Source organism: Arachis ipaensis, chromosome B10 (genome assembly GCF_059453495.1).
Source record: "Arachis ipaensis isolate K30076 ecotype BB chromosome B10, ASM5945349v1, whole genome shotgun sequence".
NCBI classification, from domain to species: Eukaryota; Viridiplantae; Streptophyta; class Magnoliopsida; order Fabales; family Fabaceae; genus Arachis; species Arachis ipaensis.
Window position 1 is genome coordinate 54886234 of NC_142435.1, and position 65221 is coordinate 54951454.

A 65221-nucleotide genomic window follows, 5' to 3' on the forward strand; every position below is an offset into this window, starting at 1 on the left:
TCACTAACGTTCCAGTGTGCCCCCTTTTTGCTTCACGTTAAAGCTCACGTTAACTAGGTTAACGTGGCTTCTAACGTGGCCTTGCCAAACTTCGAGAACGTTAGTGACACTCAACATTGTCACTAACGTTCCAATGTGCCCCTAGATCTCACGTTAGAGTCCACGTTAACTAGGTTAACGTGGCTTCTAACGTGGCCATTCTTAGCCATCCCAACGTTAGTGACAATGTTGAGTGTCACTAACGTTGGCTCATCATTCATTCCTCATCGTTAGCTTCCACGTTAACTAAGTTAACGTGGAAGTTAACGTGGCTCCTTGGGGGGTTGTGTGGTTGCTTCCAACGTTAGTGACAATGTTGAGTGTCACTAACGTTGTCGACAACTCTCACTTCTTACGTTAGCTCCCACGGTAACCAAGTTAACCTGGGAGTTAACGTGGTGTGTTGCATCCTTAGGCCAACGTTAGTGACAATGTTGAATGTCACTAACGTTGTCTTCTCTTCCCCCATTAACGTTAGAGGCCACGTTAACTAGGTTAACGTGGGCTCTAACATGGCCACTCATAAGTGTTTGCCAACGTTAGTGACAATGTTAAGTGTCACTAACGTTAGCTCAACTTCCCTTTTCCACGTTAGAGTTCACGTTAACTTAGTTAACGTGACTCTTAACGTAGGCAATGATGGTTTTGAGAGTGTCATTGGCAATCACTTTTCTCATTAACCTTGCAAGTTTCCTCCCTTTCCTTGCTTCCTTTGGTCCTGAAATCAAGCAATAGAGTGCATCAAAGTTCTAGTCCAAGTCATGGGCAATGCAACATACAATTTATCACTAAACTTATGCAAAATCCTCATAAAATAATGTAAAATGCACAATGTATGCTTGAATCAAGGTGTAAGTGAATATCTACCCAAAACTAGCTTATTTCCTAAGGAAATGCATGAAACTAACCTAAAAACAGTAAAGAAAAGGTCAGTGAAACTGGCCAAGATGCCCTGGCATCACAAACAAGTTATAAAAGTAATCCCTGAAAGAGACCTGAACAAGGTCCAAGAAAGAGGATTACAAGCATAACTTAGAAGGGCCCGACATGAAGAAGTCGGCCCAAAACATAAAGTTATAAAAGTAATCCCTGAAAGAGACCTAAACAAGGTCCAAGAAAGAGGATTAGAAAAATAAATTAGAAGGAACCAACACAAGGAAATCGGTTCCAAAATCAACAAGTTATAAAAAGTAACACCTGAAAGAGACTCCACGAAGGTCCGAGAAAGAGGGTTACTAGAAATAACTTAGGCAAGATTGACATAAAGAAGTCGGCCTCCCCCAAACAAGTTGCAAGAGTAATTCCTAAAATAAGACCTAACAAGGTCCAAAAGAAAGGATTGCTAGAAGTAACTGAAATGACGAAGTCGGCTTCCCAAAAACCTTAACGTTATAAAGGTAAACAATAACAAAGGTCCCAACAAATAGGGTTATTAGAAATAACTTCAAGCCTACATAAGGAAGTCGACATACAAGTTAGATCCAAGCAACTAAAACCTCAGAGGAATCAAGCCACAAGTATGAAGGCAATCTAAAGAGGTCAACAAAGCTCCAACACTCCGAAAAGCCTAAAAAGATACCAAGGCAGATGCAAACAGACATGATATGAAAAACATAAAGTTATAATAATAACAAGCTCAATAGGCTGCCAAAATCAGCCCCAAGAACTTGGAAACTATTTTGTTTTTCAAAATAAAGTTGCTAAACAAGCAACCAAAAGAGTGTCAACAGTCAGCAAACATCATAAAGAGTTTAAAAGCCCACAAGACGGGCTATCTACATAAACATTTAGAAAACTATTTGTCCGAAGGCTTCTCGACAACATCAACACGGGGTGAAGGAGGGCGAGTCCGAAGAGGCACTGCATCCACTGTCCCGTCATCCCTATTCAAGATTTGGCAATCAGGATCTGATTCAGGATGAACGACCTCAGAGGAAGGAGCTGAAGAAGTCGGCATAACAGAAGCTTTGGCCACAGGCACAGAGGGAGGCTCAACATCGTCATCATCAGGGTCGTCAGGGACAATTTGGCCATCCTTTACAACATTATCCAGACTGAATAGAGCAAGGTCGACCTCGGGAGCAAGAACCCGAACCTGCTCCTTCAGGTTCTCATAAGCAGCATTTACGTTGCCCACAAGGTGACCCTGGAGCTCGGCATAATCAACCCGGGCAGACTCCAACTCCTCCCTAAGACGCATCACTTCCCTGTAGGTCGTGACATAGCTGTCCTTGTACCTCAATGCCGTATCTTCAGCCAACCTCACAGAAGCCGCCAAGGCAATAGAACTAGCCTTTTCGACCTCCAATTCCTTCTCCAACTTGGTCACCTTTGCTTGGAGTTCCTCCTTCAAACCCTTCATCCGGTCGAACTCCTGTTTAGCCTCCTCCATGAAGGCTTTGGTGGCATGAAGAGGAAGATCTTGGGCAGTTCGGTACAGTGCAGCCCCCATATGCGCCATCTTAATACTACTCCGAGTTATAAAATCTAAATGACGAAGGAGAGATACATCATCCATAGGGAGGGCACCATAAGGATCGATCTACTGGTCGACAAAGCCAACAGCGTCGAAATCAGGCGCATCCACATTGAACGGCTTGACAGTTCGGGGTCTTTTAGAAGGAGGAACGGCAGGAGGGTAAAAAACGGTGGCAGAAGACTGCAGAGGATCAAGTGCACAAACTCGAGGAGTAGGGATCATTCTCCTCGGTCCAGGCAAACTCGGTACAGATGGCTTCAGCGGAACCTGAGGGGACCCTTTCCCATCCGTCCTGGTCGAGATGTTCTGGGCCGTAGTAGCCTTTCTTGCTTTCTTGAAAGCCTTCATCGATTTCTTATTCTTAGCCATTTCTAAAAAATGAAGAACAAACAGCTTTACAAACCAGAAAAAGAAGAAGGCAGCAAAGAAAAAAAAAATAAGAAACAAAATATATCAAGCAAATACCCAATGCAGTTCGGACAAAACAGGAAACATCTCAGACAAATATGGAGACAACTCGGGCGATAGCATGCGAATGTTAAAGGACTTAGAAACAGCAGTAAAAGGAAACCCCAGGACTCACACCAAGGTCCAGGGGCATCCTTTGGAGGCAATAACAAAGTTAGGATCCAGAAAAAAGAAAATTCTCGCAGTTTAAGCCCTAAAAACACAAAGAAGATCAAGCCTTCTCTATCCATCAACATCAGACAGACCATGCAGAGATCATAAAAAATATACAACCTTTTTTCAAATTAAACAGTTCAGTACTTCAAGCTATAAACAGGAAAAGATCTACACATAATGAAATCAAGTAAAAGGGGCAGAAACAAGCAACAAAATGAGAAAACTCTCAAGGCGTGTATTACAGGCACGACGATGCAGAAAAGATTCAAACTTTCTAACACAAATCCAAGCAAGATCAAAACTTTTTCATGCCCTAACAAAGCACAAGCAGAATGGTGTAAAAAAATAAAAGAGAGAGAGAAGATGAAAAACCAGCCTACAGTGGAGAGGAGACGATAAACGATCAGAGACTGAAGCAACGACCGAAATGACGCCAATGATCACCTTTGTAAGTAAGGAAAAAGAAACTGAGGAAAGAGGCTTTAAATTTCAAAATGAAGATACAAAGAGGGAAGCAAAGGAAATGGCAAAGAGTTAATGAGTTTTTGACCTTCGCACGTTTCCAAGGAAAAGCAAAATGCGCGCCGTAATTAAAAGAGGAAACATTCCACATTCAAGCCACTAATAGAAGTTCTACAAAGAGATCAACAAAGAATGCTCGAGCTCGGCTTTTCTAAAAAGAAATCGGAGTCTAAAAAGACATGACCTCAAAAGGAAGACCGTACTCAAGCAGGGGCACTGTTCATGCCCTAGGTCGAGCTGTACGACTCGGGCTGATTAAAGACAAGTCGACCGACCTCTTCAGGTCTGGATTCCCCGACCTCTTCTTAAAGATTTCGGCCAAATCGCTAGAAGGGCCCAGACAAGACCAAATGAAGGGACATAGCCCAATCTAAAGGCAGTTAAAGCCTAGAAAGATAAAGGCGGTTCTCCAGAAGATAAGATGACCTCACTTAAAGATAAAAGATAAGATAATTAACTTATCATATTGGTGCACGAAATTGTGATCTCCAGGCTCGAACAAATCCTGGTAATGGCTCCAGAGCTTGGTGCTCTGATCTTAATTCATAATTGTCACAACTTCGATAGAACTAACCAGCAAGTGCACTGGGTCGTCCAAGTAATACCTTACGTGAGTAAGGGTCGAATCCCACGGAGATTGTTGGTATGAAGCAAGCTATGGTCACCTTGTAAATCTCTGTCAGGCAGATATAAAGTGATAATGGTGTTTTCGAATATTATATAATAAAATAGGGATAGAGATACTTATGTAAATCATTGGTAGGAATTTCAGATAAGCGAATGGAGATGCTTTTCGTTCCTCTGAACCTCTGCTTTCCTGCTATCTTCATCCAATCAGTCTTACTCCTTTCCATGGCTGGCTGTATGCAAGGGCATCACCGTTGTCAGTGGCTACATCCCCTCCTCTCAGTGAATAATATGCTCACGCACCCTGTCACGGTACGGCTATTCATCTGTCGGTTCCCGATCATGCTGGAATAGGATTCACCCTCCTTTTGCGTCTGTCACTAACGCCCAGCACTCGCGAATTTGAAGCTCGTCACAGTCATTCAATCATTGAATCCTACTCAGAATACCACAGACAAGGTTTAGACCTTCCGAATTCTCTTGAATGCCGCCATCATTCTAGCTAACGCTACGAAGATTCCTGTTAGGAGATCTAAGAGATATTCATTCTAGCTTAATTCATGTAGAACAGAAGTGTTTGTCAGGCACGCGTTCATAGGGGAGATGGTGATGAGCGTCACACATAATCATCACCTTCATCACGTTCTTGGGTGCGAATGGATATCTTAGAAGTGAAATAAGATGAATTGAATAGAAAACAGTAGTACTTGCATTAATCTTTGAGGAACAGCAGAGCTCCACACCTTAATCTATAGAGTGTAGAAACTCTACTGTTGAAAATACATAAGTGAAAGGTCCAGGCATGGCCGAGATGGCCAGCCCCCTAAACGAGATCACAGGATCAGAATACAATCCAGGATCCAAAGATGGTCAAAAAGACGTCTAATAAAATAGTAAGAGGTCCTATTTATAATAAACTAGCTACTAGGGTTTACATGAGTAAGTAATTGATGCATAAATCCACTTCCTGGGCCCACTTGGTGTGTGTTTGGGCTGAGTCTGAGTGTTGCACGTGCAGAGGCCATTTGTGGAGTTGAACGCCAGTTTCTGTGCTAGTTTGGCCGTTCAACTCTGGTTTTGGATCCTTTTCTGGCGCTGGACGCCAGATTTGGGTAGAAAGCTGGCGTTGAACGCCAGTTTACGTCGTCAATTCTTGGCCAAAGTATGTACTATTATATATTGCTGAAAAGCCCTGGATGTCTACTTTCCAACGCAATTGGAAGCGCGCCATTTCGAGTTCTGTAGCTCCAGAAAATCTACTTTGAGTGCAGGGAGGTCAGAATCCAACAGCATCAGCAGTCCTTTTTCAACCTCTGAATCTGATTTCTGCTCAAGTCCCTCAATTTCAGTCAGAAAATACCTGAAATCACAGAAAAACACACAAACTCATAGTAAAGTCCAGAAATGTGAATTTAACATAAAAACTAATGAAAACATCCCTAAAAGTAACTAGATCCTACTAAAAACATACTAAAAACAATGTCAAAAAGCGTATAAATTATCCGCTCATCACAACACCAAACTTAAATTGTTGCTTGTCCCCAAGCAACTGAAAATCAAATAGGATAAAAAGAAGAGAATATACTATAAATTCCAAACTATCAATGAAACATAGTTTCAATCATATGAGCGGGACTTATAGCTTTTTGCCTCTTGAATAGTTTTGGCATCTCACTTTATCAATTGAGGTTCAGAATGATTGGCATCTATAGGAACTCAGAGTTCAGATAGTGTTATTGATTCTCCTAGTTCAGTATGATGATTCTTGAACACAGCTATTTTATGAGTCTTGGCCGTGGCCCTAAGCACTTTGTTTTCCAGTATTACCACCGGATACATAAATGCCACAGACACATAATTGGGTGAACCTTTTCAGATTGTGACTCACCTTTGCTAAAGTCCCCAATTAGAGGTGTCCAGGGTTCTTAAGCACACTCTTCTTTTGCTTTGGACCTTGACTTTAACCGCTCAGTCTCAAGTTTTCACTTGACACCTACACGCCACAAGCACATGGTTAGGGACAGCTTGGTTTAGCCGCTTAGACCAGGATTTTATTCCTTTAGGCCCTCCTATCCACTGATGCTCATAGCCTTGGGATCCTTTTTATTTGCCCTTGCCTTTTGGTTTTAAGGGTTATTGGCTTTTTCTTCTTGCTTTTTCTTTTTCTTTCTATTTTTTTTCTATTCTTTTTTTTTTCGCCCCTTTTTTTTTTTCTACAAGCTTTGTTCTTTGCTGCTTTTTCTTGCTTCAAGAATCATTTTTATGATTTTTCAGATTATCGAATAACATGTCTCCTAGTCATCATTCTTTCAAGAGCCAACATATTTAACATTCTTAAACAACAACTTCAAAAGATATATGCACTGTTCAAGCATTCATTCAGAAAACAAGAAGCATTGTCACCACATCAATATAATTAAACTAAGTTCAAGGATAAATTCGAAACTCATGTACTTCTTGTTCTTTTGAATTAAAACATTTTTCATTTAAGAGAGGTGATGGATTCATAGGACATTCATATCTTTAAGACAGAGTTTACTAACTACTAATGATCATGTAATGAAGACACAAACATAGCTAAGCACATAACATAGAAAACGAAAAACAGAAGAAATAAGAACAAGGAATGAATCCACCTTAGTGATGGTGGCGTTTCCTTCTTGAGGAACCAATGATGTCCTTGAGCTCTTCTATGTCTCTTCCTTGTCTTTGTTGCTCCTCCCTCATTGCTTTTTGATCTTCTCTTATTTCATGGAGCATGATGGAGTGCTCTTGATGTTCCACCCTTAGTTGTCCCATATTGGAACTCAATTCTCCTAGGGAGGTGTTGATTTGCTCCCAATAATTTTGTGGAGGAAAGTGCATTTGAGGCATCTCAGGGATCTCATGGAAATGAGCTTCTTGCGCCTCTTGAGCTCCATGACTGGGCTCTCTTGCTTGCTCCATCTTTTTCTTAGTGATGGGCTTGTCCTCTTTAATGAGGATATCTCCCTCTATGTCAATCCCAGCTGAATTGCATAGGTGGCAAATGAGGTGAGGAAAGGCTAACCTTGCCATGGTGGAGGACTTGTCAGCCACCTTGTAGAGTTCTTGAGGTATAATCTCATGAACTTCCACCTCTTCTCCAATCATGATGCTATGGATCATGATGGCTCGGTCTATAGTAACTTCAGACCGGTTGCTAGTGGGAATGATTGAGCATTGAATAAACTCCAACCATCCTCTAGCAATAGGCTTGAGGTCCAATCTTCTTAGTTGAACCGGCTTGCCTTTGGAGTCAATCTTCCATTGAGCTCCTTCTACACATATGTCCATAAGGACTTGGTCCAACCTTTGATCAAAGTTGACTCTCCTTGTGTAGGGGCGTGCGTTTTCTTCCATGTATGGCAAGTTGAACGCCAACCTCACATTCTCCGGACTAAAATCTAAGTATTTCCCCCGAACCATCGTAACATAGTTCTTTGGATCCGGGTTCTTACTTTGATCATGGTTCCTGGTGATCCATGCATTGGCATAGAACTCTTGAACCATTAGGATTCCGACTTGTTGGATGGGATTTGTTAGAACTTCCCAACCTCTTCTTTGAATTTCATGTCGGATCTCCGGATACTCATTTCTTTTGAGTTTGAAAGGGACCTCAGGGATCACCTTCTTTTTGGCCACAACATCATAGAAGTGGTCTTGATGGGCTTTGGAGATGAATCTTTCCATCTCCCATGACTCGGATGTGGAAGCTTTTGTCTTCCCTTTCCCTCTTCTAGAGGATTCTCCGGTCTTGGGTGCCATCAATGGTAATGGAAAAACAAAAAAGCTATGCTTTTACCACACCAAACTTAGAATATTGCTCGCCCTCGAGCAATAAACAAAAGAATAGAAGAAGAAGAAGAAGAAATATGGAGAGGGAGATGTGGTTTCGGCCAAGGAGAGTGTAGAGGGGTGTGTTGTGTGAATTTGATGAAGAATGGAGGTCTTTATATAGGGAAGGGAGGGGGGTTAAGGTTCGGCCATATGGGTGGGTTTAGGTGGGAAATTGGTTTTGAATTTTGAAGGTAGGTGGAGTTTATGAGGTAAGTTTATGGGGAAGAGGAGATGGATGTGAGTGGTGAAGGTTTAGTGGGGAAGAGATATTGAGGTGATTGGTGAGGGGTTTTTAGGGAAGAGTGTTTATGGGGTTGTGTGAAAGAGAGTGGTGAGAAGAAGTGAGTGGAGGTAGGTGGGGATCCGGTGGGGTCCACAGGTCCTGAGATGATCCTGTGGGGTCCACAGATCCTGAGATGATCCTGTGGGGTCCACAGATCCTGAGGTGTCAAGGTATTTACATCCCTGCACCTATTAGGCATGTAAAAATGCCTTTGTACCCAACTCTGGGCGTTCAGCGCCAGGTTGGTGGCCATTTTGGGCGTTCAACGCCCATTTGTGTGCCATTTCTGGCGATGAACGCCAGAACCATGCCTGTTCTGGCGTTCAGCGCCCAGAAGCTGCCCATTTTGGGCGTTCAGCACCAGAACCATGCTCTGTTCTGGCGCTGAACACCAGACAGATGCTCCTCCAGGGTGTGATTTTTCTTCTGCTGTTTTTGATTCCATTTTCAATTTTTATATTTATTTTGTGACTCCACATGATCATGAACCTAAGGAAACATGAAAAATAATAAGAATTAGATAAACATTGGGTTGCCTCCCAACAAGCGCTTCTTTAATGTCAATAGCTTGACAGTGGGCTCTCATAGAGCCTCACAGATGTGCAGAGCTTTGTTGAGACTCCCCAACACCAAACTTAGAGTTTGGATATGGGAGTTCAACACCAAACTTAGAGTTTGGTTGTGGCCTCCCAACACCAAACTTAGAGTTTGACTGTGGGGGCTCTGGTTGACTCTGCTTGGAGAGAAGCTTTTGCTGCTTCCTCTCCATGGTTGCAGAGGGAGATCCTTGAGTTTTGAATACAAGGGAGTTCTCATTCCATTGAAGGACTATTTCACCTCTGTCAACATCAATCACAACTCTTGCTGTGGCCAGGAAAGGTCTTCCTAGGATGATAGATTCATCCTCTTTCTTTCCAGTATCCAGGACTATGAAATCAGTAGGTATGTAAAGGCCCTCAACCTTTACTAATACATCTTCTACTTGTCCATAAGCCTGTTTTCTTGAGCTGTCTGCCATCTCTAGTGAGATTTTAGCAGCTTGCACCCCATAGATTCCCAGTTTCTCTATTACAGAGAGGGGCATGAGGTTTATCCCTGAACCAAGGTCACACAGAGCCTTAAAGATCATGGTGCCTATGGTACAAGGGATTATGAACTTTCCAGGATCCTGTCTCTTCTGAGGCAATGTCAGTTGATCCAGATCACTTAGTTCATTGATGAACAAGGGAGGTTCAACTTCCCAAGCATCAATGCTAAATAATTTGGCATTCAGCTTCATGATTGCACCAAGAAATTTGGCAGTTTGCTCTTCAGTAACATCCTCATTCTCTTTAGAAGAGGAATACTCATCAGAGCTCATGAAGGGCATAAGGAGGGTTAATAGAATCTCTATGGTCTCTAGATGAGTCTCAGATTCCTTTGGTTCCTTAGAGGGAAGCTCCTTATTGATCACTGGACGTCCCAGGAGGTCTTCCTCCTTGGGATTCACGTCCTCTCCTCTCCTCACAGGTTCGGCCATGGCGCTTATGTCAATGGCCTTGCACTCTCCTTTTGGGTTCTCTTCTGTATTGCTTGGGAGAGTACTAGGAGGGATTTCAGTGATCCTTTTACTCAGCTGGCCCACTTGTGCTTCCAAATTTCTAATGGAAGACCTTGTTTCATTCATGAAACTTATAGTGGCCTTAGATAGATCAGAGACTAGATTTGCTAAATTAGAAGCATTTTGTTCAGAGTTCTCTGTCTGTTGCTGAGTTGATGATGGAAAAGGTTTGCTATTGCTAAACCTGTTTCTTCCACCATTATTAAAGCCTTGTTGGGGCTTTTGATCCTTCCATGAGAAATTTGGATGATTTCTCCATGTTGAGTTATAGGTGTTTCCATAAGGTTCACCTAAGTAATTTACCTCTGCTATTGCAGGGTTCTCAGGATCATAGGCTTCTTCTTCAGAAGATGCCTCTTGAGTACTGTTGGATGCAGCTTGCATTCCATTCAGACTCTGAGAGATCATATTGACTTGCTGAGTCAATATTTTATTCTGAGCCAATATGGCATTTAGAGTATCAACCTCAAGAACTCCCTTCTTCATAGGCGTCCCATTACTCACAGGATTCCTTTCGGAAGTGTACATGAACTGGTTATTAGCAACCATGTCAATGAGTTCTTGAGCTTCTGTAGGCGTTTTCTTTAGGTGAATGGATCCACCTGCAGAAGTGTCCAGTGACATCTTTGATAGCTCAGATAAACCATCATAGAATATATCCAGGATGGTTCATTCTGAAAGCATGTCAGAAGGACACTTTTTGGTCAACTGTTTGTATCTTTCCCAAGCTTCATAGAGGGATTCACCTTCTTTCTGTCTGAAGGTTTGAACATCAGCTCTAAGCTTGCTCAGCTTTTGAGGAGGAAAGTACTTGGCTAAGAAAGCCGTGACCAGCTTATCCCAAGAGTTCAGGCTGTCTTTAGGTTGAGAATCCAACCATAATCTAGCTCTGTCTCTTACAGCAAAAGGGAAAAGCATGAGCCTGTAGACTTCAGGATCTACTCCATTAGTCTTAACAGTATCACATATCTGCAAGAATTCAGTTAAGAACTGAAAAGGATCTTCAGATGGAAGTCCATGAAACTTGCAGTTCTGCTGCATCAGAGAAACTAATTGAGGTTTCAGCTCAAAGTTGTTTGCTCCAATGGCAGGAATGGAGATGCTTCTTCCATGTAAATTGGAATTAGGTGCAGTAAAGTCACCAAGCATCTTCCTTACATTATTATTATTTTCGGCTGCCATCTCCTCTGCCTGTTCGAAAATTTCTGAAAGGTTATCTCTGGATTGTTGTATTTTAGCTTCTCTTAATTTTCTCTTCAGAGTCCTTTCAGGTTCTGGATCTGCTTCCACAAGAATGCTCTTATCTTTTCTCCTGCTCATATGACAAAGAAGAAGGCACAAAAAAATAATAATAATAATGGAGATCCTTTATACCACAGTATAGGGATCCCTGTGTGAGTGGAAGAAGAGGGGGAGACAAAGAATGTAATATAATGGAAGAAACACAACTGTGAGGATGGAAGAGAGGTGAGATGAGATGTTAAGATATGAATGAATAAATAGAATGAGATGGGGGAGAGATAATTTTCGAAAATTATTTTGAAAAAGAGTTAGTGATTTTTGAAAAATGGTTTTTTTGAAAAATGTTAGAAATTTTCGAAAATTTTTGAAATCAAAAATAAAAATAAAAATAATTAGTTAATTAAAAAGAAATTTTGAAAAAGGGGGAAGATATTTTTGAAAATTAGAGAGAGAGAGTTAGTTAGGTGGTTTTGAAAAAGTTAAGAAACAAACAAAAAGTTAGTTAGTTAGTTGAAACAAATTTTGAAAAGATAAGAAGTTAGGAGGTTAGAGAAGATATTTTGAAAAGATATTTTTGAAAAAGATAAGATAAGAAGATATTTTTGAGAAGATATGATAGAAATTAGTTTTTGAAAAAGATTTGAATTTTTAAAATCACAATTAATTACTTGATTCACAAGAAATCACAAGATATGATTCTAGAACTTAAAGTTTGAATCTTTCTTAACAAGCAAGTAACAAACTTGAAATTTTTGAATCAAAACATTAATTGCTATTGTTATTTTCGAAAATTTGATACAAAAATAAGAAAAAGATTTTTGAAAAATATTTTTTTGAATTTTTCGAAAATAACTAAGAATTTTGAAAAAGATTTGATTTTTGAAAAAGATTTTGAAAAAGATAAGATTTTCAAATTGAAAATTTGATTTGACTCATAAGAAACAACTTGATTTTAAAAATTTTTGAAAAAGTCAATCCAAATTTTCGAATTTGATGAGAGAAAAAGGGAAAGATATTTTTTTGATTTTTGAAATTTTTATGAAAAACATGAAAATTATGCAATGCATGAAATTTTTAGATCAAAACAATGAATGCATGCAAGGATGCTATGAATGTCAAGATGAACACCAAGAACACTTTGAATGTCATGATGAACATCAAGAACATATTTTTGAAAATTTTTTAATGCAAAGAAAACATGCAAGACCCCAAACTTAGAATTCTTTAATGCTTAGACACTAAGAATTCAAGAATGCATATGATAAACATGAAAAGACACAAAACAAAAAATCATCAAGATCAAACGAGAAGACTTACCAAGAACAACTTGAAGATCATGAAGAACACTATGAATGCATGAAATTTTCGAAAAATGCAATATGTATATGCAAGTGACACCAAACTTATGATATGACTCAAGACTCAAGCAAGAAAAACAGAAAATATTTTTGATTTTTTATGATTTTCTAATTTTTTTTGGATTTTTTCGAAAATTATATGAAAAAGAACAAATAAGGATTCCAAAATTTTTAATATGAATTCCAGGAATCTTGCATTCTTAGTCTAAAGCTTCAGTCCAGGAATTAGACATGGCTCACTAGCCAGCCAAGCTTTCAAAGAAAGCTCCAGTCCAAAACACTAGACATGGCCAATGGCCAGCCATGCTTCAGCAGGTGATCATGGATCAGCAGCAGGTGGATGAGCAACAACTTATTTGCTCTTGATAACAAATTGCAAGCCTCAGTCCAAATGAATTTAGACATGGCTTTACAGCCAGCCAGGCTTCACATGCTTCATGAAACACTAGAATTCATTCTTAAAAATTTTGAATAAATTTTTGAAAATATTTTTATTTTTTTTCGAAAACAAGAGAAATTTTTTTGAAAAATTTTTGAAAACTTTTTGAAAAGAAAACGAAAAGAAAGTTACCCAATCTGAGCAACAAGATGAACCGTCAGTTGTCCAAACTCAAACAATCCCCGGCAACGGCGCCAAAAACTTGGTGCTGTTGCCGGATCAAAAGGGAATCTGGCACTGATGTTACCGGACCAAAAGCTTGCCGAAGACTCAAACAATCCCCGGCAACGGCGCCAAAAACTTGGTGCACGAAATTGTGATCTCCAGGCTCGAACAAATCCTGGTAATGGCTCCAGAGCTTGGTGCTCTGATCTTAATTCATAATTGTCACAACTTCGATACAACTAACTAGCAAGTGCACTGGGTCGTCCAAGTAATACCTTACGTGAGTAAGGGTCGAATCCCACGGAGATTGTTGGTATGAAGCAAGCTATGGTCACCTTGTAAATCTCAGTCAGGCAGATATAAAGTGATAATGGTGTTTTCGAATATTATATAATAAAATAGGGATAGAGATACTTATGTAAATCATTGGTAGGAATTTCAGATAAGCGAATGGAGATGCTTTTCGTTCCTCTGAACCTCTGCTTTCCTGCTATCTTCATCCAATTAGTCTTACTCCTTTCCATGGCTGGCTGTATGCAAGGGCATCACCGTTGTCAGTGGCTACATCCCCTCCTCTCAGTGAATAATATGCTCACGCACCCTGTCACGGCACGGCTATTCATCTGTCGATTTCCGATCATGCTGGAATAGGATTCACCCTCCTTTTGCGTCTGTCACTAACGCCCAGCACTCGCGAGTTTGAAGCTCGTCACAGTCATTCAATCATTGAATCCTACTCAGAGTACCACAGACAAGGTTTAGACCATCCGGATTCTCTTGAATGCCGCCATCATTCTAGCTTACGCCACGAAGATTCCTGTTAGGAGATCTAAGAGATATTCATTCTAGCTTAATTCATGTAGAACAGAAGTGTTTGTCAGGCACGCGTTCATAGGGGAGATGGTGATGAGCGTCACACATAATCATCACCTTCATCACGTTCTTGGGTGCGAATGGATATCTTAGAAGCGAAATAAGATGAATTGAATAGAAAACATTAGTACTTGCATTAATCTTTGAGGAACAGCAGAGCTCCACACCTTAATCTATGGAGTGTAGAAACTCTACCGTTGAAAATACATAAGTGAAAGGTCCAGGCATGGCCGAGATGGCCAGCCCCCTAAACGAGATCACAGGATCAGAATACAATCCAGGATCCAAAGATGGTCAAAAAGACGTCTAATACAATAGTAAGAGGTCCTATTTATAATAAACTAGCTACTAGGGTTTACATGAGTAAGTAATTGATGCATAAATCCACTTCCTGGGTCCACTTAGTGTGTGTTTGGGCTGAGCCTGAGTGTTGCACGTGCAGAGGCCATTTGTGGAGTTGAACGCCAGTTTCTGTGCCAGTTTGGGCGTTCAACTCTGGTTTTGGATCCTTTTCTGGCGCTGGACGCCAGATTTGGGTAGAAAGCTGGCATTGAACGCCAGTTTACGTCGTCAATTCTTGGCCAAAGTGACTATTATATATTGCTGGAAAGCCCTGGATGTCTACTTTCCAACTCAATTGGAAGCGCGCCATTTCGAGTTTTGTAGCTCCAGAAAATCCACTTTGAGTGCAGGGAGGTCAGAATCCAACAGCATCAGCAGTCCTTTTTCAACCTCTGAATCTGATTTCTGCTCAAGTCCCTCAATTTCAGTCAGAAAATACCTGAAATCACAGAAAAACACACAAACTCATAGTAAAGTCCAGAAATGTGAATTTAACATAAAAACTAATGAAAACATCCCTAAAAGTAACTAGATCCTACTAAAAACATACTAAAAACAATGTCAAAAAGCGTATAAATTATCCGCTCATCACATATCTAGAAAGGTCAGCCTACACTACTATAAATATACTGGAGCATCCAGGTATAACTTATACTCTGATTCTACTAAAAACCTACTTAAAGCCCATGCTAACTTAAGCATCGGAGTCTCTTGCAGGTACCACCACCCTCCGATGACGAAGGATCAACAGCATCTCTAGCTCCACCAGATCAAATAAGTCGGACACGACAGCTCCGGCTACTACCGCAGATCTCATCCGAGATCAACCTTCAGTTTCAGGTAACCCTCAGAACAGGTTGGTAGTTTCTTCCGTGGTTTGGTTGTTGATGTGGTTGGTTTTGTGAATATCGATTTTGTGAATTATTGTTGCTCCATCTTTGGTTTCCTCCATTGTCTCTACCTCCTTGTTGATAATTGTCCCACCAACCTTGGTTGGAATTGTCTTTCCAACCTTGATTAAAGTTGTTACTCCCTTGGTTGTAATTGCCTCATTGTTGACGGTACCCTTGATTGAAGTTGCCCCCTTGTGAATAGTATCCTTGATTAGAGCGATCATAGAAGGGACGATCATAGAAGTTATAGGTAGCCACCAACGTGTTATCTTCTTGGAGGGTTGGGCATTCATCCGTGTAGTGGGAGTAGCATGAGCAAATGCCGCATACTCTTTGGGGGACTAATTGTTGGCTTTGTTGGTGTTGAGGAGGTGGTGGAGGTTGTTCATGGAATGGAGGTTGTTGTTGATTCACTTGGACTTTTCATCTCACACAAGGTTTTGGTAAGGGTGGCGGTCTCACCACTAGAAGAGACTTCATTAACGGCTCTAGGGTGATTTCTTCTTTGTCTAGCATGCAAGGTGGACTCGGCCAAGTCGGAGATCAATTGCCAAGCCTCCTCCGCCGTTCTATATTTTGTCAAAGAGCCATTGCTTGAAGCATCTAGGAGGATATCCCTTGACAAAAATAGCTTATTAACACAAGAGTGTCAATCATATGGTTGGGGCATGAATCAAGAAGCTTTCAGAACCGCTCCCAATATTCATATAGAGTTTCCAACTTGCCTTGGACAATGCATGAGATTTCTTTCCGCAACTTACCAGTCACCGCTGTGGAAAATAACTTGTCTAAGAACTCTCTTCTAAGCAAGTCCCAATCACCAACAATCTCACTTGGCAAAGAATAGAACCACTCCTTAGCTCTCCCTTCAAGAGAGAAAGGAAAAGCATACAACCAAACCGCAACTTCACTAGAGCCTTTCCGCCTAGTAGTAGAGCATACACCTTGGAAGTTCTTAAGGTGTCTAACGGGATCTTGAGCGGGAAGTCCTTGATACTTGGGAAGAAGATTGGTTAAAGCCGTTTTAAGTTCAAAGTTAGCATTCAAGTCTGGATGACGAATGTGAGTAGGTTGAAGAACAAAATCCAGAGCACCGGCTTCCTTGAGAGTGACTCACCTTGGGGCGGCCATGGTATCCGTACCTAGATCAATAGAAGAGTTATTAGTAGTGTCTATGCAAGAGTAAACAGTGCCTTCTTCGAATGATGATCCGGAATCAACTTCGGATATGGTGGGTGAATTGGTAGAAATCTTTTCACCACCTCCAAAGGCTAACCGTCTCCGAGCTTGTCTAAGATGAAGCAAAGCTCTTTCTATTACCGGATCATATCTAGCTAAACTCTGATCGGGTAAAGAAAGCGTCATTCAAGGAAAGAGACAAAGAGCTCATGACAATCAAGTGTACTAAACAAAGAGTAATCCTAACTAACACAAATAATCAAGCAAAGTGCAAGTATGTACATATTCATATATCTACGCTAACCAACAACATGGCACTCATGTGCAACTCCCTGGCAACGGTGCCATTTTGATGAGTGAATTTATGCCGGTATAGAGTTTATCAATAAATCCAATCATAGTATAGTCTAAACCGACACACAATTCCACACCAAACAATCTAAAATCAATAACCGAGAGTATGAGTCCTGAGTCGTTCTCCCTAGGAGTGCTCCAAGATGCACATTGTTGGTTAGAGAGTGTATTGGTGTTTGAAGTTTCATATAAGAAAAGAACAAGCTAGTAATGTGAATGAAAAATCAAATGATATAAAAGCCTTGGCTAGAAGTGAGAATCAGACTTCCTATCATCATTATTTCTATCAGTTGTAATCATAATTAGTTATTGCTTCACTTAGTTAACCTATAGCGTAAAGGAAAGTCAAGTGAAAGTAACCAATTTGGATTCACAAGTCCTAGCCGAACCCTAGGAAAGTCTAGCTTTAGTGAAATGCAAATCAATTACTTATTCATCCTTAGGAATAATTAAATAATCACATGGTGAAGGTGTTTGTTACAAAAGGTGACATGTCTTGATAGGAATCAAGTCAAGTCAACTCAAACAAATGCAAAGCATTAATAAGAAACAACGACCTTGTGATGTGATTATATTGACTTAAAAACCATGATGAATAAGTAATTCAATTCACTAAATTCCATGTGCACTCATAAAAGCTTCACCTAATATGCAACCAAATGTACATGTGCAAATCCAATTAGGTGATAGTAATTTAAGGCAAAGTATAAGTACATTGATGAAATTCAACCAACAAACAACCCAATCAACATCAAACAAACACTTGCAACTTATTTAATCACATACACTTAAACTAAAACTAATATAATTACTAAAACAAAAATGAGATGCAATGAAAACTAGCAAGAATAAGTAGAAAATAGGGCAAAAGAGAGAAAAGAGGGGGGTGGAGGGGGTAGAAGTGTATTAGGTCTTAATTCAATGTGCAATAAAAATTTTGCCCAAAACAGCACCTGTGCGTATGCACAGGCAGGTGTGCGCACGCACACAAGGTGGAACAGGGGAGGTGTGCCCACGCACAAGGTGTGTGAGTGCTCAAAACAGAACGGGGATATAGAAGTGTGCGCACGCACAAACCTATGCGTGCGCACAGAGCACTCTTTTTTTTAAGGGAAAATGATCATGCGTGCGTGCGTGATGCACGAAAACTTGTCTCTCAACAAATTTCCACCTGCAAGTGCACTAGATTATCGTCAAGTAAAAACTCATAATAGAGTGAGGTGGAATCCCACAGGGATTGATTGTTGATCAACTTTAATTAGAGGAATGTTCTAATTGAACTGAATCAAATTTGAATCTGGATGTGCAGAAAATTAAATGGCAGGAAAAGTAAATTGCAAGAATATAAATGACAGAAAGTAAATGCGGAATGTAAATGGCAGAAAGTAAATTGCAAGAAAATAAATGGGAATGGGGAGATTAGGCATAAAAGTAAATAACAGAAAGTATATAGAATGGGAAGATTAGAGATGGGGAGTTCATTGGGCTCAGGAGATATCGTATTCTCCGGATCAAGTTCATTCTCATCTCTTCCTCAATCCATGCAACTCATTAATCTCTTGGCAATCTTAGGTGATTGAATTCCAATTCCTTGGCAATTCAATCTCTCTAAGCTTGAATAATTGCCCAATTCCTTGATCTAATTGCTCATGGGAAGAGATGAAGTATGGTCACTAATTATACCACATGTATTTCCAAATCAAGGTATTGGTAGGATTACATGTCACTATATCCATCCAACCCCCAATCCGGTCTAACATGAGAAAGCATTTCTAGCATGATTTCCTCATCCCTTTTCCAAGGCTCAAAGAAAATCCACGTATGAGTAGCTTCTTTCCCAAGACAACTACTCAATTGAATGAAGATCGAAAGCTTTCTAGTAAATCAAAGAGAAAGGAAAGAAGAAGATGAATGAAAACTATATTTGATCCATTAAATTACAATAGACCTTCGTACCCCCAATGAAATGGGTTTAGTTGTTCATAGCTCTCAGAATGGAAAGTGAAATGAAAAAGTACATTGAAAGTAAACTAAAAATTACAGAGAAAGTAAAATTGGGCAGAGTTACAGTACTCAGTGTGTAAGCCTCCCTTCTAACTTAAACTCTAAGCTATTTATACACTTTCTTCATTTAGTCTTCAAGTACTTGGACTGGGCCCTTTTTCCTTTGTTGAAGCTAGTTTGGAGTGGCCTGTAGTGACGTTGATGAGGACGTTTAAAAGTTAATGTTCATACTTTTCCTGGGTGCCTTTTTGTATTGAGATTGGGTTGACGTTGGAGTTTGGTGCACGAAATTGTGATCATCAATGGCGCCATCAACATGGTACGCTCAATTGTAATCTCAAATTTTTTATCACAACTTCGCACAACTAACCAGCAAGTGCACTGGGTCGTCCAAGTAATAAACCTTACGCGAGTAAAGGTCGATCCCACGGAGATTGTTGGTATGAAGCAAGCTATGGTCATCTTGTAAATCTCAGTCAGGCGGATATAAAATGGTTATGGAGTTTTCGAAAATAAATAATAAAATAAGGATAGAAATACTTATGTAAATCCTTGGTGAGAATTTCAGATAAACGCATGGAGATGCTTTCGTTCCTCTAAACCTCTGCTTTCCTGCTGTCTTCATCCAGAAAATTCACTTTGAGTGCAGGGAGGTCAGAATCCAACAGCATCAGCAGTCCTTCTTCTACCTCTGAATCTGATTTTTGCTCAAGTCCCTCAATTTCAGCCAGATAATACCTGAAATCACAGAAAAACATACAAACTCATAGTAAAGTCCAGAAATGTAAATTTAGCATAAAAACTAATGAAAACATCCCTAAAAGTAACTAGATTCTACTAAAAACATACTAAAAACAATGCCAAAAAGCGTATAAATTATCCGCTCATCAAGTTTACATTGGAGTTCAACGTTTGAGCTCAAAAGTTGGGTCAAACTTTGCCAAACAAGGCTGGGATGTTGGCCCTGAAGTTTAACCCATCGTTTTATTCAACGTTGGACCTCACATTGGAGTTCAACGTTTTCTCATCCATGCATATGCGTGACCGATGCGTGCGTGCCGATTGGCTAAAAAGCATATCCACGCGTACGCGTGACCCATGCATATGCGTCGTTGCACATTTTTCCAATCTCTAAAACTTGAAATTTGTCGAGCACGTTGGACTCAACGTTGGACCCAACGTTGGACCACCAACGTTTGCCTATCGACGCATACGCGTGACCTACGCGTGCGCGCCGATTGGCTAAAAAGCACATCCTCATGCGTACGCGTCGTTGCACATTTTCCCAATCTCCAAAACTTAAAATTTGTCGAGCACGTTGGAGGTAACGTTGGACCACCAACGTTCCCTCCAATGTTGGCACCTCTCTAACCCCAACGTTGGACCCATAGTTGGAGTCCAACTTTGGCTTCAACTATGGTCTCTTGAATTGAAGTTTGAGGCATAGTTGGAGTCCAACTTTGCCTCTAACTATGCACCTTTCTCTTGGCCAACGTTTGAGGTAGCGTTTGAGGTCCAACTTTGGGCTCAAAAGTTGCCTTCTTGCTTATAGTTTGAGGCATAGTTGGAGTCCAACTTTGGCTCCAACTACGCACTTTTCTTGGCCAACGTTTGAGGCAAAGTTGGAGGCCAACTTTAGCTCCAACTTTTCACCTCTTTTAAGCATGGGTGTTGGACCTAATGTTGGAGCACCAACTTTGGCTCCAACATTGGTCTCTTCTTCTTTCCTTAACTTTTGAGGCAACGTTGGTGGGCCAACTTTTGCCACCAACGTTGCTTCCCTTTGATCCTTTCCATGGCCCTTTTTTTGTTGCTTGTATGCTCTCCCTTCCTTAGCTTCCTTTTCAACCATCATCAATCAAATACTTGCATCAAAGTTTGCTATAATTCACAAGAGATTTGCATCATTCAATCATGAAGCAGAATTTTGCATAAAAACCTTATGAAAAGCACATAAACACCAAGTTTGTTTAAATCAAGAGATGCATGAAATTCTTATCCAAATACTTACTTATATCTCAAGAAAGTGCATAAAACCTAATGAAAACAAAAAAAGGCTAGTAAAACTAGACTAAGATGCCTTGGCATCACAACACCAAACTTAAATCTTGCTTGTCCCCAAGCAAGTACTAAAACATGAGAAAAATGAATGAAAACAGAGAGGAATATGAGTCCTTATTGGGAAGCAATTAAACTTGATTCATGGGGTTTCATGCAAGATACATTTCCAGCTCAACTTTTATTAGTTTCAAGGTGTGAGATGTCCTTCTAAGTTTCAACTAAGATGCTGAAATGACCCTTGTTATTTATTGATCCTTGGTGTTTGCTTTTTTTCACTTAGAAACTTTTTTCATTATTTGTAGCTCAGCATTCTATGTTGAGGCAACTTTTAAAATAAGTTTTCAGTCAACACTCCCGACCCAGATGGCTCAAGGTATTGGGTGATGAAGCACCCCTCCGACCTACTAACTCAAGCCTCTCCTCATCACATACACACTACAGACACTTGGCTTAAATTTCATCCTAGAGACATTGGTGTCCAGCACTTCTTTAGGGTACTAAATGCCTTGTAACTAGGTTGCTATTGATAGTGGACTTTTGGTTGATAATCTTGGGTTAGTTAACCCAAGTTACCAAGTGTTGAAACACTCCTTAGAACCTATTCATCCAAGCATATCCTAGTACAAAGAGACCACAGGCATGTGTCTCAAGGCTTAAGCTATTGGTGCCTAGCTTATTATTTGTTTCTTTCATTTTTGTTTGCCAATGTTGGGGCTGCCGTTGGAGGTCCAACTTTGCCTCCAACGTTGGCTTTTCTTGTTTTCCTTATTGCTATTTCTTTCTTCCAAGGCTTGTTATTTTCAAGGGTTCCATAAACAGCAACTAGTTTCAAACTATGGAGGACATTCTACCTTTTTGTTTTTATGAGTGAGCTTACTAACAATCAAACATAAACCACCATTTATCCTTATTCTATTCCTACCAACTTGGACAATCACACTTCTTGGTTTCCAAACATTTTCTTTTATTCAATTGAAAACAGAGAGACAAGACATACATTCAGGCAAAGTGAAAGTAAAGCACAAACCTAGGCTAGCACACTTATGACAATATTAAAGAAAACAACACAACAGAATTCAAAATGACTTAAACTAAAGACCAAGTAATCAACTAAAAGAAAACATGTTCATTCTTATTTAGATTATGATAAACAAGGAGCAAATCCACCTTTTATTTCTTAGCTTGCTTGTCTTTCTTTTTATTCTCTTCTTCTTGAGTGCTAGTTTCTCCCTTGCCTTTTTGTTTCCCTTTTAACTTTGTCCAGAATCCAGCTTTCCTCATTTTCTTTGTCACTGCTCGTCATGGCGTAATGCTCTCTCCACTTCCAAGTCACCCCACTTCTTAAAGTATTCATCATAACTCGGAATTGATGAGTTTAGAATAGTGGTGCATGGAATTGTGATCACACTTTTCACCACTTCGGTACAACTAACCAGCAAGTGCACTGGGTCATCCAAGTAATAAAACCTTACGCGAGTAAGAGTCAATCCCACGGAGATTGCCGGCTTGAAGCAAGCTATGGTCATCCTGTAAATCTTAGTCAAGTGGATTCAATTGGTTATGAGTTTTGATAATTGAAGGATAAATAAAACGTAGATTAAAATAAAGATACTTATGTAATTCATTGGTGGGAATTTCAGATAAGCATTTGGAGAAGCTTTGTTCCTTCTGAACCTCTGCTTTCCTATTGTCTTCATCCAATCATGCGTGCTCCCTTCTATGGCAAGCTGTATGTTGGTAGATCACCGTTGTCAATGGTTACCATCCGTCCTCTCAGTAAAAATGGTCCAGGCACGGTTTCTGTACGGCTAATCATCTGTCGGATCTCTCGTCTCGGATGAAAAATACCAGGTAATGAGCAGATAACTTATACTCTTTTTGGCATTATTTTTACATAGTTTTTAGTATGTTTTAGTTACTTTTTATTATATTTTATTAGTTTTTATGCAAAAATCACATTTTTGGACTTTACTACGAGTTTATGTGTTTTTCTGTAATTTCAGGTATTTTCTGACTGAAATTGAGACACCTGAGCAAAAGTCCGATTCAGAGGCTGAGAAAGGACTGCAGATGCTGTTGGATTCTGACCCTTCTGCACTCGAAAAGGATTTTCTGCAGCTACAGAAGCCCAATTGGTGCGCTTTCAATTGCGTTAGAAAGTAGACATCTTGGGCTTTCCAGAAATGCTTAATCGTCCATACTTTGCGCGAGATTTGATGGCCCAAACTGGCATGTAAACGCCAGCCAGAGACTCTTTTGATCTTTGGAGCTTATGTTACATTGGGAGGCTAGCCATTCGGCCATGCCTAAACCTTTTTCTCTTGTGTATTTTCTATGGTGGAGTTTCTACACCTCATAGATTAAGGTGCGAATCTCTGCTATTCTTCAAGAATTAATGCAAGTACTATTGTTTCTCTTTCAATTCATGCCTACTTCTTCTCTAAGATATACTCTCGTACTTAATTCAGTTAAGTCATAATGAAGGGGGTGACCCATGACAATCACCCACTATCTTCGTTACTTACTTAGCCAAGATTCGCGTAGTCATTGGACAACAGCCGGAGTATATTCTTTTGGGTCTCTAATCCACAGACTGAGTCCGTGAGATTAGAACCTTCGTGGTAGAGGCTAGAACCAATTGGCAGCATTCCTGAGATTCGAAAAGTCTAAACCTTGTCTGTGGTATTCCGAGTAGGATCTGGGAAGAGATGACTGTGACGAGCTTCAAACTCGCAAATGTTGGGCGCAGTGACAGTGTGCAAAAGGATAGAGAGATCCTATTCCGACGCTAGTGAGAACCGACAGATGATTAGCCGTGTAGTAGCTATACCTGGTATTTTTCATCCGAGACGAGAAATCTGACAATTGATTAGCCGTGCAGAAACCGTACCTGGTATTTTTCATCCGAGAGGATCATACAGCTTGCCATGGAAAGGAGCATGCTTGATTGGAAGAAGACAATAGGAAAACAGAGGTTCAGAAGCAACAAAGCATCTCCAAACTCTTATAGGAAATTCCTACCAATGAATTACATAAGTATCTTATTTTATTTTATGTTTTATTTATCTTTTAATTATCAAAACCTCATAACCATTTAAATCCGCCTGACTACGATTTACAGGATGACCATAGCTTGCTTCAAGCCGACAATCTCCGTGGGATCGACCCTTACTTACGTAAGGTATTACTTGGACGACCCAGTGCACTTGCTGGTTATTTGTGCAGAGTTGTGAAAAGTGTGATCATAATTTCGTGCACCAAGATTTTGGAGCCAGTGCCGGGGATTGTTCGAGTTTTGACAACTGACGGTTCATCTTGTTGCTTAGATTGGGTAATTTTATTTTATGTTTAAGCTTTTTATTTTTATTTTTGAAAAAAAAATTGTTCTTCAGAGTTTTTAAGAATGAATTCTAGAGCTTCATGAGATATATTGAAGCCTGGCTGGTTGTTGAGCCATGTCTAATCTTTTGGACCGAGGTTTTCACTTTCCACTATAGAAAGGACATGTCTGTATTTGTTATGCTAAAGCTTGGCTAGCCATTTGGCCATGTCTAATTCTTTTGGACCGAAGCTTTAGACTAACATTGCACGAATCCTGAAATTCTTATTAAAAATTTTGAATTTCTTTATTCTCTTTTTCCGAAATAATTTTTCGAAAAATATACAAAAATTTAATAAAATCATAAAACCAAAAAAATTTTGTGTTTCCTGTTTGAGTCTTCTGTCAAATTTTAAGTTTGGTGTCAATTGCATATTTTTAATTCTTCTTGAAATTTTTGAAAATTCATCACGTGTTCTTCTTTGATCTTCAAGTTGTTCTTGATGATTTTCCTTGTTTGATCTTTACATTTTCTTGTTTTGTGTCTTTTCTTGTTTTTCATATGCACTTTCGAATTATTAGTGTCTAAAGTTTAAAAATTTTTAAGTTGGTGTCTTGCATGTCTTTCTTTTCTTAAAAATTTTTCAAAAATATGTTCTTGATGTTCATCATGATCTTCAAAGTTTTGTTGGTGTTCATCTTGACATTCAAAGTGTCCTTGCATGCATTATTTGTTTTGATCTTAAATTTTTATGTTTTGTGTCATTTTGTTGTTTTTCTCTTTCTTCATTAATTCAAAAATTAAAAATAATATATTTCCCTTATTTTACTCATAAATTTCGAAATTTTGGATTGACTTAGTCAAAATTTTTAAAATTTAGTTGTTTTTTGTTAGTCAAGTCAAAATTTCAATATAAAAATTTTACGTTTTCAAATCTTTTTCAAAAATCAAATCTTTTTCATCTTTCTTTTTAACATTCTCGAATTTCTTAAATAAATTTTCAAAATCTTTTTATTAATTTTATTTCATATTTTCGAAAACTTTACTAACAATTAATGTTTTGATTCAAAAATTTCAAGTTTGTTACTTTCCTGTTAAGAAAGGTTCAATCTTTAAATTCTAGAATCATATCTTTTAATATCTTGTTAATCAAATCATCAACTTTAATTTTCAAAATAAAATCTTTTTAAATTTCTTTTTCAAATATTTTTCAAAATAAATTTAAATCATATCTTTTTAAAATTTTAATTTCAAAATCTTTTTCTAGCCTCTTATCTTTTCAAAATTTATTTTCAAATCTTTTTCAATTAACCACTTGACTTGTTTGTTTTAATTTTAAAAAAAGTTTATTATTTCCTATCTTTTTCAAAACTACCTAACTACTTTTCCACTTCTAATTTTTGAAAATCACTAACCACTTTTTCAAAAATCTTTTTAATTAATTACTTTATTTAGTTTTTAATTTGTTTTATTTATTTTCTTAAAGTTTGAATTCTAACTTAATTAATTAAATAAAAATAAAAATATTTTTCTTTTCCCTCTTCTTAAAAATTCGAACCCTCTCCCTCTCTCTGTGTTCGAATTCCTCTAATTCTCTCTACCTCATTCTTCTATTCTTCTATTCTTATACTCACATAAAGGAATCTCTATACCGTGACATAGAGGATTCCTCTTCTTTTCTATTCTCTTCTTTTTCATATGAGTAGGAACAAGGATAAAGACATTCTTATTGAAGCTGATCCTGAACCTGAAAAGACTCTGAAGACGAAGCTAAGAGAAGCTAAAGCACAACACTCCGGAGAGGACCCCTTACAGAAAATTTTGAAAAAGAAGTAGATATGGCAGCCGAACCCAATAACAATGGTGGATATGCAAGGATGATGCTTGGTGACTTTACTGCACCAACTTCTGACTTCTATGGAAGAAGCATCTCAATTCCTGCAATTGGAATAAACAACTTTGAGCTTAAGCCTCAATTAGTTTCTCTAATGCAGCAGAATTGCAAGTTGAGCAAGCAATTCTTTCCACCTTAAAAGTTGAGCAAGCTTAGAGTGGAAGTCCAAACCTTCAGACAGAAGGAAGGTGAATCCCTCTATGAAGCTTGGGAAAGATACAAGCAATTGATCAGAAGGTGTCCTTCTGACATGCTTTCAGAATGGAGCATCTTATGTATATTCTATGATGATCTATCTGAATTGTCCAAGATGTCATTGGACCACTCTGCTGGTGGATCTCTTCATCTGAAGAAAACCCCTGCAGAAGCCCAAGAACTCATTGAGATGGTTGCAAATAACCAGTTCATGTACACTTCTGAAAGAAATCCTGTGAATAATGGGATGACTCAGAAGAAAGGAGTTCTTGAGATTGATACTCTGAATGCCATATTAGCTCAGAACAAAATATTAACTCAGCAAGTCAATATGATTTCTCAGAATCTAACTGGAATGCAAGCTGCATCCGGTAGTACTAAAGAAGCTTCCTCTGAAGAAGAAGCTTATGACCCTGAGAATCCTGCAATGGAAGAGGTGAATTACATGGGAGAATCCTATGGAAACACCTATAATCCTTCATGGAGAAATCATCAAAATTTCTCATGGAAGGATCAACAGAAGCCACAACAAGGCTTTAATAATAATAATGGTGGGAGAAATAGGTTTGGCAATAGCAAGCCTTTTCCACCATCTTCTGAACAACAGACAGAGAATTCTAAGAAGAGCCTCTCTGACTTAGCAACCATAATCTCTGATCTATCTAAGACCACTCTCAGTTTCATGACTGAAACAAGGTCCTCCATCAGAAATTTGGAGGCACAAGTGGGTCAGCTGAGTAAAAGAGTTACTGAAACTCCTCCAAGTACTCTTCCAAGCAATACAGAAGAGAATCCCAAAAGAGAGTGCAAGGTCAAAACTATAGCCAAAGTGGCCGAACCTGGAGAGAGTAAAAAGGCAGGGATTTCCAATGAGGGAGACCTTGCTAGATGTCCACTAACTATTAAGGAGTTCCCTATTGAGGAACCAAAGGAATCTGAGGCTTATACAGAGACCATATAGATTCCACTGAACTTACTGTTGCCATTCATGAGCTCTGATGAGTATTCTTCCTCTGAAGAGATTGAAGATATTGTTAAAGAGAAAGTAGCTTAGTATATAGGAGCAACCATAAAGCTGAATGCCAAGTTATTTGGTAATGAGACTTGGGAAGATGAACCTCCATTGCTCATCAATATACTGAATACTTTGGTTCAACTGAAATCACCTCAGAAGAAACCGGATCCTGGAAAGTTCTTAATACCCTATACTATAAGCACCATGACCTTTAAGAAGGCTCTGTGTGACCTGGGATTAGGAATAAACCTCATACCACTCTCTGTAATGGAGAAACTAGGGATCTTTGAGGTACAAGCTGCAAGAATCTCTTTAGAGATGGCAGACAAATCAATAAAATAGGCTTATGGACTTGTAGAGGATGTCTTAGTGAAGGTTGAAGGCTTGTACATTCCTGTTGACTTCTTAATCCTAGACACTGGGAAGGATAAGGATGAATCTATTATCCTTGGATGACCCTTCCTAGCCACAGTAAGAGCTGTGATTGATGTGGACAGAGGAGAGTTAGTCCTTCAATTGAATGAGGACTACCTTGTGTTTAAAGCTCAAGGATCTTCTTCTGTAACCATGGAGAGGAAGCATGAAAAGCTTCTTTCAATATAGAGTCAAACAGAGCCCCCACACTCAACTTCTAAGTTTGGTGTTGGGAGGCCACCAGTAAGCTCTGAGTCTCTGTGAAGCTCTCCAGGAGCTCACTGTCAAGCTATTCACATTAAAAAAGCGCTTATTGGGAGGCAACCCAATGTTATTTAATTATATTTAGTTTTATAGACATTTATTTTCCATTTTTATGTTATGTTTTCTTTAGGTAGATGATCATGTAAAGTCACAAAAATAGCTGCAGAATTAAAGTGTAATAAAAAACAGCATAAAAAATAGCACACCCTGGAGGACAGGCTTACTGGCGTTTAAACGCCAGTAAGGATAGCCGAATGGGCATTTAACGCCCAGTCTGGCAGCATTCTGGGTGTTAAATGCCAGAATTGGCAGACAGACTGGCGTTTAACACCAGAAAAGGGTGTCTGGTGGGTGTTAAATGCCAGAAAAGGGCATCATCCTGGCGTTTAACACCAGAAAAAGTAGCAGAGTTGGTGTTAAACGCGAGAAATGGCACACAGAGGGCGTTTAAATGCCAAAAAGGTGCAAGGAGCAGAATTTCTTGACACCTCAGGATCTGTGGACCTCACAGGATCCCCACCTACTCCAACTCACTCTCTCTCCTCTTCACACCTCTCCATAACAGTCTTCCCCAAATACCCTTGACCAATTACATCAATAACTCTTCCCCAAATACCATTCACCTATCAAGTCCTACCCCCATCCCCATAATCTCTTCACCACTCACATCCATCCATCATAAAACCCCACCTACCTCACCATTCAAATTCAAAACATTTCCCTCCCAAACCCAATCTCCTCTTACACGAATTCCCTCTCCCTTTTACCCTATAAATACCCCTCCTTACCACCTTCAATTTCACACATCATACATACTTAAACCCCCTTGGTCGAAACCAACACTCCCCTCCATCTCATCTATTTCTTCTTCTTCTCCTCATTTCTTTCTTCTTTTACTCAAGGACGAGCAAACCTTTTAAGTTTGGTGTGGGAAAAAGCTCTGCTTTTTATTTTTCCATGACCATTAATGGCACCTAAGGCCGGAGAAACCTCTAGAAAGAGGAAAGGGAAGGCAATTGCTTCCACCTCCGAGTCATGAGAGATGGAGAGATTCATCTCAAAAGTCCATCAAGACCACTTCTATGATTTTTTGTCCAAGAAAAGGGTGATTCCCGAAGTCGCCTTCATGCTCAAAAAGAGTGAATATCTGGAGATCCAACGTGAGGTTCGGAGAAGAGGTTGGGAAGCTCTCACCAACCCCATCCAACAAGTCAGAATCTTAATGGCTCAAGAGTTCTATGCTAATGCATGGATCACTAAGAACCATGATCAAATTATGAACCCGAACCCAAAGAATTGGCTCACAATGGTTTGAGGGAAGTACTTAGATTTCAGTCCAGATACTGTAAGGTTGGCATTCAATTTGCCAATGATGCAAGGAGATCCTCATCAGAGTCAACTTTGATCAAAGGTTGGACCAAGTCCTCATGGACATCTGTGTGGAAGGAGCTTAATGGAAGAGAGACTCCAAAGGCAAGCCTGTTCAACTGAGAAGGCTTGACCTCAAGCCCGTGGCTAGGGGATCGTTGGAATTCATCCAACGCTCTATCATTCCTACTATCAACCGGTCTGAAGTTACAATAGACCGGGCTATCATGATCCAGAGTATCATGAATAGAGAGGAAGTAGAAGTTCACGAGATCATACTTCTAGAACTATACAAGGTAGCAGACAAGCCCTCCACTTTGGCAAGGTTAGCCTTCCCTCATGTTATCTGTAACCTATGCAATTCAGCTGGAATTGTAATAAAGGAAGACAACCTCATTGAAGAGGACAAGCCCATCACTAAAAGAGGATGGAGCAAACAAGAGAGCCCACTCATGGACCTCAACATGAGCATGAAGAAGTCCCTCATCAAGAAATCCCTGAGATACTGATGACAAGTCATATTGACCCAGTTTTACTAGCCTTTTTCTTTATTTTTATTTAGTTTTATACACTTTCTTGCATCCTAAGAAATCAATTTGGAATGAAAATGCACAATTTCTTTGAATCAAACAACCACCATGAAATTGATGCTAAATCATGAGGTTTAAGCTAAATTTAATTAATTTTTAATGATTTATAAACCTTGTGAATTTGGTGATACTTTGATTGGTTGTTTTGATTAATTGTAGGTGAAGAAAAGAAGAGAAAAAGAAAAGCGTGGCCTAGGAAGCGTGGTTCAAGGAAGAGGAAGTGTGGCCATGAAAGGAGGAAGTGTGGTGCAACAAACCATGAAGCTCACTCCAAGAGCACCAAGCTCACTAAATGAGCGCTACACTCACTCCCAAGGGACCAAGGCACAAAGCTCAGCTCACTTTGTGAGCTAAGCACAACATGAGGCCAAGAAACAAGGAATGAAGAACCAAGCTCAGCTCACAAAGTGAGCATTATCGAGAGCACTAAGGAAATAATTCAAGGAAAATGATTTGCAAATGCATGCTCCAAGACTTGAACCCATGACCAAAGGGGAGGGGGGAGGCGCCACTCACAAGGAAAAATAAGCCAAAATTGGCCAAATGCACTCCCTAAGGTTCGAACCCCACACCATGAGGAAGCAAGGAAGCAAGGCAACCAAAGAAATGGGCAGCGCATGCTTCCCGTAGGTTTCGAACCAAGGAGCTCTCATTGTGAGCACCAAAGCTCAGCTCACTTGGAGAGCTGAGTGCTACCTCTTAGTGCATAAAGCACACCTTGACAAGGTCAAGGAAGCAAGGCACGCAACAAATTGACAAGGTCCCTGGGCAGCACACAGCGCACAACATTTGGCACCAAGGCACCAATGCTCAGCTCACAAAGTGAGCTGAGCTCTCCCCTGATGCACCCCAAGACAGCAGCATGCTACCAATGCTTCCCCACACTAAGTGTCAAAGCTCAGCTCACTTTGTGAGCTGAGCATTCCCCTGGAAGCATATTACCCATGGGCTGAAAATTCAACCAAAAGTCCAATTTAATTCAAATCTTCACCAAATCAAAAGCCCATCCAAATTCCAATATCCAAGAATAGAAAGTGTATAAATAGGAGTTAGTTTGATGTAATTAGGGAGCTGAATTTTATTTTGAATTTTTCTTTGAACTTTCATTTTCATTTTGAGCTTTTTTTGAGTTTAGATTTCAGAGAACATGGAAGGAGAATTGATCTCTCTTCTTCTTGGTTCTTGCTTGAGCACTCTTTAATTTTCTTGCTTTGGATCTTGGGTGGAGAATTGAAGAACTTTTGTTTCAATCTCACCTTGAGATCTCTTCTTTAATTTTCTGCATAATTGAATTTCATTTTTTGTTCATTGCTTCTTCTTCTACAATTTCTGAAATTCTCTTTTCTTTATTTCCTTTGCAATTGTTCTTGTTAGATCAAGGAAGGATTTGAGATCTAGACTTGTTATCTAGTCTCTTCCACTCCTGAGATCTTCAATCTCTTTTACATTGATGCAAATTAAGCACTGCTTTCCTACTTTTAAATTCTTCAAGTCATTTTACTTTTCTGTTAAGATCCACACCACTGCACTTAGATTTTCTCTTTTATGTTTAATGCAATTTAATTGTTCTTGTTCAGATTTTGCAATCCCAATTCCCAATTCCTTTTATTATTCAAGCAATTTACATTTCTTGCACTTTAAGCTTCAGCCATTTACATTTCTTGCAATCTAAGTTTCTACAATTTATATTACTTGCACTTTAAGAATCTGCTACTTTACTGCTCTTTAATTTACTGCACTTTAATCCTCTCCTTTTACATTTCAAGCAATTTAGTTTCTGCAAAGCACAAATCACTCAACCAATACTTGATTCGCTTGACTAAATCAACCACTAAACTAAAATTGCTCAATCCTTCAATCCCTGTGGGATCGACCTCACTCTTGTGAATTATTATTACTTGATGCGACCTGGTACACTTGCCGGTGAGTTTGGGTGTTGGAATTCGTTTCCACAAAAATCCCATCAAGTTTTTGGCGCCGTTGCCGGGGATTGATTAGATTGACAATGATTAAGTGAAGTGGAGATCTAGATTAAGCACTTTTTCTTTGTTTTTATTTTCTGTTTCTTTAATTTTTGACTAACCCACTAACTGTTTGAATTTTTGCTTAGGCCAATTAACATTTCACTTCAGCCATGGATTGAAGTTTTATTGCTTTCTGGTGTGTGATTTTTATGCTTTGGTTGTATGTCAGGTACAAGGAGAATTACACCCACTTTTTGTGAACAAGACGAAAGAACCCTCAGAAGATTAAGAAGAGCCGAAAGAGGGAAAAACATTGTTGGAGAAGAGGAGTCAGAAAAAGAATTCCAAGATATGGAGGAACACTTAACAAATCCACCAAATGGAACAGAAGGAGCAGCCAATAACAACAATAATCCACCACAGAGAAGAGTTTTGGCTTCCTATACATGTGCAGATCCTAGACATTGTGGGAGTAGCATTCTTACCCCAAATGTTAATGCAAATAACTTTGAACTAAAGCCACAACTCATCACCTTGGTTCAAAACAATTGTTCTTATGGAGGAGGACCACTTGAAGACCCTAACCAACACTTGTCCACCTTCTTGAGGATTTGTGACACTGTCAAAACCAATGGTGTGCACCCTGACAGTTACAAGCTACTGCTATTTCCATTTTCTCTCAGAGACAAAGCCACTCAATGGTTTACCCAAGGGACAGTATCAAAAATTGGGATGATCTAGTAACCAAGTTCCTTGCCAAGTTTTACCCACCTCAAAGAGTTATTAGATTGAAGACTGAAGTGCAAACATTCACACAAATGGATGCTGAACCCTTGTATGAGGCATGGGAACGATATAAAGCTCTAATCAGAAAGTGTCCACCGGGAATGTTTAGTGAGTGGGACAGATTGCAGAATTTCTATGAAGGCTTGACACTGAAATCTCAAGAGGCTTTGGATTATTCAGCAGGAGGCTCTTTTCAACTAATGAAAACGGCAGAGGAAGCCCAAAATCTCATTGATATGGTGGCCAACAATCAATATTTCTTTGCTCACCAAAGGCAACGCCAACCATCACAAAGGAAAGGAGTGATGGAGTTGGAAGGAGTGGACTCAATCCTAGCTCAAAACAAAATGATGCAGCAGCAAATTCAACAATAATTTGAGCACATGGCCAAGAGGATTGATAGCCTTCAAGTTGCAGCAGTCAACACAAGCCAACCATCATCCACATGGGGGCAAAATGAAGAAACTCAAGAGGAGCAGCAGCAAGAACAAGTCCAGTACATGCACAACCAAAATTCTGGGCCAAATGAAGTCTATGGTGATACTTACAACCCTTCATGGAAGAACCATCCCAACCTCAGATGGGGAGACAACCATAATCAAATTCAGTAGCCATGGCAGAGAAACTCAAACCAGAACAATTGGAAAAACACAAACCAAAATAGCCAACAGAATAATAGCCAAACCACTTATAGAAAACCACAAAACACTTACCCCAATTCTAACCATCATCCATCCAATAACCAAGCCTCAAACCAAAACACTTATCCTCAACCCTCCACACCTCACAATCAACCAATTTCACAAGACTCTCAGAGGCTTAACAACTTGGAGCTCTTGATGGAAAAGATGATGAAGAATCAAGAGATGACATTGAGGAATCAGGAAGCCTCCATAAAAAATATGGAAAGGCAAATCGGACAACTCTCCAAGCAAATCACCATTGAGAGGCCATCAAGCTCACTACCTAGTGACACTATCCCCAATCCAAAAGAGGAGTGCAAGGCAATACAACTAAAGAGTGGCAAGACCCTGGTGAAAAATGAAGAAGCAACCAAGAAACCAAAGGAAAGTGACAAGAAACAAGCTGAGGAAGAAAAGGCCAATGATGAGAATGCAACAACAAGCAAGCATGCCTCCGAGGAGCTCAAAGATAAGGAAGACCGGCCACAAAAATCAAGAGAAGGGAAGGAAGCAATAAGAGAGCCAATCAAGGAACAAAGGCAGGGAGTGAACTTCACACCACCTTTGCCATATCCTCAAAGGTTCAACAAGGAGACTAAGGACCAACACTTTCCAAAATTTCTTGAAGTCTTCAAAAAGTTGGAGATCAATATTCCCTTAGCTGAAGCACTTGAGCAAATGCCCATGTATGCAAAGTTCTTAAAAGAACTTATCAACAAGAAGAGGAGTTGGCAAGAAAAGGAGACTGTGCTTCTCATTGAAGAGTGCAGTGCACTCATCAGAAAAGGACTCCTTCCCAAGTTGGAAGACCCTGGAAGTTTCTTCCTACCTTGCACCATTGGAAATCTACTTATCAACAAGGGGATGTGTGACTTAGGAGCAAGCATAAATTTAATACCATCATCCTTAGTTAAAAAGCTTGGCATAGGGAAGGTGAAACCAATACAGATGTCCTTAGAAATGGTGGACCAGTCAATAGTATATCCCAAGGGAGTGATTGAGAACCTTTTAGTTAAGGTTGACAAGTTCATTTTTCCTGCGGACTTTGTAATACTGAAGACTGAAGAAGAAGAAAACAATTCAATCATCTTGGGAAGGCCATTTTTGGCCACTACTAGAGCCATCATAGATGTAGAGCAGGGATAACCAACTCTCAGGATGCATGAGGACAGCATTATCCTGAAAGTGTTTCCAGAACCACAAATTATTGAAGAAGGAAGCAAGAGAGTCAGTGACTGTTCTCCAAGGCAAACAACCAACAACACATTGGAACAGAGAAATGAGCATGTGCAAGAAGAAGAAGGAATTCAAGAAGGAATCAGGATGATAAATAAGAAGGAAGATACCACAGCTAAGGCTGCTGTCAAGGAAGAAAGGTTAACAAGAAAAAGGAAGAAAAACAAGAAGAAGGCTCACAAAGGGTGGAAGAATAAAAAAATTCCAACTGAAGGACTCTCCAAAGGCGACAAGGTGCAACTAATATATCAGCAGCTGGGAACTGAGGATCATTACACTGTTAACCAAGTACTCTCTCTTGAGCATGTGGAAATTGAGCACCAAGGGACAAAGAAGAAGCTCACAGTCAGAGGGGACAAGCTGAGGCACTACAATCATCAACCACCATAAAAGAAGGGTTCAATGTCAAGCTAATGACAATAAAAAAGCGCTCCGTGGGAGGCAACCCATGATTTAAGATTCTTGCTTGTTTTAAATTCAATAAATTATGATCACCTCAGCATGATTTTGAAAATATTTGACAGATGCATACATTGTTTTGGAACATATGCTAGACTTCTAAGTTTGGTGTGCCTGACAGCACACAAAGGCTAACTTTTCAAGCACCTTTAGATCATATGCTTAGTCATTTCGATGAAGTATATGACCAAGCATTAAGTTTGGTGTCTGCATATGTATCAATTGTGAGAAAGATCAACTTTTGTTCAAAAAAAAAATTTCAAAATCATATAGAGATGAATCATGCATTATTTTATTTTAAGAATTTATGAATTAAAATTTATGATGAAAGTATCAATTGTGACAAATGCTTGTTCTTAACACTAATCTCATAGCAAGAGACAAGTTTGGTGTTCACCAAATCTTGGTTCACTAAGTAAGGGGACACAATTGATCTTTCATGAAAAAAAATATATATATATATATATATATATATATAACGCAATCATCTTTTCTCACCACCGTGCTTCAAGTGTATCCTAAAGCACATCAATTTTGTTTGATTAGAAAAAAAGAAGCTGAAGTAAAGTTAAGGTAAGGGAACGGCTATGACAAATCAAGAGGAGGGTCACATGTGCCTAGAGAGGTGTGCCAACTTTGGAAAGCAAAAATTCTGCATGATAGTCACCTTGAGGGACGGACCCCATGCAACCAATAAGAAGAGAATCCTTGTCAATCTTCAAGAGAACATGCAAGCCGTCCATATCATAAAGTTACTAGGTTGTTCAACTTAATCTCCACCCTTCACAAGCCATAACCGAACCATTCCCCAAGTATGGTCTTCGGCCAACTCTTTTGTTTCCTTGCCTATAAAAGAGTGAGACATCTCTTGAATCACATGTCCCTACAAACCCTCTCTACAAACATAAATCTTTACCTCCACCCTTTTGCAATTCTATACATATACACCACCTCTCTCATAACAACAACGTTTCCTCCCTCACCCTCTTAACACCACAAAACCGAACCTCAAAGCCACCCTTGTTTTATCTCCTTGATTGCACTCATGGCTTCATCAAGCTCAAGGAGAAGGCCAGGCAAGGAACCAATGGTGACCGAACCTCCTACCTATGATACAAAGAGATTTAGATCTCAGTTTCATGAAGGAAAATATCATAGGTTCATGAAGGCAAAGCTCATCATCTAAGAAAGGTATTTTGAGCTGAAAGAAGAAGAATACCCCATCATGAAACAAATCACTAGGGAAAGAAGGTGGGACCTGCTATGCGATCCCCTCCCCAAAATTAGTGCACTCATGATCAGGGAGTTCTATGCAAATGCCGTGAAGGAAAGTGAAGGCAGCCCCTCTTACAAAAGCTATGTTAGAGGAACTGAAGTGGATTTCAGTCTAGCATCTATTACAAGGGCCTTGAAGCTGAGAACCATAACTTATGAAGAACCCAGTTATGATGCCAGATTGCAGAACGAGAATGATCCGGATGAAATTCTCCAGGGGATATGCTTGGAAGGCACAGATTGGGAAAGAGATTCAAAAGGAGTCCCAAGCCGATTGAAAAGAATAAATCTCATTCCTGAAGCCAAGGGATGGTATGAGACAATAAGGAGATCCATACTCCCCACGGGAAACACCTCAGCGGTCACAATCAAGCGAGCACTCTTGACATACTGTATCTTACATGGAGGAGAAATCAACCTTGCACAACTCATAGCTGATAGTATTCAAGAGATAGCTGAGAGCACAAACAAATCCACTAGGCTTGGCCATCCGAGCACAATTCTAAGGTTGTGTACTAGAGCTGGAGTGATCTTTGAAGATGAGGACACAAAGAAAGTAAGAAGGGGAGCAGGAATAACAAGGAAAACCATGGAAGGAATTGCTGAGGATGATGATCAAGATGAAGGGCCCCAAAGAAGAAGAAGATCAGAGGAAGGAGGAGAACAAGCTCACAGTGCCATTGACATGAGTCAACTACAAAGAGTTCTTGAAGAAATATCACAGCAAAATGTGATAGCACAAGAACAGTACTCAAGATGCCAAGAGCAATATCTAGAGCACCGGGAGCAATACTTGAAAGACAGGGAGCAACATGAAGCTTGGCAGCACAGAATGGAGGAAAGATTGGAAAGCTGGCAGCAACAATCAATGGCCCAACAACAAGAATTTCAAGCCAAGATTCTTGAGGGACAAAGGGAACTAACAACAGGACTTCAAGAGTCATATGATAAGATGTTCTTGACCCAAGCCAAGTATGGGGAGTATACTCATAACTTGTATCAGTGGAAGAACATTCATCACACTATTGGAGAGGTTAGACATGTGCAACAATCAAATTGTAACGAAGATGTGCAAGCAAAATTGGAGTACTTAAGCCGTTGCATGCCAGCAATCAATCCACAAATCAAATCATTTGATCAATGCCAAGAACTTAGAGACCGCCAGGCAGCAAAGTCAAGATTAGAAGAAGTTGGGCTTTCAGGTCTCACAGATTCTATTTGGGACAGAAGATGTCCTCGTGAGGAAGCTCAAGATTATGGACAAAAGAGGAAAAAGAAGAAGGGAGAATCCAGCAAATCCAAAAGAATGGAAATGCCTGACAAATAGAGGTGGTGAAGTTTCTCTTCTTATTCGTTCTTAAATAAGGAAGATGCATGTCTGAAACATGACATGCCTCCCATTGCTTTATGTTCTACTATTCCTGTTGTTTGCATTAGTAGTTAACTAAGAATAAACTATCTGCATAATAAGTGTCATCATTCAACAACTTGAAAACCTTGTTTTGTTTTCCCTTACTATTTGAATAAAAGAGAGATGTTTGGTTTAGAAAAGTAATAGTTCAATGTTGCAGAAGTTAGAATGAAAGTTAGTGGTGGTGTGTGTTTGAATTAATTGTTAGCTCATAGAATAAAAGCTGCAAAATGACATGTTTCTTAAAGCCTAATCTAGTTTGCTGCTATGATGTCTCAATCAATGAAAGTACCTTGAAAGTAAACCAAAATAGAAGAAGAAAAAGAAAGAAGAAAAGCCAAAAGTTGGCAAAGAAAAAAAAACAATAAGGCTAGACACCAATAGCTTGGACCCTAGGACATATGCCTGTGGTGTTTGTGTACTAGGATATGCTTGGACAAGTAAGTTCTAAGGAGTATTTTGAAACTTAGCAACTTAGATCAACTGATTTGGGATTGCCAACTGAAAGTCCACAATAAAGAGCAACCTAGCTACAAAACATTTAGTGATCCAAAGAGATGCTGAGCATCAATGATCCTAGGAAGAACAAAGTGAGCCATGTGTCTGTGGTGAAGAAATGTTGAGTAAAATAAGGCCAAAGGCCACTGCAACATTTGACACCAAGCCTTCAATAAGAAATAAGTTCTGTAATGCAAAAAGAAAGAAGAAAAGCTGACAAGGGAAATGAGAAAAAAGTGAAGATTCATAGTAGCAACCTTAGTGAACCCTTAAAGGAACATTGTTTATTTTGACAGCAATTAATAAATGAGCTACTTTTGATCTGCATAAAGCCCCATAGACCAAGTTCAACTATCTGCCTAATAAGAACATATATACTTATCTATTTCATTCTATCTTCTCTTATGTTTGATGCTTGCTTGGGGACAAGCAAGTTTTAAGTTTGGTGTTGTGATGACAAGTCATATTGACCCAGTTTTACTAGCCTTTTTCTTTATTTTTATTTAGTTTTATACACTTTCTTGCATCCTAAGAAATCAATTTGGAATGAAAATGCACAACTTCTTTGAATCAAACAACCACCATGAAATTGATGCTAAATCATGAGGTTTAAGCTAAATTTAATTGATTTTTAATGATTTATAAACCTTGTGAATTTGGCGATACTTTGATTGGTTGTTTTGATTAATTGTAGGTGAAGAAAAGAAGAAAAAAAAGAAAAGTGTGGCCTAGGAAGCGTGGTTCAAGGAAGAGGAAGTGTAGCCAAGAAAGGAGGAAGTGTTGTGCAACAAACCATGAAGCTCACTCCAAGAGCACCAAGCTCACTAAATGAGCGCTACACTCACTCCCAAGGGACCAAGGCACAAAGCTCAGCTCACTTTGTGAGCTGAGCACAACATGAGGCCAAGAAACAAGGAAAGAAGAACCAAGCTCAGCTCACAAAGTGAGCATTATCGAGAGCACTAAGGAAATAATTCAAGGAAAATGATTTGCAAATGCATGCTCCAAGACTTGAACCCATGACCAAAGGGGAGGGGGGAGGCACCACTCACAAGGAAAAATAAGCCAAAATTGGCCAAATGCACTCCCCAAGGTTCGAACCCCACACCTTGAGGAAGCAAGGAAGCAAGGCAACCAAAGAAATGGGCAGCGAATGCTTCCCGTAGGTTTCAAACCAAGGAGCTCTCATTGTGAGCACCAAAGCTCAGCTCACTTGGAGAGCTGAGCGCTACCTCTTGGTACATAAAGCACACCTTGAGAAGGTCAAGGAAGCAAGGCACGTAACAAATTGACAAGGTCCCTGGGCAGCACAGAGCGCACAACATTTGGCACCAAGGCACCAACGCTCAGCTCACTCCCTGATGCACCCCAAGACATCAGCACGCTACCAATGCTTCCCCACACTAAGTGTCAAAGCTCAGCTCACTTTGTGAGCTGAGCACTCCCCTGGAAGCATATTACCCATGGGCTGAAAATTCAACCAAAAGTCCAATTTAATTCAAATCTTCACCAAATCAAAATCCCATCCAAATTCCAATATCCAAGAATAGAAAGTGTATAAATAGGAGTTAGTTTGATGTAATTAGGGAGCTGAATTTTATTTTGAATTTTTCTTTGAACTTTTATTTTCATTTTGAGCTTTTTTTTGAGTTTAGATTTCAGAGAACTTGGAAGGAGAATTGATCTCTCTTCTTCTTGGTTCTTGCTTGAGCACTCTTTAATTTTCTTGCTTTGGATCTTGGGTGGAGAATTGAAGAACTTCTGTTTCAATCTCACCTTGAGATCTCTTCTTTAATTTTCTGCATAATTAAATTTCATTTTCTGTTCATTGCTTCTTCTTCTACAATTTCTGCAATTCTCTTTTCTTTATTTCCTTTGCAATTGTTCTTGTTAGATCAAGGAAGGATTTGAGATCTAGACTTGTTATCTAGTCTCTTCCACTCCTGAGATCTTCAATCTCTTTTACATTGCTGCAAATTAAGCACTGCTTTCCTACTTTTAAATTCTTCAAGTCATTTTACTTTTCTGTTAAGATCCACATCACTGCACTTAGATTTTCTCTTTTATGTTTAATGCAATTTAATTGTTCTTGTTCAGATTCTGCAATCCCAATTCCCAATTCCTTTTATTATTCAAGCAATTTACATTTCTTGCACTTTAAGCTTCAGCCATTTACATTTCTTGCAATCTATGTTTCTGCAATTTATATTACTTGCACTTTAAGAATCTGCTACTTTACTGCTCTTTAATTTACTGCACTTTAATCCTCTCCTTTTACATTTCAAGCAATTTAGTTTCTGCAAAGCACAAATCACTCAACCAATACTTGATTCGCTTGACTAAATCAACCACTAAACTAAAATTGCTCAATCCTTCAATCCCTGTGGGATCGACCTGACTCTTGTGAGTTATTATTACTTGATGCGACCCGGTACACTTGCCGGTGAGTTTGGGTGTTGGAATTCGTTTCCACAAAAATCCCATCAGATACCCCAAGGGATGCATTTTCCTCGAAACAACTATTGGGAGCAACTCAACACTTCTTTAGGTGAATTGAGTTTCAACATGGGGCAACTAAGGATGGAGCACCAAGAGCACTCCATAATCCTCCATGAAATCAAAGAGGACCAAAAGGCCATGAGAGAGGAGCAACAAAGGCAAGGAAGAGACATAGAGGAGCTCAAGCACTCCATAGGATCTTCAAGAGAAAAAACTAGTCGCCATCACTAAGATGGACCCGTTCTTTAATTTTCTTGTTCTTATTTTTCTGTTTTTCGGTTCCTATGCTTTATATTTTGTCTATGTTTGTGTCTTTAATTTATTACATGATCATTAGTGTCTAGTGTCTATGTCTTGAAGCTATGAATGATTCCATGAATCCTTCACCTTTCTTAAATGAAAAATGTTTTCTGAAAAAGAAAAAGAAGTACTTGAGTTTCGAATTCTATCTTGAAAATAGTTTAATTATTTTGATGTGGTAGCAATACTTTTTGTTTTCTGAATGAATACTTGAACAGTGCATATTTTTTATAGTGAAGTTTATGAATGTTAAAATTGTTGGCTCTTGAAAGAATAATAAAAAAGAAAAATGTTATTGATAATCTAAAAAATCATAAAATTGATTCTTGAAGTAAGAAAAAGCAATGAAAAACACAAACAGCTTGAGAAAAAAATTTTTTTCAAAAAATAAAAGAAAGAAAAAGAAAAAGCAAGCAGAAAAAGCCAATAACCCTTTAAACCAAAAGGCAAGGGTAAAAGAGGATCCAAGGCTTTGAGCATTAATGGATAGGAGGGCCCAAAGGAATAAAATCCTGGCCTAAGCGGCTAAATCAAGCTGTCCCCTAACCATGTGCTTGTGGCATCAAGGTGTCAAGTGAAAAGCTTGAGACTGAGCGGTTAAAGTCGTGATCCAAAGCAAAAAGAGTGTGCTTAAGAGCTCTGGGCACCTCTAACTGGGGACTCTAGCAAAGCTAAGTCATAATCTGAAAAGGTTCACCCAGTTATGTGTCTGTGGCATTTATGTATCCAGTGGTAATACTGGAAAACAAGATGCTTAGGGTCACGGCCAAGACTCATAAAGTAGCTGTGTTCAAGAATCAACATGCTAAACTAAGAGTATCAATAACACTATCTGAATTCTGAGTTTCTATGGATGCCAATCATTCTGAACTTCAAAGGATAAAAGGAGATGCCAAAACTGTTCAAAAGCAAAAAGCTACTAGTCCCGTTCATCTAATTGGAACTAAGCTTCATTGATATTTTTAAAATTTATTGTATTTTCTCTTTTTTTTATCCTATTTTGTTTTTAGTTGCTTGGGGATAAGCAACAATTTAAGTTTGGTGTTGTGATGAGCGGTTAATTTATACCCTTTTGGCATTGTTTTTACATAGTTTTTAGTATGTTTTAGTTACTTTTTATTATATTTTTATTAGTTTTTATGAAAAAATCCAATTTCTGGATGTTACTATGAGTTTGTGTGTTTTTATGTAATTTCAAGTATTTTCTGGCTGAAATTGAGGGACCTGAGCAAAAGTCTGATTCAGAGGCTGAGAAAGGATTGCAGATGTTGTTGGATTCTGACCCTCCTGCACTCGAAAAAGATTTGCTAGAGCTACAAATGCCCAATTGGTGCGCTCTTAATTGCATTCGAAAGTAGACATCTTGGGCTTTCCAGTAATATTTAATAGCCTATACTTTGCCTGAGATTTGATGGCCCAAACTGGCGTCTAAACGCCAGCTAGAGACCCTTTTTTCTGGAGTAAAACTCCGGAACTAGTACCAGAACTGGAGTTAAACGCCCAAACTGGCACCCAAGCTGGCGTTTAACTCCAAGAATGGCCTATACACATGAAAGCTTCAATGTTCAGCCCAAGCACACACCAAGTGGGCCCCGGAAGCGGATTTCTGCACTATCTGCACTTAGTTACTTATTTTCTGTAATCCCTAGAAACTAGTTTAGTATAAATAGCACTTTTTACTATTTTATTCATATCTTATCATCTTATCATCTTATCACCTTTTGATCTTTGGAGCTTATGTTACATTGGGAGGCTGGCCATTCGGCCAAGCCTAAACCTTTTTCTCTTATGTATTTTCTACAGTGGACTTTCTACACCTTATAGATTAAGGTGCGGAGCTCTGCTGTTCTTCATGAATTAATGCAAGTACTATTGTTTCTCTTTCAATTCACGCATACCTCTTCTCCAAGATATACTCTCGTACTTAATTCAGTTAAGTCAGAATGAAGGGGGTAACCTGTGACAATCACCCACTATCTTCATTACTCGCTTAGCCAAGATCCGCGTGCCTGACAACCACAAGCGGTCTACATGATGTTCAACGTACTCATTGGATGACAGCCGAAGTATATTCTCTTGGGTCTCTAATCCACGGACCGAGTCCGTGAGATTAGAACCTTCGTGGTAGAGGCTAGAACCAATTGGCAGCATTCTTGAGATCCGGAAAGTCTAAACCTTGTCTGTGGTATTCCGAGTAGGATCTGGAAAGGGATGATTGTGACGAGCTTTAAACTCACGAATGTTAGGCGCAGTGACAGTGTGCAAAAGGATAGAGAGATCCTATTCCGACGCTAGTGAGAACTGACAGATGATTAGCCGTGCGGTAGCTGTACTAGTATTTTTCATCCAAGACGAGAAATCTGATAGTTGATTAGCCGTGCAGAAACCGTACCTGGTATTTTTCAACTGAGAGGATCATACAGCTTGCCATGGAAGGGAGCACGCATGATTGGAAGAAGACAATAGGAAAGCAGAGGTTCAGAAGAAACAAAGCATCTCCAAACGTTATCTGAAATTCCTACAAATGAATTACATAAGTATCTTATTTTATTTTATGTTTTATTTATCTTTTAATTATCAAAACCTCATAACCATTTAAATTCACCTAACTAAGATTTACAAGATGACCATAGCTTGCTTCAAGCTGACAATCTCCGTGGGATCGACCCTTACTCACGTAAGGTATTACTTGGACTACCCAATGCACTTGCTAGTTAGTTTGTAGAGTTGTGATAAGTGTGATCACAATTCCGTGCACCACCAGGCACAGCTACCGCACGGCTAATCATCTGTGGGTTCTCACTTCTGTCAGAATAGGATCTCTCTATCTTTTCGCACACTGTCACTGCGCCCAACATTCGTGAGTTTGAAGCTCGTTTGTTCTAGCCTTTACCACGAAGGTTCTGATCTCTATAAGTTCGACTGCTCTGTTGTCAGGAGATGCAAGTCAAAGTCACGAACCAGAGTCCTAAGAGATTATACTCCAGTTGTCGTCCAATGACTACGTTAAACATCATGTAGACCGCTTGTGGTTGTCAGCAACGCGGATCTTGGCTAAGCGAGTAATGAAGATAGTGGGAGATTTTCACGGGTCACCCCTTTATTCTGACTTAACTGAATAAAGAATGAGAGTATATCTTGGAGAAGAGATATGCGTGAATTGAAAGAGAAATAATAGTACTTTCATTAATTCATGAAGAACAGCAGAGCTCTGCACCTTAATCTATGAGGTGTAGAAACTCCACTGTAGAAAATACATAAGAGAAAAATGTCTTGGCATGTCCGTGTGGCCAGCCTCTAATTGTGAAAAATGGTATATTCCCCCAATACAATAGTAACAAGTGCTATTTATACTAAACTAGTTACTAAGGATTACAGAAAATAAGTAACTAAGTGCAGATAGTGCAGAAATCCACTTTTCGGGGCCCACTTGGTGTGTGCTTGGGCTGAGCATTGAGCTTTACACGTGCATAGGCCTTTTCTAGAGTTAAACGCCAGCTTGGATGCTAGTTTGGGCATTTAACTCCATTTCTGGTGCCAGTTCCGGCGTTTTACGCCAGAAAAGGGTCTCTGGCTGGCGTTTAACGCCAGTTTGGGCCATCGAATCTCGGGCAAAGTATGAACTATTAACATTGCTGGAAAGCCCAAGATGTTAGCTTTCCATCCCAATTGAGAACGCGCCAATTAGACTTCTGTAGCTCCAGAAAATCACTTTTGAGTGCAGGGAGGTCAGAATCCAACAACATCTGTAGTCCTTTCTCAACCTCTGAATCAGATTTTCGCTCAAGTCCCTCAATTTCAACCAGAAAATACCTGAAATTACAAAAAAACACAAAAACTCATAGTAAAGTCTAGAAATGTGATTTTTGCATAAAAATATAATAAAAAGTAACTAAAACATACTAAAAACTACCTAAAAACAATGCCAAAAAGCGTATAAATTATCCGCTCATCACAACACCAAACTTAAATTGTTGCTTATCCCCAAGCAACCAAAAACAAAATAAGATACAAAGAAGAGAAAATACAATGAATTTCAAAAATATCAATGAATATTAGTTTTAATTAGATGAGCGGGACTAGTAGCTTTTTACCTCTGAATAGTTTTGGCATCTCTCTATTCATTGGAGTTCAGAATTGTTGGCCTCTTTAGGAACTCAGAAATACAGATAATGTTATTGATTTTCCTAGTTAAGTTCTTTTTTTTTCTTGAACACAGCTACTTTATGAGTCTTGCCTGTGACCCTTAGCATTTTGTTTTCCAGTATTACCACCGGATACATAAATGCCACGGATACATAACTGGGTGAACCTTTTCAGATTGTGACTCAGCTTTGCTAGAGTCCCCAGTTAGAGGTGCCCAGAGTTCTTAAGCACACTCTTTTGCTTTGGATCATGACTTTTACCACTCAGTCCCAAGCTTTTCACTTGGACCTTCATGACACAAGCACATAGTTAGGGACAGCTTGATTTAGCCGCTTAGGCCAGGATTTTATTCCTTTGGGCCCTCCTATCCATTGATGCTCAAAGCTTTGGATCCATTTTACCCCTGCCTTTTAGCTTGAAGGGTTATTGGCTTTTTGCTCTTGCCTTTTGGTTTAAAGAGCTATTGGCTTTTTCTTTTTCTTTCTTCTTTTTTTTTGCAAGCTTTTGTTTTTCACTGCTTTTTCTTGCTTCAAGAATCAATTTTATGATTTTTCATATTACTGATAATATGTCTCTTTTTTCATTATTCTTTCAAGAGCCAACTTTTCTTAATTCCAACTTCAAACATGCACTGTTTATGCATACATTCAGAAAACAGAAAGTATTGCCACCACATCAAAATAATTAAACTAATTTCAACATAAAATTTGAAATTCATATACTTTTTGTTCTTTTGCAAATAAAAGCATTTTTTCATTTAAGTAAGGTGAGCGATTCATGGAATCATTCATAGCTTTAAGACATAGACACTAGACACTAATGATCATGTAATAAAGACACAAACATAGATGATGTGTGGAAAACGATCCAACACGAAACTAACCGGCAAGTGCACCGGGTCACATCAAGTAACAAAACTCATGGGAGTGAGGTCGATCCCACAGGGATTGAAGGATTGAGCAATTTTAGTTTAGGGGATGACTTAGTCTAGCGAATCAAGAGTTGATTTGAGTGGTTTGTATTCGACAGAAGCTAAATTGCAGAAACTTAAAGAGGCTGAATCTTAAAGTGCAAGTAATATAAATTGCAGAAACTTAGATTGCAAGAAATGTAAATTGCAGAATCTTAAAGTGCAAGAAATGTAAATGGCTTGAATTGTAAAGGGAATTGGGAATTAGATTTGCAGAAATTAAACAAGGAAAAGTAAAATGCAATAAACAGAAAAGTAGAAGATGACTTGAATTAAACCGGATCTAAAACGGAAATGAGAAAAAGCTTGGTGTAGCAATGAAATAAGGAAATTGAAATTTAAAACTGTAGATCTCAGGACTCAAGAGACTAGATAGCTGAGTCTAGATCTCACTGCCTTCCTAAATCCAGCAAGAACAATTGCAAAGGAAATAAAGAAATGTAAATTGCAGAAAGAGTAGAAGAAGAAGCAATTAACAGAAATTGGAATTCAATTATGCAGAAAATTTAACAAGATCTCAAGGTGAGATTGAAACAGAAGTTCTTCAATTCTTCACCCAAGATCCGAAGCAAGAAAAGTAAAGAGTGCTCAAGCAAGAACAAGGAAGAAGAGAGATCAATTCTCCTCCCAAATTCCCTTGAGTTAAAACAACAATGCCAAGAAATGTAAAGGTGAGCTCTCTCTGTAAGTGTTTTTCCCAATGCTAAAGGAAAGCTCCCGGAAAACTTAAATCCTAAGCTATTTATACACTTTCTTCAATGGTCTTCAAGCCTTGAATTGGGCCTTTGCTCTTGATGGAATTGGGTTGACAAAAGCCTCTGTTAATTGCACTTGGAGTTGGAGAGAAACCCATTGTGAACCGGGACATAAAGCACAAAAGCTTGAGTCAAAGTTTGAGGCAAACTTTTGCTCAAGCTTTTTATATCAGACACCCCCTTTTGCTGATATCCACGTTTGAGCTAAAGTTTGAGGTCAAACTTTTAGCCAAACGTGGATCCCCTTGTGTGCATGTGTGGCGCCAACGTTTGCCAAAAAGCTTGAGGCAAATGTTGGCGCAAGCTTTTCTCCTCCAGGGTGTTGGTGTGTGGCGCCAACGTTTGCCAAAAAGCTTGAGGCAAACGTTGGCGCAAGCTTTTGCTCCATCCTGGGTGATTTCAACTTTTCCAAAAGCTTGAGCTAAAGTTTGAGGCAAGCTTTTGCTCAAGCTTTTTGTTCTCTCTTGCTCCTTGCCCTTTCTTCTTTCTTCAACCTTCTTCAAAACTCTTTTCACCTAGCATCAATCAATCAAAACAATCAAAGCTATGCTCCAAATCATGAGATTGTGTTTCTTTCATAATATATGACAATTATAGCACAAAATCTCATAAAAATGCATTAATTTGTCTATGGTTGATTGAATCACGGAAACATGAAGTTCTACCCAATTGGCTTACTTATGGTTCAAGAAAGTGCATAAAATCAATTGAAAACAAAAGAAAAAGACTAGTGAAACTAGCCTAAGATGACTTGTCATCAATAGACAAAACATAAAGCATAGAAACAAAAAATAGAAAAAAAAGAACAAGGAAATTAAAGAACGGGTCCACCTTAGTGACGGCGGCTAGTTCTTCCTCTTGAAGATCCTATGAAGTGCTTGATGTACGGAAAACTTGTCTCTCAACAAATCTCCCTTCAGCAAGTGTACTGAATTTGTCGTCAAGTAAAAACTCGTAATAGAGTGAGGTCGAATCCCACAGGAATTGATTGATCAAGCAACTTTAATTAGAGGAATGTTCTAGTTGAGCGAATCCATAATTTGAGTTGAGAATTGCAGAAAATAAAATGGCGGGAAGGTAAATGGCAGAAAATGTAAAGTATAGAAATAAGAGCTGAAAGTAAATTACAGAATTGTAAATGGGAATGGGGAAATTGCTCATAAAAGTAAATGACAGAAATTAAAGAGAATGGGTAAGATCAGAAATGGGGAGTTCATTGGGCTTACGAGATGTTGCATTCTCCGGATCAATTTCATTTTCATCTCTTCCTCAATCAATGCACTCATTGATCTCCTTGGCAATCTTAAGTGATCGAATTACAATTTCTTGTAATTCAATCTCTCAAATCTTGATCAATAGCCAATTCTTTGGTCAATTGCTCATGAGAAGAGATGAAGTATGGTCACTGATTATACCACATGCATTTCCCAAATCAAGTGTTGAGAGGATTATAGTCACATATCCATCCAAACCCAATTTGGTCCAGCATGAGAAAGCATTTCTAGCATGATCTATTCATTCCTCTTTCAAGGTTTAGAAGAGATCCAAGTATGAATAGCTTCTTTTCCAAGATAACTACCCAATTGGATGAAGATCGAAAGCTTTCAAGTAAAATCAAGAGAAAAGATAGAAGAAGAATAATGAAAACTAGCATTGATCCATGAAATTACAACAGAGCTCCCTAACCCAATGAAAGGGGTTTAGTTGTTCACGGCTCTGGAAAATGAAAACAAAGATGGAGAATACATAATAAAAACTAGAAGTGCAGAGAAAGTAAAATACAGAGAGTAGTGCTATGCCAAGAGGCTCCCTATAATTTCCAACTCTCCTTTTAATTCAAAGCTACTCCTATATATACTACTCTTCTGTTCTTCTAGTTCGCTCTTCAAGTCTTGGGTATGGGCTTTTGGATCTTGAGTTTGAAGCAGTTCTCTTCTTCATTGGGCTTAGCTTTATTTGTAGAGAGAAAGTGTGAAGTGGACAGAGACTTTTAGCTCAGGACGTTAGTGGCGTTAACGTTCAGTGAAAATATGGGTTCGAGAACGTTAGTGACATTCAACTTTTTCACTAACGTTCCTCACCCAAGTAAGAGCCACGTTAACCTCAACGTTAGTGGCACAAACGTTGCCACTAACATTGCCTCTTTGTCCTTCGCGCACGTTATTGGGACTCACCTTTCCCAATAACGTTGAGAAGCCTCCCCCTTCCCTACGTTAGAGTCCACGTTAACTTAGTTAACGTGGCTCTTTTTAACGTAGGCTTGCCAACCTTCGAGAACGTTAGTGACACTTAACATTGTCACTAACGTTCCAATGTGCCCTTTAGTTCCCACGTTAGAGTCCACGTTAACTAGGTTAACATGGCTTCTAACGTGGCGATGCTAGCCATCTCCAACGTTAGTGACAAAGTTGAATGTCACTAACGTTGGCTCATCATCCCTCTCCTCACGTTAGCTTCCACGTTAACTAAGTTAACGTGGGAGTTAACGTGGCTCATTGTGGCTTGGGTTGGCTCCTTCCAACGTTAGTGACAATGTTTGGTGTCACTAACGTTGCCGACTACCTTTCTTCTTCACGTTAACCTCCACGTTAACTAGGTTAACGTGGCTTCTTGGGGATAGTGTGTTCATCCCAACGTTAGTGACAATGTTTGGTGTCACTAACGTTGTCGACCACCTAGTTTCTTCACGTTAGCTTCCACGTTAACTAGGTTAACGTTGGAGTTAACGTGGCTTCTTGTGACTTTGCCAATGTTAGTGAGAAAGTTGAATGACACTAACGTTGGCGTCCCCTTTTCTTCATAACGTTAGAGGCCACGTTAACTAAGTTAACGTGGCAACTAACATGGCCACTTATGAGCTTGGCCCAACGTTAGTGATAATGTTAAGTGTCACTAACGTTGGCTCCATTTCCTTTCTTCCACGTTAGAGTTCACGTTAGCTTAGTTAACGTGACTCTTAACGTGGGCAATGATGGCTTCGAGAGCGTTATTGGCAATTACTTTTCTCATTAACTTTGCAAGTTACTCCCATTCCACGTTAGTGTTAACGTTAGTGTAACTAACGTAGCCACTAGTGTGGTTCTTCTTTGCTTCCTTTGTCCTGAAATCAAGCAATAAAGTGCATCAAAGTTCTAGTCCAAGTCATGGGAAATGCAACATCCAATTTGTCATTAAATTCATGCAAAATCCTCATAAAATTAAGTAAAGTGCACAATGTATGCTTGAATCAAGATGTAAGTGAATATCTACCCACAACTAGCTTATTTCCTAAGTAAATAAATGAAACTACCCTAAAAACAGTAAAGAAAAGGTCAGTGAAACTGGCCAAAATGCCCTGGCATCAGTGCTTGAGCTCCTCAATATATCTTCCTTGCCTTTGTTGCTCTTCCCTCAAGGCTCTTTGGTCCTCTCTGATTTCATGGATGATAATGGAGTGCTCTTGGTGCTCCATCCTTAGTTGTTCCATGTTGGAACTCAAATCTCCTAAAGAGGAGTTGAGTTGCTCCCAATAGCTTTGTGGAGGAAAGTGTATCCCTTGAGGCATCTCAGGGATTTCTTGATGATAAATTTCCTCATGCTCTTGTTGAGGTCCATGAGCGTGCTCTCTTGTTTGTTCCATCCTCTTTTTAGTGATGGGCTTGTCCTTTTCAATGAGGATGTCTTCCTCTATGACAATTCTGGCTGAATTGCATAGGTGACAGATGAGATGAGGAAAGGCTAACCTTGCCAAAGTGGAGGGCTTGTCAGCCACCTTGTATAGTTCTAGAGGTATGATCTCATGAACTTCCACTTTCTCTCCAATCATGATACTATGGATCATGATAGCCCGATCCACAGTCACTTCGGACCGGTTGCTAGTAGGAATGATAGAGTGTTGGATGAACTCCAACCATCCTCTAGCCACGGGTTTGAGGCCAGGCCTTCTCAATTGAACCGGCTTGCCTTTTGAGTCTCTCTTCCATTGTGCTCCTTCCACACAAATATCTGTAAGGACTTAGTCCAACCTTTGATCAAAATTGATCCTTCTAGTGAAAGGATGAGGATCTCATTGCATCATTGGCAAGTTGAATGCCAACCTCACAGTTTCCAGACTGAAATCCAAGTATTTCCCTCGAACCATTGTGAGCCAATTCTTTAGATTCGGGTTCATACTTTGATTATGGTTCTTAGTGATCCATGCATTAGCATAGAACTCTTGAACCATTAAGATTCCGACTTGTTGGATGGGGTTGGTGATAAACCCCAATTTTGTGGTTTATATTGTGTAGAATTTGGGGGTTTTTGTCAATATTTCTCACACTTATTCACAATAAATGCATGGTTTTGTGTTCTCTTCCTAATATTGCTCCATGATGAAAAACATGCTTCTTTTGCTTTAAAATTGCTATATTTTGATCCTCTTCTATTACCATTCAATGCCATGACGTGTTTGTTGAGTGGTTTCAGAATTTATAGGGTAAGGATGGCCTATAAGAGAGAAACAAAGCATGCACAAGAGGAAGGAACATGAAGATTTGGATTTCGGGAACTTCAGCATGGGCATGCACGCGCACTTCATGCATGCGCGTGGATGTGGATAGCTGGAAGCGGCGCGCAAAGATGGACGCATCCGCGTGGATCAGAGAAATCCTACCAACGCGCGCACGCACATGGCGCGCACGCGTGGATCAGAAAAGCAATCGGCGTGCACGCACGCATGGCGCGCACACGCGGGAAGCTGCACATGACTTCATTAAAGTAAATCGTGCCTGGCGATTTCTGAGGCTCATCAGGCCCAAATTCAAGCTGTTTCTGCATGGAAAAGACCCAAGGATGCTAGGGGGAAAGGGGGATCAATCATTTTACACTTAGACATAATTTTTAGTTAGTTTTGGTTCTTTGTTCTTCTAGAGAGAGAAATCCTTATTCCTCTCTAGATCTAGCTTTAATTTGATCTTCTCTTGTTGAATTCTGAATTGGATCTTTTTAATTACTAGTTTTAATTGTTTAATTTGAATTCTCTAGTATAATTGTGTTGAGATCTTGTGTTAGTTTTATGTTTCCATGTGTTTGGTGAAATGTTTCCTTTGATTATGGAGTAGTTTTCTTTACTCTTGGCATACGCTAAGGGAACTGAGTGACCTTGAGTCATTGGGTCTCATTGAATTAGTGATTTGAGAACCCTAGGTGATCAATTTGATACCCATTGATACTAACCCACTACTAATCTAATTAGTAGATAGGTTGGAACTTATGGGTTGATGTGATCAAACCTATTTAACGCACTTCAAGCCTGGGAGTAGACAATACGTACTTAAGGCTTTTGAGAAGTAGACTTAGTGGGTTGGTACCTCATAATTGTCAATGTTTGATATAGAGACAAGGATGGCGATCTCAATTCCCATGCTTAGCCAAGAGTTGCTTTTATCATTCATATTTGAAAACCCAAAAATCTTGATTGCTTTGTCTTAGTTATAGTTACTTGTTTAGTTTAGAAAAGAATTACATTTGATGTTATTTTATGAGTTTGGAATTATTTACATTTTTCTCTAATTGTTTGAGTTAGTTTCTTGCATTCCAAGATTACTTGCTTGTTAAGATTCCTAGTTTAATTTCTTGCTCAGGACTTACAACCCCAGATTTCTAACCAATGTTGAAGCACATGTTTGCCCATTTCTTGTGAGACGACCTAAGGTTTGAATACTTCGGTTACTTTTATTGGGGTTGAACTTGTGACAACCAATTCCTTTCTAAATTTGATACTCGAGGATTGTTGTTGGGTAGAGCTATACTTGCAACGGGATTTTATTGAGAAATTCTATACCGACATAGTCTTCGACGCGATCAAAATTTTGGCACCGTTGCCGGGGAATGGTTGCAACATATGCCTTGATATTGGTTATGTGAATATGTGAATATTGTAGATAGTTTACTTTCTTTTAATACTTAGTTATAGTTTAGATTTCTTTTGCATGTGTGTTATGACTCCCAAGTTTGATGACTCGGTCTCAACCGAATTCTAGCTTAGCCGAGTTTGACCCTGAGATTGAAAGAACCTTGTTACACACTCGGCAAGCTAGACGGCAGTTGGATTATACAGTGATGAGCGGATATTTTATACGCTTTTTGGGGGTATTTTCATTATAGTTTTAGTAGGATTTAGCTACTTTTTAGTATAGTTTTATTAGTTTTTATGCAAAAATCACATTTCTGGACTTTTCTATGAGTTTGTGTATTTTTCTGTGATTTCAGGTATTTTCTGGTTGAAATTGAGGGATCTGAGCTTTAATCTGATTCACAGGCTGAAAAAGGACTGTAGATGCTGTTGGATTCTGACCCTGCTTCACGTGAAATGGATTTTCTCGAGCTACAGAAACCCAATATGCGCACACTCAATTGTGTTGGAAAGTAGACATCCAGGGCTTTCCAGGAATATATAATAGTCCATACTTGGCCCGAGTTTTGTTGACGCAAACTGGCGTTGAGCACCAACTTCCTGCCCTATTCTGAAGTTAAACGCCAGCAACAAGTTACAAATCAGAGTTAAATGCCACAAACATGCTGCAACCTGGCATTTAACTCCAAAAGAAGTCTCTACACATGAAAATCTCAATGCTCAGCCCAAACACACACTAAGTGGGCTCCAGAAGTGGATTTCTGCACTATCAATCTTAGTTTACTCATTTTCTGTAAACTCTAGCTATGGACCTCATGACATTATACATGTTTCATATTGTATTTCTGACGGCATGAGTCTCTAAACCCCATTGTTGGGGGTGAGGAGCTCTGCTGTGTCTTGATGAATTAATGCAATTACTTCTATTTTCTATTCAATCACGCTTGTTTCTGTTCTAAGATACTCGCTTGTACTTAACTGTGATGAATGTGATGATCCGTGACATTCATCACCATTCTCACCCTATGAATGCGTGCCTGACAACCAATTCCGTTCTACCTTAGATTGAGTGTGTATCTCTTAGCCTCTTGGTTCATGATCAGAGTCTTCGTGGTATAGGCTAGGATTATTGGCGGCCATTCCTGAGATCCAGAAAGTCTAAACCTTGTCTGTGGTATTCCGAGTAGGATCTGGGATGGGATGACTGTGACGAGCTTCAAACTCACGAGTGCTGGGCGTAGTGACAGATGCAAAAGGATCAATGGATCCTATTCCAACATGAGTGAGAACCGACAGATGATTAGCCGTGCGGTGACAGCGCATTTGGACCATTTTCACTGAGAGGACGGATGGTAGCCATTGGCAATGGTGATCCACCAACATACAGCTTGCCATTGAAGGAGCCTTGCGTGCGTGAAGAAGAAGACAGTAGGAAAGCAGAGATTCGAAAGACAGAGCATCTCCAAATCCTCAATCTGTTCTCTATTACTGCATAACAAGTTTTATTTAATTTATGCTATTTACTCTTCATAAACCCAATCATTTTTATTACTAATTTCCTGACTAAGAATTACAAAGTAACCATAGCTTGCTTCAAGCCAACAATCTCCGTGGAATCGACCCTTACTCATGTAAGGTATTACTTGGACGACCCAGTGCACTTGCTGGTTAGTGGTACAAGTTGTGAAAAGTGTGATTTACAATTCGTGCACCATACGGCTAGTACTTCAGCCTCTCTTAAGGAACATACCGAATCACTAGATGGTACCGAGAGTGACTTGGAGTCCGCTACTTCCTATTCTTCTGTTAGCACTACTAATACATCTTTGCATCCTACAGGTGAGCCATACATGGCGGAGCCATGACGGATCACTTTGCATGAGCAAGGAGCTCCGGATATCATACTTCAACCTTTGCAAGCAAGGTATCCTAACCTTGATCCAAACTTTGAGTTGAAGAGTAGCTTGATAAATCTACTTCCTAAGTATCATGGGTTGCTGGGTCAAGACCCCATCCGACATCTAAGAGATTTTCAAGTTACTTGTTCTACGGCTCGAAGGCATGGAGCTGATGAGTGGGCTATTATGGTTTTTGCCTTCCCTTTCTCTCTTGAAGGGCAAGCAAAGATGTGGTTTTATTCACAACCGGATGATATTGTGACCAATTGGGATTTTATTGAGAAATTCTATACCGACATAGTCTTTGACGCGATCAGTTGGTGAGAGCTTCCCAACCTCTTCTCTGAACCTCACGTCGGATCGCCAGATATTCACTCTTTTTGAGCATGAAGGGAACCTCAGAAATCACCCTTTTCTAGGCCACAACTTCATAGAAGTGGTCTTGATGGACCTTTGAGATGAATCTCTCCATCTCCCATGACTCGAAGATAGAAGCAACTGCCTTCCCTTTCCTCTTTCTAGAGGTTTCTCTTGCCTTAGGTGCCATTAATGGTTATGAAAAAACAAAAAGCAGAGCTTTTTCCCATACCAAACTTAAAAGGTTTGCTCGTCCTCGGGCAAAAGAAGAAAGAAAGGAGGAGAATAGGTATTGATAGGTGAATGGTGTTTGAGGAATAGGTATTGATGTCATTGGTCAAGGGTATTTGGGGAAGAGTATTATGGAAAGGTTTGAAGAGGAGAGAGAGTGAGTCGGGGTAGGTGGGGATCCTGTGGGGTCCACAGATTCTGAGGTGTCAATGAATTCTGGTCCCTGCACCTTTCTGGCATTTAAACACCCCTAGACAGCCCTTTCTGGCATTTAAATGCCAGTCAGACACCCTTTTCTAGCGTTAAACGCCAGTCTGTCTGCCAATTCTGGTGGTTAACGCCCATAATGCTGCCAGACTGGGCATTAAACGCCCATTCTGCTTTCCTTACTGGCGTTTAAATGCCAGTAAGCCTGTCCTCCAGGGTGTGCTATTTTTGATGCTGTTTTTTATTCCGCTTTAATTCTGCAGTTATTTTTGTGACTCCACATGATCATCAACGTAAAGAAAACATAAACTAACAATGGAAAATGAAATGAAAAAGTAATTAACATAGATAAATAAGATTGCGTTGCCTCCCAATAAGCGCTTTAATAATGTCAATAGCTTGACAGTAAGCTCTTACAGAGCTTCACAGATACTCAGAGCAAGATTGTGGCCTCCCAACACCAAACTTAGAGTTTGAATGTGGGGGCTCTGATTGACTCTGTATGGAGAGAATTGGATGAAGCTTTTCATGCTTCTTCTCCATGTTTACAGAAGAAGATCCTTGAGCCTTAAACACAAGGTAGTCCTCATTCAATTGAAAGACTAACTCTCCTCTGTCCACATCAATCACAGCCCTTGCTATGGCTAGGAAGGGTCTTCCAAGGATGATGGATTCATCCTCATCCTTCCTAGTGTCTAGGATTATGAAGTCAGCAGGGATGTAAAGGTCTTCAACCTTCACTAAGATATCCTCTACAAGTCCATAAGCCTGTTTCATTGATTTGTCTGCCATCTCTAGTGAGATTCTTGCAGCTTGTACCTCAAAGATCCCTAGTTTCTCCATTATAGAGAGTGGCATGAGGTTTATACTTGACCCCAGGTCATATAGAGCCTTCTCAAAGGTCATGGTACCTATGGTACAAGGTATTAAGAACCTTCCGGGATCTGGTTTCTGCTGAGGTAATTTCTGCTGAACCAAGGCATTTAGTTCATTGATGAGCAATAGAGGTTCATCCTCCCAAGTCTCATTACCAAATAACTTGGCATTCAGCTTTATGATTGCTCCTAGATACCGAGCAACTTGCTCTTCAACAATGTCTTCATCCTCTTCAGAGGAAGAATACTCATCAGAGCTCATGAATGGCAACATTAAGTTCAGTGGAATCTCTATGGTCTCTGTATGAGCCTCAGATTCCTTTGGTTCCTCATTAGGGAACTCCTTAGTGGTCAGTAGACGTCCATTGAGGTCTTCCTCACTGGAAATCACTGCCTCTTCCTCCTCTATAGGTTCGGCCACTTTGGATATATTGATGGCCTTGCACTCTCTCTTTGGATTCTCTTCTGTATTGCTTGGGAGAGTACTACAAGGGATTTCAGTAACTATTTTACTCAGCTGACCCACTTGTACCTCCAAATTTTTGATGGAGGACCTTGTTTCAGTCATGAAACTGAGAGTGGTCTTAGATAGATCAGAGACTATGGTTGCTAAGTCAGAGAGGCTCTGGTTAGAATTCTCTATCTGTTGCAGAGAAGATGATAGAAAAGGCTTGCTATTGCCAAACCTATTTCTCCCACCATTATTATTATTGAAGCCTTGTTGAGGCTTCAATTGATCCTTCCATGAGAAATTTGGATGATTTTCTCATGAAGGATTATAGGTGTTTCCATGGGATTCTCCCATGTAATTCACCTCTTCCATTGCAGAATTCTCAGGGTCCTAAGCTTCTCCTTCAGAGGAGGCTTCTTTAGTACTACCGGATGCAGCTTGCATTCCAGTCAGATTCTGATAAATTATATTGACTTGCTGAGTCAATATTTTATTCTGAGCCAATATGGCATTCAGAGTATCAATTTCAAGAACTCCTTTCTTCTGAATCATCCCATTATTCACAGGATTTCTTTCAGAAGTATATATGAACTGGTTATTTGCAACCATTTCAATGAGTTCCTAGGCTTCTGCAGGTGTTTTCTTCAGATGAAAAGATCCACCAGCAGAGTGGTCCAATGACATCTTGGACAATTCAGACAGACCATCATAGAATATACCTAAGATGCTCCATTCTGAAAGCATGTCAGAAGGACACCTTCTGATTAATTGCTTGTATCTTTCCCAAGCTTCATAGAGGGATTCACCTTCCATCTGTCTGAAGGTTTGGACTTCCACTCTAAGCTTGTTCATCTTTTGAGGTGGAAAGAATTTGGCCAAGAAAGCATTGACCAACTTTTCCCAAGAGTTCAGGCTTTCTTTAGGTTGTGAGTCCAACCATATCCTAGCTCTGTCTGTTACAGCAAAGGGAAAAAGCATAAGTCTGTAGACCTCGGGATCAACCCCATTGGTCTTAACAGTCTCACATATTTGCAAGAATTCAGCTAAGAACTGATGAGGATCTTCCAATGGAAGTCCATGAAACTTGCAATTCTACTACATGAGAGAAACTAATTGAGGCTTAAGCTCAAAGTTGTTTGCTCCAATTGCAGGAATTGAGATGCTTCTTCCATAAAAGATGGAAGTTGGTGCAGTAAAGTCACCAAGCATCTTCCTTGCATCTCCACCATTGTTCTCAGGTTCGGCTGCCATGTCTGCCTTTTTTTTGAAATTTGCTGTAAGGTCTTCTCCGGAGTGTTGTGCTTTAGCTTCTCTTAGCTTCCTCTTCAGAGTCCTTTCAGGTTCAAGATCAGCTTCAACAAGAATGTCTTTATCCCTGTTCCTGCTCATATGAAAAAGAAGAGAACAAAGAGAGAAGACGAATCCTCTATGTCAAGTATAGAGATTCTTTTCTGTGTTAGAGGAAAAGAAGAATAGAAGAATGAGGTAGAGAGAGAATAAGAAGAATTCGAACACAAAGAGAGGGAGAGGGTTCGACTTATAGATGAGTAGAAGAGAAATGTTAGTAAATAAATAAAATAAATAGAAAGAGATGACAGAGAGAGTATTCTAATTTTAAAAAGAGGGAAAAGAAACATATTTTTATTTTTATTTAATTAATTAAGTTAGTTTTGAAAATTTGAAAAAGAAATACAAGAAAATTAAAAACTAAAATAATTAGTTAATTAAAAAGATTTTTGAAAAAGTGGTTAGTGATTTTCGAAAATTAGAAGTGGAAAGTAGTTAGGTGGTTTTGAAAAAGATAAGAAATAGTAAACTTTTTTTTTTAAATTAAAACAAACAAGTCAAGTAGTTAGTTTAAAAAATATTTGAAAATAAATTTTTAAAAGATAATAAGTTAGAAAAAGATTTTGAAATTAAAATTTTAAAAAGATATGATTGAAATTTATTTTGAAAAGGAATTGAAAAAGAAATTAAAGATATTTTAAAACTTTTTGACCAAGTCAACTCAAAATTTTAAAACTTTTTGACCAAGTCAACTCAAAATTTCAAAAATTATGAGAAGAATAAGGAAAAGATATTTTTTTGACTTTTGAATTTTTAATGAGGAGAGAGAAAAATAACAAAATGAAACAAAACATAAAAATTTAAGATCAAAACAAATAATGCATGCAAGAACACTTTGTATGTCAAGATGAACACCAAGAACACCTTGAAGATCATGATGAACATCAAAAACATATTTTTGAAAATTTTTAAGAAAAGAAAGACATGCAAGACACCAAACTTAAGAACTTTTGTACTAGGGACACTAACAATTTGAAAATGTATATGAAAAACAAGAAAAGACACAAAACAAGAAAATGTAAAGATCAAACAAAGAAAATCATCAAGAACAACTTGAAGATCATGAAGAACATAATGCATGAATTTTCGAAAATTTTAAGAAAATAAAAAAAAATGCAATTGGCACCAAACTTAAAATTTGACACAAGACTCAAACAAGAAACACAAATTTTTTTTCTTTTTATGATTTTATTAAATTTTTTTGTATTTTTTTCGAAATTATTGTGAAAAAAGGGAATAAAGAAATTCATAATTTTTAATAAGAATTCCAGGATTCATGCAACATTAGTCTAAAGCTTTGGTCCAAAAGAATTAGACATGGCCAAATGGCCAGCCAAGCTTTAGCACAGAATTATAAATGAGAATCCAAAGGCTCCTCCAATAGCTGCAATGATAAGTGAAAGCTTCAGTCCAAAAGATTAGACATGGCTTAATAGCCAGCCAAGCTTCAACATATCATCATGGAGCCCTAAGGTGGAATTCATTCTTAAAAATTCTGAAGAACAGTTTTTTCGAAAACCTTTTTTTTTTCAAAAATAATTTTGGAAAAATGAAAAAGAAATTTTTTTTTTAAATATTTTTAAAAACTTTTTGAAAAGAAAATAAAGGTTGAAACAAGAAAGAAGGTTACCTAATCTAAGCAACAAGATGAACCGTCAGTTGTCCAAACTTGAACAATCCCCGGCAACAGTGCCAAAAACTTGGTGCACGGAATTGTGATCACATTTTTCACAACTCCGGTACAACTAACCAGCAAGTGCACTGTGTCGTCCAAGTAATAAAACCTTACGCGAGTAAGGGTCGATCCCACAGAGATTGCCGGCTTGAAGCAAGCTATGGTCATCCTGTAAATCTTAGTCAGGCGGATTCAATTGGTTATGAGTTTTGATAATTGAAAGATAAATAAAACATAAATAAAAATAAAGATACTTATGTAATTCAATGGTGGGAATTTCAGATAAGCGTTTGGAGATGCTTTGTTTCTTTTGAACCTCTGATTTCCTACTATCTTCATCCAATCATGCGTGCTCCCTTCCATGGCAAGCTGTATGTTGGTGGATCACCGTTGTCAATGGCTACCATCCGTCCTCTCAGTGAAAATGGTCCAGGCACGGCTTCTGTACGGCTAATCATCTGTCGGATCTCTCGTCTCGGATGAAAAATACCAGGCACATCTACTGCACAGCTAATCATCTTTCGGTTCTCACTTGTGTCGGAATAGGATCTCTCTATCTTTTTGCACACTGTCACTGCGTCCAACATTCGTGAGTTTGAAGCTCGTTTGTTCTAGCCTTTACCACGAAGGTTCTGATCTCTGTGAGTTCGACTGCTCTGTTGTCAGGAGATGCAAGTCAAAGTCACGAATCAGAGGCCTAAGAGATTATACTTTAGCTGTCTTCCAATGACTATGTTGAACATCATGTAGACCGCTTGTGGTTGTCAGGCACGCGGATTTTGGTTAAGCGAGTAATGAAGATAGTGGGTGATTGTCACGGGTCACCCCTTCATTCTGACTTGACTGAATTAAGAACGAGAGTATATCTTGAAGAAGAGACATGCATGAATTGAAAGAGAAACAATAGTACTTTCATTAATTCATGAAGAACAGCAGAGTTCCGCACCTTAATCTATGAGGTGTAGAAACTCTACCGTAGAAAATACATAAGAGAAAAATGTCTTGGCATGGCCGTGTGGCCAGCCTCCAATTTTGAAAAATGGCATATTCCCCCAATACAATAGTAAAAAGTGCTATTTATACTAAACTAGTTACTAAGGATTACAGAAAATAAGTAACTAAGTGCAGATAGTGCAGAAATCCACTTCCAGGGCCCACTTGGTGTGTACTTGGGCTGAGCATTGAGCTTTACACATGCATAGGCCTTTTCTAGAGTTAAACACTAGCTTGGATGCCAGTTTGGGCGTTTAACTCCAGTTATAGTGCCAGTTCCGGCGTTTTACGCCAGAAAAGGGTCTCTGGCTGGCGTTTAATGCCAGTTTGGGCCATCAAATCTCAGAAAAAGTATGGACTATTATACATTGCTGGAAAGCCCAAGATGTTAGCTTTCCATAGAAATTGAGAAATCGCCAATGGGACATCTATAGATCCAGAAAATTGCGTTTGAGTGCAAGGAGGTCAGAATCCAGCAGCATCTGCAGTCCTTTCTCAGCCTCTGAATCAGATTTTTGCTCAGCTCCCTCAAATTCAACCAGAAAATACCTGAAATTACAGAAAAACACACAAAATCATAGTAAAGTCTAGAAATGTGATTTTTGCATAAAAATATAATAAAAAGTTACTAAAACATACTAAAAACTACCTCAAAACAATGCCAAAAAGCGTATAAATTATCCGCTCATCAAATAGGCATATGTTCCAGTACATAGTTAAGCTTGGTTTGAGCATTCATGTCATAGTCTCGTTGATTTTCATATCTTGCATTGTGAAGAGTAGAGAATTCCTTGAATGCTCTCATACCATCAACGTGATGTTGGGCATGCTCTTGCATGTGTTTTTCCAACCGGTCCTGCCTCTCTGTTACTTGGTTGATGGACTGAGAGAGTCTAGAGTATTACTCATCACTTTGTTCCATTAATTTCTCCTTCAATTCTTTTTTTTGATTTATGAGAATAAATTGGAAGTATTTCTGTTGTTCTTGGCTTCGCATAAACTCTCTTGACAGCACGTCAATGTCTTCTTGCATTCCACTCATATCCATTGAGGCATGTGTTGAGGCTTGAGCTGGTTGTTCCTCTTGTTGCTCCCCTTCTTGATGTTGTCCTTCTTCTTCTCATTCCTCTACTTGTTGTTCCTCCCTCTTTTTTTCCTTTTTTGGCCTTCTTTATGGTGGAGCAGTGGTAACTTGAGTAATTCGTTCAAGAGTGATCGGCATGCCCGGATGTAACCACACGAGATTAACGTCCTCCAAGGGTCCCTTAGCCCTTACGCACAAGCGGATGACGGTGCTTGGGTAGTGGAGACAAGATTCAGATGAGCTTTTTTCAGAAATCTTTTGAATATCATTAGCAATGAGCTCATGAACCTTAATCTCCCCTCCCACCATAATACAATGCACCAAAGTGGCTCGCTTGATATTAACCTCCGATGTGTTTACCGTGGCTAGGATGGATCTCCTTACAAGCTTATACCATCCTTTGGCTTCTGGAATGAGGTCTCCTCTCTTGAGGAACTTTGGTGCTCCTTTAGCATTTCTCACCCAGTCAGATTAGTCCGCATAAATATCATTGACTATCTTATCATATTCCTGGTCGCCATTTACCCTCTCATGATAACTAGCCTTATCAAAACGGATTGCCTTCAGGTCTAGGGCCTTCATGATGTTTTTTGGACTAAAATCCACTTCTACACCTCTCACAAAGCTTTTATAAGAGATGTCATCTTTTGTGTCCTTCCTTGCTGCATTGGCATAGAACTCCTTAACCATGTTGACATTGATTTTTGTGATTGGACTTGTGAGGGTCTCCCATTTTCTTTTTCGAATCTTTTCTTTTATCTCTAGGTACCCTTCCTCAAAAAGCAAGAATGGAACTTCAGCAAGACTTACTTGGATTCCATCCATTCATGGTGTACCTCATGGAAGGCCAACTTGAATCTCCATTTATCATAGGAGACTTCTTCTTCCTCAACCATTTCCTTTCCTTTCCTTCTCTTGAAACTTGATGGAATTGCCATGGTTGTCTTAGGGGTTGGCCGAATAGGAGATAGAGAAAGAAGGAGATTGTAGTGTAAGATGAGAGTGTAACTAGGAGGTGAGGCAAAGTGTATAGCTAAAGTGAAGAACACGGTTATGGCTTGAAATAAAAAGGATCGCAAGAAGTGAACTATGTAACATTAGGAATGTGAAACTCGGCCTTCATGGAGGCTTTTTATAGAAAGACTTAATGAAGAATGGATGGTGGGGATGCACTTGTGATTGTGAAAATGAAGGGTGTGCATGTAGCATGGAATAAAGACAAGGATTGCTTCTTCATTGGGGGGTAGGTTTGGTCATTAAGAGTGCACACCTAACCACCCAATGTGCAGAACTTTTCTTCCCAAGGAGCTCATTCAAGGACATGTGACTTGCCTTTTCAGTACTAAAATAGCCGTGCCACTTCCTTGATTTGTCTTCTCCATCAATCTCTTTTTTCATGTACCTATTCATCATAACAAGACAAAAACATCAACACCCTACACTTGGCGGCAAAAGTAACAAAGGTGGTAACTAAAATTTGAAAATTTAAAAAAAAAATGGTTAAGTGCTTCCCATGAAACAATGCTAGCCGTGACTTTAGTATGCATATGTACATCCTTGGTGGACACCAAACTTAGTGTTTGGTAATGTGGTTTAAAAGATTAATTCACTGCCTAGAGTGCAACCCTCATGGATTTTGTGAATCATCTTAGGTAGGTTCACATTACATGTTGTTGTCCACTAAGTAATGCACGTGATATCTAAAAACAATTCTTGTCACCTTTGGTTAGATCATCATAAGAAACACTTCATTTTCTATCTTTAAAACTGAGTTAAATAAGAGTGCAGAACATGGTTGCATTCGCATGGAATTCAAGACTTAAGACAAATTAACTCTCTTCAATTGCCATCATAACATGTATGTGACACCAGCTCACTGTTTGGCCATATACTTCAAGAAAGTGTTGTAGTATATGTCCCAAGATGGCTATATGATCATCGTGTTTTCAGACCATCTTGGGGTGCCTTTAGGCACACCAAACTTAGAGATGGATCATATGCTTCATAATTGTGTGTGTAAATGTCAAATTTGTCTTTGAGAGCTTGAATTCAAGTTAGGAAACCAGTGATTATTCATATCAAGCCGTAAAAGCAAGAAAACTAAATCATGGGCTACCTCCCATGGAGCACTTCTTTAGCGACATTAGCTTGATGGTTGGTCTCTGTCAAGGGGGATTGTAGTGTCTGAGGTCCTCTCCTCTCACTGTGAAACTGTCTCTATTTGATTTCTTGATAATTTCCACATGCTCCAAGGATAGAACCTTTCTAATTGTGAACACTTGAGGTAACTGGGATGGAATAGTAAGGAGATGAGGTGGGATCAGTGGATGGTGGATTGATATCACCTTGTCTCCAGGGGAAAAATCTTCTGTGAGGATCTTCTTATTTCTCCATCCTTTCAGCACTTTCTTCCCAACTCTTTTCTCTTCTTTAGGTAATACTCCAGTGACTCTTGTGTTAGGGGGGTCCTTGTTAGCTGCTTTCCTGATTCTTGTGTCTTCAACTCCTCCTTGAGCTTCCTTGAATGTTGCATCTCTTGAGCTTCTTGTTTGTCCTTCCAAGAGGTCTCTAGAAACTTTGTCTGTGGTTCATTGATAGTTTCCTCCAAGAACACTTTATTGTGCTCATCCTTCAACTCCCCATTTTCTTGTTCAAATTCAGATGTAGGCTTGAAGACATGGAAGGTGAGTTGTTCATTATGTATCTTTAGTATCAACTCCCCTTGCTCAACATCTATGAGCACTCTAGTAGTGGCTAGGAATGGTCTCCCTAGAATGATGGGATGGAGGTAGCTTTCTTCCATCTCAAGAACAACAAAGTATGTGGGGAGGAAGTACTTCCCAACCTTTACCAGTACATTTTTCACTACTCCTACTGCTCGTTTCTGAGTCTTGTTAGCCAGTTGAAGGATTACATCTGTGGGTCTCAGCTCATCAATTTGTAGCTTCCTCATAAGAGATAGAGGCATGAGATTTATGCTTTCTCCAAGATCACAGAGTCCTCTATCAATATTTGTATCCCCTATAGCACAAGGGATGTGAAAGCTCCCTGGATCCTTCTTCTTTGTAGGCATGTCCTTCTGGATGAGGGCACTACATTCCTTATTCATCACTATTGTTTGTCCCCCCCTCTCAAAGTGCTCTTCTTAGCTAGCAACTCCTTCATACATTTAATATATGTAGGCATCTGTTGGAGGGTTTCAAGGAAAGGGATGTCAACCTGAAGAGACTTAAATATATCCAAA

General features: G+C 39.3%; 2 non-coding genes and 1 pseudogene across 2 annotated transcripts; 2 read left to right on the plus strand and 1 right to left on the minus strand.

The window, feature by feature from the left end:
* The first annotated feature begins 10710 nt into the window (after nucleotides 1-10710).
* On the plus strand, nucleotides 10711-10818 carry LOC148580105 (small nucleolar RNA R71). Its single transcript, XR_015895808.1, has one exon. It is a non-coding gene; the product is annotated as a small nucleolar RNA R71 (small nucleolar RNA).
* A 15486-nt stretch (nucleotides 10819-26304) lies between these two features.
* LOC148580106 (small nucleolar RNA R71) lies at nucleotides 26305-26412 on the minus strand. The gene has a single exon (XR_015896563.1). It is a non-coding gene; the product is annotated as a small nucleolar RNA R71 (small nucleolar RNA).
* Nucleotides 26413-32853: 6441 nt separating this feature from the next.
* LOC148580107 (uncharacterized) lies at nucleotides 32854-35061 on the plus strand (annotated as a pseudogene).
* The last annotated feature ends 30160 nt before the right edge of the window (nucleotides 35062-65221 follow it).